We start from the raw sequence: 72089 nt of genomic DNA on the forward strand, positions 1-72089 counted from the left end.
GATGGTCGAATATTTAAAGATTGCATCCGATTGTGGGCACTATTGCCGCTGGGTGGCTGTTGTTTTAAATAGCAGACACCCGGGGCTAATGTATGCGATTGACGATAACATCGATCGCACACATATATCCCCTCAGATGCCAAGATCAAATGTGACCATGGCATCTGTGAGGATTAAAACCAGGAGCCGCACTCTGAGACATGCACCGATTCCCTGTAGAGAGGATTGGGGGAGCCGGATGGTGTGTGCGCAGCCTCGGTCCCCCTGAATAATCCAAAGCTGACGCACATAAGTTGGAGAGTCTGCCTGTTGGAGGGCTGTATAGGAACACAGTGAAATTCTCATAGACTGAGAGAAGCAATAAAAATTGTGTGGGGGGGGGGGGTTTAAAAATATTAACAAAATAAAAAAAAATTACATTTCCTACAAAATACATAGCCCTCACATGGCTATGTGAATGGAAAAATAAAAAAAAGTTATGGCTTTGGCAAGGCTGGGAGTAAAAAATGAAAATGAAAAAAAAAAAAAGGAAAATCGGCTGGTCTCCTATTCTCAAAGTTCTCTATTAATATACTTGTTCACCTTCTTGTTGTCGCTGTATCTCATCTACATGATGAGGATTTCATTTCCCGTTCCCATCCTATTGTAATGAGATAATGTTATTTACCTAATGTTATGGCTGATCGGTGTACATTACGACTTTCAGCAAACCTTTTTCTGTATGGAATTAAAAACAGAATTTTCTATACAAAATCTGTAGAGAGGTTGCCATATACAGTTTAAAGAGGACCTTTCACCGATCCTGACATTGTGAACTAAGTATCATGCCATATACAGCGGCGCCCAGGGATCTCCCTGCACTTACTATTATCCCTGGGCGCCGCTCCGTTCTCCCGTTATGTCCTCTGGTATGTTTGGGGACTTGGTTATAGTAAACGGAGACTTAGGGGATTTGGTTATAGTAGGCGGAGTCTGCCCTTGTTCTGCTGGGCGTCTCCTTCTCCTAGGCTGTAGCGCTGGCCAATCGCAGCGCAGAGCTCACAGCCTGGGAGGTTTTTTTCTCCCAAGCTGTGAGCTCTGCGATGCGATTGGCCAGCGCTACAGCCTAGGAGAAGGAGACGCCCAGCAGAACAAGGGCAGACTGCTCCTACTATAACCAAGTCCCCGAACATACCGGAGGACATAACGGAAGAACGGAGCGGCGCCCAGGGATAATGGTAAGTGCAGTGAGCCGCTGTATATGTCATGATACTTAGTTCACAATGTCAGGATCGGTGAAAGGTCCTCTTTAAGCTTTAAAGCATTGTATTTCCATCTGGACAGTTATAGCATATCCACAGAATACACCTTACATTTCTGATAGGTGTGCTTTGCTATTTCTGTAAGTCCCATAGAAATGAATGGAGAGAGCCATGCAAGCGCAGCCACTACTCCATTTCTACTGGCATGAGACAGGGGGCCATTATCAAGACAGGAACAGTCCCCATAGGTGGGAACCACATCTATTGGTATTCTGCCTGGTTGTGAGTGGTAAACTCTGTACACGCAATGGTAGACATAAACACCTACAACAACCTCATAATCCTCAAACAACACCCATAGATCATAGACCATAGATTGCACCACAAAAACAGATCAATGGGACTAATCATAAAATATATAGAAATCTTTATTATTTATTTATATAATCAAAATTCATAATATTAATCAGACATTGGAAAGAAGGACGACACGACAATTTGATACAGAAAAATACATGGGGCACAGTACCAGACAATGTCCATCAGAATCATTATTGTAACATCAATGTGGCTCTAAGAATACACTGTCCTATGAGGGAATATCTCTCAATAAAAGCCTACTATGATATTAATGGGCAGTGCAACAGACCAACAATTTAAAAGGCTGCCTTGAAAGAGTGAAAATACATGCAATTAAATAAGTAATAGCACCTAGATATACAGTACAGACCAAAAGTTTGGACACACCTTCTCATTCAAAGAGTTTTCTTTATTTTCATGACTATGAAAATTGTAGATTCACACTGAAGGCATCAAAACTATGAATTGACACATGTGGAATTATATACATAACAAACAAGTGTGAAACAACTGAAAATATGTCATATTCTAGGTTCTTCAAAGTAGCCACCTTTTGCTTTCATTACTGCTTTGCACACTCTTGGCATTCTCTTGATGAGCTTCAAGAGGTAGTCCCCTGAAATGGTTTTCACTTCACAGGTGTGCCCTGTCAGGTTTATTAAGTGGGATTTCTTATCTTATAAATGGGGTTGGGACCATCAGTTGCGTTGAGAAGTCAGGTGGATACACAGCTGATAGTCCTACTGAATAGACTGTTAGAATTTGTATTATGGCAAGAAAAAAGCAGCTAAGTAAAGAAAAATGAGTGGCCATCATTACTTTAAGAAATGAAGGTCAGTCAGTCAGCCGAAAAATTGGGAAAAACTTTGAAAGTAAGGGCTATTTGACCATGAAGGAGAGTGATGGGGTGCTGCGCCAGATGACCTGGCCTCCACAGTCACCGGACCTGAACCCAATCGAGATGGTTTGGGGTGAGCTGGACCGCAGAGTGAAGGCAAAAGGGCCAACAAGTGCTAAGCATCTCTGGGAACTCCTTCAAGACTGTTGGAAGACCATTTCAGGTGACTACCTCTTGAAGCTGATCAAGAGAATGCCAAGAGTGTGCAAAGCAGTAATCAAAGCAAAAGGTGGCTACTTTGAAGAACCTAGAATATGACATATTTTTCAGTTGTTTCACACTTGTTTGTTATGTATATAATTCCACATGTGTTAATTCATAGTTTTGATGCCTTCATAGTCATGAAAATAAAGAAAACTCTTTGAATGAGAAGGTGTGTCCAAACTTTTGGTCTGTACTGTATATATCAGGTACAGTCAGGTCCATAAATATTGGTACATCGACACAATTCTAACATTTTTAGCTCTACACACCACCACAATGGATTTGAAATGAAACGAACAAGATGTGCTTTACCTGCAGACTGTCAGCTTTAATTTAAGGGTATTTACATCCAAATCAGGTGAACGGTGTAGGGATTACAACAGTTTGCATATGTGCCTCCCACTTGTTAAGGGGCCAAAAGTATTGGGACAATTGGCTTCTCAGCTGTTCCGTGGCCAGGTGTATGTTATTCCCTCATTATCCCAATTACAATGAGCAGATAAAAGGTCCAGAGTTCATTTCAAGTGTGCTATTTGTATTTGGAATCTGTTGCTGTCAACTCTCAAGATGAGATACAAAGAGCTGTCACTATCAGTGAAGCAAGCCATCATTAGGCTGAAAAAACAAAACAAACCCATCAGACAGATAGCAAAAACATTAGGCGCGGCCAAAACAACTGTTTGGAACATTCTTAAAAAGAAGGAACGCACCGGTGAGCTCAGCAACACCAAAAGACCCGGAAGACCACAGAAAACAATGGGGTGGATGACCGAAGAATTATTTCCCTGGTGAAGAAAACACCCTTCACAACAGTTGGCCAGGTCAAGAACACTCTCCAGGAGGTAGGTGTATGTGTGTCAAAGTCAACAATCAAGAGAAGACTTCACCAGAGTGAATACAGAGGCTTCACCACAAGATGGAAACCATTGGTGAGCCTCAAAAACAGGAAGGCCAGATTACAGTTTGCCAAACGACATCTAAAAAAGCCTTCACAGTTCTGGAACAACATCCTATGGACAGATAAGACCAAGATCAACTTGTACCAGAGTGATGGGAAGAGAAGAGTATGGAGAAGGAAAGGAACTGCTCATGATCCTAAGCATACCACCTCATCAGTGAAGCATGGTGGTGGTAGTGTCATGGCGTGGGCATGTATGGCTGCCAATGGAACTGGTTCTCTTGTATTTAATGATGATGTGACTCCTGAAAAAAGCAGCAGGATAAATTCTGAAGTGTTTCGGGCAATATTATCTGCTCATAATTAGCCAAATGCTTCAGAACTCATTGGACAGTGCTTCACAGTGCAGATGGACAATGACCCAAAGCATACTACAAAAGCAACCAAAGAGTTTTTTAAGGGAAAGAAGTGAAATGTTATGCAATGGCCAAGTCAATCACCTGACCTGAATCCGATTGAGCATGCATTTCACTTGCTGAAGACAAAACTGAAAGGAAAATGCCCCAAGAACAAGCAGGAACTGAAGGCAGTTGCAGTAGAGGCCTGGCAGAGCATCACCAGGGATGAAACCCAGCATCTGGTGATGTCTATGCGTTCCAGACTTCAGGCTGTAATTGACTGCAAAGGATTTGCAACCAAGTATTAAAAAGTGAAAGTTTGATTTATGATTATTATTCTGTCCCACTAGTTTTGGTCCCTTAACAAGTGGGAGGCACATATGCAAACTGTTGTAATTCCTACACAGTTCACCTGATTTGGATGTAAATACCCTCAAATTAAAGCTGACAGTCTGCAGTTAAAGCACGTCTTGTTCGTTTCATTTCAAATCCATTGTGGTGGTGTTTAGAGCCAAAAATGTTAGAATTGTGTCGATGTCCCAATATTTATGGACCTGACTGCATATTGAACTAGATAAACATGTGTGCTATTCAATATTATATCAGTCCTAATCCACAGCCTATATGCACGTCATATCTTTATATATCCATTCCCTAGGTATAGACATGACCACTAAAACATACCCAGAGTCAAAATGCACAGAGACTGGAATATCGTCTCACATACTGACACCTCCACACGTGTTTCGCCTCACCGGGTTTGGTCAGGAGGTGGTTAGGTAAATAAAATGAGGGGTATTTATACAGGAGGGAAAGGCTGGTAACAACTTAATTCCTAGATAGGATCACATGAAGAGTATCAGCGGCGGCGCGACACCATCTTTCAGCGCATCCCCACATCAACATTGTGCATGCGCGGCGCATACAGTGACGTGGAACGGTGCGCATCCAGAGGGAGCCCGACAGCGCATGCACTGAGTCGCGTCTTTGATATAATCATGTGATCGGATATTCAAAGGAGACTCATGTGATATGATCTTACACAGGGGGTAGTATTTGTACGAAAAGATTGTATATGAGCGACATCCCAGTTTCAAAAATACATGACCGTAACCATATACCATATTTTTATGATGGTTTCAATAAAATACACTTACGTGTATTTTATAAATATGACCACATGGTCAAAAAAACAATAGACATGGCTATTACAAATGACAAATAATTAATTAACTCCCATGATCGTGAGACAAATAAATAAAATGCATGATCATGTAATATAAAATCTTATAGCACAAATAATTTGAGATTTTCCTAGCCTGTGACGGAAAATATTGATTATATGAAGACAGGAGGCGAGTATCTTATGCATTAATCCTTCTTTATTAATGCTCACAGCAGAAAAAGTATTGTTCAATTTTAACGTAAATAAACAGAAAAGAAAAGAAAACTGTAGGGACTACACTTCCCAGCAGCCCTTGGTCGTAGCCACTCCCATCCTAGACTCTATAAAAGGACTGCTCTCACTTATCTCTTCCTCTTTCTTCGTGTAAGTCCCAGATATCGAAACCAGGTCTATCTCTGAACTTCGTCGTTATCTGACAAACTCTTCGGCCAGCCGGCCTAACATCTCCGTATCGGAAAATGGTTGTGTCGACAGCAACTGGTCCCAACGGGGACAAACCAACAGAACCAATTCGACCAACTGGTCGTCCGGAAGGTTGAGCATCATTCGATCAACAGGTCGTCTGCATGCCGCTGTCGTGACCTTGTTCAATAACCTGAAATAAAATGTAGAATCGTGAAAAGGGTTGGGTAGGGAGGGAAGATACTCGCCTCCTGTCTTCATATAATCAATATTTTCCGTCACAGGCTAGGAAAATCTCAAATTATATATCAGACAGGAGGCTCATATCTTATGCAAGTTCAAAGCTTAACACATTAGCATCTTAACAAGATTATAATAATAAATAAATGTAATCATCCTAAGACTGACATGGAGACATGATCCTCCGGTCTGAAATAGAAGAGGCGAAAGACTGTCTCGGAAGACCAGTCGGCCGCCATTAAAAGGTCTGTGAGAGAGCCCCCTGTCATGACCACCTTAGTAGCCATGGCACCTCTGGAGGAGTGTGCCCCAAACAGGGTAATGTCTATGCCCGCCATTGCCATGGCCGATCTAACCCACCGCGCCAGAGTGGCGGGGATGACCGGGTGATGTGGTCTTACGTAGGATATCAGAAGTTGAGACAGCCCCTGGGGTCGTAGTTCCGTAGTGCGAGTCTCGTAGGCCTGTAGGCATCTAACCACGCAGAGCCGTGGATGTGCAGGAAAATAGGGATAAAACACCGATTGTAGGCCCGTCTTGGTTCTACGGACCACCGTGAATTTCACGCCCTGCGGTGAGAACTGGCGTCTGGAAATGTCCAATGCCCTAACGTCTGAGACGCGTTTGATGGATATTAGGCATAGGAGGACTGTTAGCTTAAACGACAATAATTTGAGGGGCAAGGTATCATTGTCCTCCCAGCTTGAGAACATATCTAAAACCTTGGAGACATCCCAGGTAGACTGGTACTTAGGGCGAGGGGGTCGTTTGAATCTAATGCCTCGTAAGAGTCTACAAATCAGCGGATGTCTGCCGATTGGGAGAGAATTTACAGGGTAGTGGTAAGCTGATATGGCTGACCTGTAAATATTTAGCGAGCTATATGATTTGCCGGATCCGAAAGAATCCGCCAAGTAGTTCACTATGACCGTCACAGGGGCATGTATGGGATCAACCTGCCGTTGATCACACCAACGTACCCAGAGCCTCCAGGCTGATCGATATGCCGATCGAGTCCCGGGGGCCCAGGCCAGGGCGAGGAGATCTCTAGCCGAGTTTGAAAGGTCATCGTGTGCTCTTGGCACCCCGAAACCAACCACGCCAGGAGAATCAGTGTGCCCTCCTCTACCAGAGGATGTAAGCCTTTGGTCGGGTGGGAGAGAATGTGTGGGAGCGGAGGCAGAAGCCTGGGGTAGTCCAAGGCTAGTTCCAGCAGGAGAGGGAACCATGGTTGCGCTGGCCACCATGGGGTGATCAATACGACCGTCGCCCTCTGGTTCGCAATCTGCAGCAGTACCTTGGGGATCATGGAGAATGGGGGAAACGCGTAATGCGTCTCCCCCGTCCAGGAGTGTCGGAAAGCGTCCACCGCTGCTGACCCTGGGTCCGGCCTCCAACTGAAGAATCGGGGTAGTTGGTGATTGAGGCGAGAAGCGAACAGATCTATGCCCAGGGGACCCCAAAGTAAGTTCAGCCTGACGAAGGTTGGACGGTACAAGCGCCAATCGCTGGAGTCGATGAGGTAGCGGGAATTCCAGTCTGCTACAGAGTTGGAAATGCCCGGAATGTACTCCGCCATGGGGGTGATGTTGCGAGACAGACAGAAGTGCCAAATCTCTGAGGCAATATCTGCTAGAATTTTGGATCTGGTGCCTCCCAAGCGGTTGATGTATTGTACCGCTGCAATATTGTCCATGCGTAGTAAGACGCAACAATTGGATCTTTCCGCCAGAAAGCTCTGTACAGCAAATAAGGCCGCTGAAAGTTCCAGCGCGTTGATGTGTAAGAGGGTTTCGTCCCTGGACCAGGTCCCTCCCGTCGAGGTCTCTCCCAAGCGAGCTCTCCAGCCTCGGCGACTCGCGTCCGACTCTATGATGATGTCCGGGCGGGAGTTGAAAATCGTTTTGCCATTCCACTCGACGGCGTGTCGAAGCCACCATTGCAGTTCGACTTTGGCCTCTGTAGAGAGCAGTATCACGTCCGCGTACCGGAGACCCTGACGCAGATGGAGGATCTTCAGTCTCTGGAGGGCTCTGTAATGGAGAGGGGCCGGAAAGATGGCTTGAATGGAGGCCCCCAGCAGGCCTACCAGACGTGCCAGGATGCGTAACGATAAGTAACCCTTGCGTAGTATCGCTCTGATCTCTTTGCGGATCCGAGCCAACTTTGCGTTGGGCAGGCGGAGAACAGCCTGGTTGGTGTCTACCAGGAAGCCTAGGAATTCCATCTCTTGCGCCGGAATAAGAACCGACTTTTCTTGATTGATCAAGAAGCCTAGACTCTGTAATAGGTTGATCGTCCAATCCATGTGACGATAAGCTAGAGTTTTGGAGCATGCTATGACGAGAATATCGTCTAAGTAAATAATCAGCCGTACGCCCCTGCTCCTCAGTGATGCCACTACTGGTTTCAGGATTTTTGTGAAACACCATGGGGCGGATGAAAGGCCGAACGGCAGGCATGAAAATTGCCAAGTGCGCCCCCACCATCTGAAACGGAATAGGTGTTGGGAGTCCTGATGCATGGGGACGGTGAGATATGCGTCTTTCAGATCCACCTTTACCAGCCAGTCCCCCGGCTGGAGGAGATCTCGGAGGCAATGAATCCCCTCCATCTTGAAATGTCGATAAGCGACATGTTGGTTTAAATCCCGCAGATTTATGACGGGGCGGTAGCCCCCTCCCTTCTTCTTGACTAAGAAGAGATTGCTGATAAAGCCTGGGGAGGAAGGGTCGACTTCGATCACTGCTCGTTTGGATATCAATTCTCGGAGTTCGTTGTCTATCAGAGCAACGTTTTCTTCCGCAAATTGAATCGGGGTTGGTAGGATACCTAGGTTTGGTGGTGACATCAGTTCTATGTGGAACCCTGCAACTGTGTTTAATATCCATGTATCTGCCGTAATCGCAGACCAAGCGTGGATAAAAAACATTAGACGTCCCCCAACAGGTGTGTGAGGTAGTGGAGTGTATGCGGTACTCACCGGAGTATGGGCGGGAGCGAGGGTATCCTCTGTGGGCGCGTCCTCTCCACGGTCTACCACGGGGTGGGAAAAAAGGTGCTGGTTGCGCCGTTGTGGTATATGGAGGGGGAGCCTGAGCATATTGTGGTTGGGCCGGTCTGTGGAACGGTTTGCCGTTGTTATTGCGGCCGGTAGAACGACCCCTACTTCTACCGGCCCGGGGAAAAACTCTAGAATTTCCGGTTCTCTTAAGTGATGTCTGAGCCTTGTCGAGGCTGTTGAAAAGCCCCACAAACTTGTTTATGTCCTTGACTAGGGACTCCCCCAAACAGCATCCCCTCGGCCGCGGGGCCTGGCTCTGTTTCGGCTAAATGTGCTAATTGCGGGTCAAGCCGCATTAGGATGGAACGTCTGCGTTCGATGGAGCAGACGGTGTTGGCGCTGCCCACCAAGCAGATGGCCCTTTGGGCCCACCCACGTAGTTGGGTTAAGTCGACCGTCTGGTCGTTTGTCACAGCTGTTCTGACAAGTTGAGGATCTTAGTTAGTGGTCCAAATAGGTCGAGGATCCGATCCTGTATGGACTTAAACGATCGGTCTATCCCCTTTTTGGGGAATTTTCCCGTCTTCATTAAATATTTGGAAAGAATGGGGTCAATGTCTGGTGTCATGACCACTTTCCTTGGGATATGCGGTCGAGGGCATTCCGCCCGTAATTTGTTACGGTTTGATCGCTCAAGTGACCTACGTGCCCAGAACTCCACGTACTGGGACACGTGGGGGTAACGGGGACCACTCTCCAGAACGGGGGGTGGGAGATGGCATCTGGGTTGAACAAAGGTTCCTCCCAGAGCATCAATAATTTCTTTGCCTGGTTATCAGGGGGTGGCGTCGTGTAGGATCGCCAATGCCCCAGCATCCTCTTCTTCGTCATATTCAGACTCGGAGACTCCGGATCCGTCCGACTCATCGGATGAATCCTCGTCTGACTCTATAACGTAAGAGTCTGGTTTGGGCCCGTTTAGCGGAGCCGTGCCTCTTAGTTGACTCCCTGAGGCCCAGGGGTTGAAAAGAGTCTGCAGGATGCTTGGGGGTGGCAGTCCGTGAGGGGAGCTGCTCTATGCATATTGTTTGCTTCCCCTGCCGGGGAGTCATGTGCCAGCAATGCATGTTTCCTCTTATGCAAGGATTTGCCGCCTTTCATGCGCGGCTCACCGTCTTGTGGCGGCGGTAACGGGGCAGGGATTCTGGCCTGCTGCGTATCGGGTTTTGTGATAGCTGCAGCCAGTGCCGCTTGCACTGATTTATTAATAATGTCCTGCAATTGGACAGGGCTCAGAAGTTGAGCTGAGCCCAGCATCAACTCATCATCATGGGTAGTGATGGGGCCCCCTTCTGCCATAGTGATACAGAGATATTTTAATGTTCTGGCACTGTCAGGTGAGGGAATAGTTTGGTATATATTTTAATTTACCTAAATCAAAAGATAAGCAGCTCACTAGCTATCTAGATCAGGCTCCTACCTCCGACCACTGGCGTTGACTGGCCTGCGGTGGGAGGTGGAGCTAGTGAGATGGATTTCCTATTGGTTGTTGGCTGAGAGGGGGCGGTCCGGAGGTCCGCCCCTCCGTGTCCTGCTTAGCCGCGATTGGGCTGCGTGTCCGTCTGTCTGAGAAAAAGAGCGCGAAGGGAGCGGGAGCGCGCGCGCACGTAGTAGGCGCGGCTCCTGTGAAGAGGAAGCCGCGCCCGATTACAGCAGTCGAATGCCCGAGCGAGATGACGCTTAGCAAGATGGCGTCATCTCGCGAGAATGCGGGCTCCGTGAGGGGATATAGGATCGGAACCCCGGAGGGGAGAATAGCGTCCGCACGGTCCGGGTACCAATCAAAGGTTAGGACAACTGTAAGGGGGGGATATACGGTCGTTGGTGACAGTATCCGCCCTAATTCCGTAAACAGTGTGAGGCAGCTATGAAGTAGCAGCAAACGGGAGAGGGGGAAAACGAAAAAGGGGGGGGGGGGGGGGCCCCGCTTGCGAATCCCGAAATTAGGAATAAATTAAGGATAAAGCATAGCAAGTAGTAGAACGATGTCTACTAGCATACAGTATAAACAATAGTGCTAAAATGAATCGTAGTACTTATCTGTCCTATGCCGTGAGCAGAAAGAAAGAGGAAGAGATAAGTGAGAGCAGTCCTTTTATAGAGTCTAGGATGGGAGTGGCTACGACCAAGGGCTGCTGGGAAGTGTAGTCCCTACAGTTTTCTTTTCTTTTCTGTTTATTTACGTTAAAATTGAACAATACTTTTTCTGCTGTGAGCATTAATAAAGAAGGATTAATGCATAAGATATGAGCCTCCTGTCTGATATATAATCACACATGATTAATTAAATCCCATAATCATGATACTGATAAAAATCAATCCATAATATAAGATCTCATAACGCAAATACACAACCCTGTATAGAAAATTCACTAATAATATAGATAGTTCATTATTTTGATATGAATTACTATTGTTGGGATTATTTAGTGCTACACACGTCATAAGGCCCAAAAATTTTGCAAAAATCATCATGTAAATATCAGAAATGTGTAACAAAGTTGTGGAAAAAACAAAACAAAAAATTCATAAATTAATAATCATGTACCAAAAATTGTGTATTACAAAACAAACCAATTCCTATGTGCAAGTGACACATGAGAGATGGAGTAAGCCCATCGGACATTGCTAAAAGCAAGGACCGATGGGTAAAGTACAACTCCCAAGTGGCACAAATATAGTGTACAAAAAGTGCAAGTGCATAAAATCCCCCTTGTAATAAATACTTCATATAAATATTTGAAGCTGTATACAGCAAACAAGGAAGGGGATGGAGTCAGCCCATCAGAAATCGGGAACTAATGGGTGGAGTACATCACCTAAGTTGATAACCCCTTAAGGCCCGGAGGTTGTTGTTTTTTTTTGGGGGGGGGGGGGTGCGTTTTCGTTTTGCGCTCCCTGCCTTCCCAGAGCCATAACTTTTTTATTTGTCTGTTCACATAGCCATATGAGGGCTTGTATTTTTGCGGGATAAGTTGTACTTTCCAACGCCACCATTTAATATTGCATACCATGTAGTGGTAAGCAGGAAAAAAATTCCAAATGGGGTGAAATTGCGAAAAGAAGCAATTCCACCACAGTTTTGCAGGTTTTTTATTTACGACGTTCGATGTGTGATAAAACTGACCGGTTACTTTTATTCTATAGGTCACTATGAATCCGGCTATACCTTATATGTATAGTTTTTCATGCGTTTTAATAGTGATAAAATAATAAAAATATGGGGGAAAAAAATCTGTTTTATTTTTTCGTCGCCATATTTAGACCCCTATAACTTTTTTGTAATTATGTTTTACGGAGCAGCATGGGGGCTCATTTTTTGTTGGGCAATCTGACCTCTTCATGATACCATTCTGGGGGTGTGTAAGACTTTTTGATCACTTTTTATTTATTTATTTATTTATTTTATTAAATTTGCTGTTTGCCGTATGGGAAATATATTTTTATATTTTTATTTTGGGAAAGTTTTTTTAAATTTATTTATTTAATTTAATTTAATTTTTTTACACTTTTTTATAGTTCCCATAGAGAACTATAACAATCAATCATCTTGCATTGGAAAGTATAATGATTATACTAGTTTCCTGTGAAGCCCTATTACAGGCAAGGGCTCCATAGGAAATACTATGTAGCAGCTGCTTCATACATGCTCCAGCTTCTCCGATCGCCACACGGGGGAGCCGGAGCGCAACCGAGAGTGCGCACTTTCGGTTTCAGCGCGCTCAGATGCTGTGGTCAGGATTGACCACGGCATCTGAGGGGTTAAATGTCCGCGATTGGCATTACTGTTGGTATCGGACATTAGCCGCGGGTGTCTGCTAGAAGAAGCGGGCGGCCACCCGCGGCTATGGCGCCTGCAGCGGGCAGGAGCGGGCGCCATCTTTAAACATCACAAGAACCTATCATAAGGAATATAACTAATCTACTGGTCCCAATATTACAGTCTTCATGATTCTTTCTCTTTCACATTTCCTCTAATGTTCTTTTACTTCTTTGGATCTCATAGTCTTCTTCATACTTTGTACCGTTATAGATCATCCGCCCCATCCAGCTCCAAAAACAAGAAACAACGAAAATGACGAGGGATGGTTCTTGTTATGAGGTTTTTAATCAATTTAGGGGATGTACTCCACCATTAGTTTTCTGTTTCCGATTTCTGATGGGCTGACCTCCACCCCCTTCCTTGTTTGGTGTTTAACAACTTCAAATATTTATATGAAGTATTTATTACAAGGTGATTTTATGCACTTGCACTTTTTGTACATTATATTATTTACTCCATCTCTCATGTGTCACTTAGCACATAGGAATTGGTTTGTTTTGTAATACACAATTTTTGGTACATGATTATTAATTGATTAATTTTTTTGTTTGTTTTTTGCACAATTTTGTTACACATTTCTGATATTTACATGACGATTTTTGCTCAATTTTTGGGCCTTATGACGTGTGTAGCACTAAATAATCCCAACAATAGTAATTCATATCAAAATAATGAACTATCTATGTTACTAGTGAATTTTCTATACAGGATTGTGTATTTGCGTTATGAGATCTTATATTATGGATTGATTTTATCAGTATCATGATTATGGGATTTAATTAATCACATGTGATTATTTGTGCTATAAGATTTTATATTACATGATCATGCATTTTATTTATTATTGGTGTCACGATCATGGGATTTAATTATTTATTTGTGATTTGTATTAGCCATGTCTATTGTTTTTTTGACCATGTGGTCATATTATAAAATAAGTGTATTTTATTGAAACCATCATGAAATATCGATCTTAATCTATAGATATATGGTTACGGTCATGTATTTTTGAAACTGGGATGTCGCTCATATACAATCTTTTCGTACAAATCTACCCCTGTGTAAGATCATATCACATGAGTCTCCTTTGAATATCTGATCACATGATTATATCAAAGACGCGACTCGGCACATGCGCTGTCGGGCTCCCTCTGGATGCGCTCCGTTCCACGTCACTGTATGCGCCGCGAATGCACAATGTTGATGTGGGGATGCGCTGAAAGATTGTGTCCGCCATCATCGCGGAGTCGCGCCGCCGCTGATACTCTTCATGTGATCCTATCTAGGAATTTAGTTGTTACCCGCCTTTCCCTCCTGTATATATACCCCTCATTTTATTTACCTAATCACCTCCTGAACAAGCCCGGTGGGGCGAAACACGTGTCGAGGTGTCAGTAAGTGGGGCGACATTCCAGTCTCTGTGCATTATGACTCTGGGTATGTTTTAGACTTATTATGGTCATGTCTATACCTAGGGATGGATATATAAAGATATGACGTGCATATAGGCTGTGGATTATGACTGATGAAGATATGTGCCATTCAAATTATATCTAGTTTAATACACCTGATATATATATCTAGGGTGCTATTACTTATTTAATTGCGCTTATTTTCGCTCTTTCAAGGCACACCTGCTTTTATCTATGTATAATCTTGGCAGTCTTTTAAACTTGTTGGTCTGTTGCACTGCCCATTAGTATCATAGTAGGCCTTTTATTGAGAGATATTTCCTCATAGGACAGTGTAATTCTTAGAGCCACATTGATGTTACAATAATGATTCTGATGGACATTGTCTGGTATTGTGTCCATGTATTTTTCTGTATCAAATTGTTCATTGTGTCACCCTTCTAAGCAATGGTAGACAGCTGAACTCACTAATATCCCTTAGGTCGTGGTACCAGTTGTATGTGAAGATTCAGTGAGGAGGATACAATGGATATGCTTTGGTAATTTATTCAGTTTACCTTGAGCAAAGACATATAGAGGACATTAGAGGTCAAAACGAAATCCTCTCACCAGCTCTGAGTCTGCTGCAGAAGAAAAACACATCAAGACCAGGCAAACAGAAAATGATGTCACCGGAAGGGAGGAGTAGACAGAGAGCAAATTTAAATGGGAGTTACATAATACATTCAGGAAACCTATAACAAGAATGACCACAGGGTGGCAGCATTACACAGTATGGTAATAATATAATAACACGAATACAGCAATTAATCTTAAATGGAAGAAATAAATGCTGAAACAGCACAATTGGATATTTATGGCCTGTTCTGTGGATGGGCTATAAATGTCCCCTTTAAGACCTTACAGATCCAGTCACATACGTCTTATGGCCTGGCCCTGTAGTAGTGCTAGACAGTAACTGAGTTTTCTGTATATTCTGTATGAATATTCTGAAGAAACACAGGTGCCTTTGACACGGTTATCTATAGGTTAACAGATGTGTCCTACAAATAGCTCCGTACACTGTGATACATATAGACACATTCACAAGTACATGGAAGTTCAAATAACAACATGTTTTACTACATGTACTATAAATATATAGTATATCATCAGATTCATCACATCTGATCTAATTAAATTTGTGATAAACGTTCTACCATTGCGTACTTCCATACACGTGAATGTCAGCTAAACTCAACGATTTTGGCAAGACCGGCCTACCACCCGACCTGTATGGGGGTGTCCCAACTCTCTACAGATGTAGCAGGAAAGAAGTATCAGGCATGGATTTCAGTGTGCCTGATCCTTTGTTTTCATGGCAGATTGGCACATTCCCATCTTTCTTGAGGTCTGTAAGATCGCTTACTGTAGTGAGGGTTTTTCTGTCTTTGTTACTCCAAAGTAACTCTTTGCTACTCCAGTCTTTACTCTTATTACTTGTATTATACCTCTCTCTGTTTACTGTGATCATCATGTGACATCTTTTCTGTGGATGTATGTTTCTTTCCATTATTTGTGTTTTTTATCAATTATGTATTTACAATAAAAATGGTAATTCTTATTACTGTTTGTGGCAGTGTGAATTGTTTTTGAATATAAGCGATTGAACTCAAAGGAAAACTGTAGAATCTGTATGGGACTGTGCTCCCTCTAGTGGTGGCTGCAGGAAAATGCGAAGAATCTATGTTGGGAACAGGAGAAGTCATTCAGCTCTGCAGGGCTGGGACGATGGGCAGGTGAGGGTAGGCGCCTGCCTGGGGCACAACCTCACTACGATAAGTGTTAGCGAGTGTAGGAAGGCGCAAGGGTCCGTCAATGACGGAAGGTACGTGTCACCGAGGTTCCTGGCCTCGGTGAGATAAGAACCAGTAATTTTGTGTGTCAGCGTCAGCTAGTGCTCGCTGACACTGTTTTACTTAGTGTGGCTGTAAAGCCAATCCAGGCCGGTTCTTATTGAGAGCAGCCAAAGAGCAGGGTGGGTGGCTGTTCCCCACGTCCAGACCAAGTTTTGGGATGGGGTTTAAAAACCCAGCCAGCAGCTCAGCTGGGCGTGGAATGAACCTCCAGGTGATAGTGGATCTCTGTGTTTTGGGAGCTGAGGAGTTCTGCCATACTGCAAGGCTGAGAGCTGCCAGCTGGAAGCCAGGCGCCCTATAGCCTGCTGTGGACTGCCCGGTGACGTGTTTTTGAGTTCTGTGGACTTTTGCTGTGTGAATTAGGCCTCACGCACACGACCGTTGTGTGCATCCGTGTCCGTTGTTCCGTTTTCCGGAAAATGCACCGTTGTTCATCCGCGTCAGTGATCCATGTTTCCTGTCCATCAAAAAATATGACCTGTCCTATTTTTTAGATGGACAACGGTTCACGGACCCATTCAAGTCAATGGGTCCGTGAAAAAACACGGATGCATACAAGATTGACATCCGTGTCCGTGATTCGTGGCCGTAGGCTACTTTCACAGAGACGGATCCGCAGATTTGTCTGCATAAAAGCTTTTTCAGAGCTGAGTTTTCACTTCGTGAAAACTCAGATCCGACAGTATATTCTAACACAGAGGCATTCCCATAGTGATGGGGACGCTTCAAGTTAGAATATACTACGAACTGTGTACATGACTGCCCCCTGCTGCCTGGCAGCACCCGATCTCTTACAGGGGGCTGTGATCCGCACAATTAACCCCTCAGGTGCCGCACCTGAGGGGTTAATTGTGCGTATCATAGCCCCCTGTAAGAGATCAGGTGCTGCCAGGCAGGAGGGGGCAGACCCCCCTCCCTCCCTCCCCTGTATTAAATTCATTGGTGGCCAGTGCGGCCTCCCCTCTCCCCCCCCTAATTAAAATCACCCCCCCATCATTGGTGCCTAGTGCGGCCTCCCCTCTGCCCCCCCCCTAATTAAAATCACCTTCCCCCATCATTGGTGGCAGCGGAGAGTTCCGATCGGAGTCCCAGTTTAATCGCTGGGGCTCCGATCGGTTACCATGGCAGCCAAGACGCTACTGCAGTCCTGGCTGCCATGGTTACTTAGCAATAGAAGCATTATACTTACCTGTGATGTCTGTGACCGGCCGGGCGCTCCTCCTACTGGTAAGTGACAGGTCTGTGCTATAAGCAAAGCGCCGCACAGACCTGTCACTTACCAGTAGGAGGAGCACCCGGCCGGTCACAGACATTGCAGGTAAGTATAATGCTTCTATTGCTAAGTAACCATGGCAGCCAGGACTGCAGTAGCGTCTTGCATGCCATAGTAACCGATCGTAGCCCCAGCGATTAAACTGGGACTCCGATCGGAACTCTCTGCTGCCACCAATGATGGGGGGGGGGTGATTTTAATTAGGGGGGGAGAGGGGAGGCCGCACTGGCCACCAATGATGGGGGGGGATTTTAATTATGGGGGGGGGGGGATGGGAGGCCGCACTGGCCACCAATGATGGGGGGGGGTGATTTTAATTAGGGAGGGGGGGAGAGGGGAGGCCGCACTGGCCACCAATGAATATAATACTGGGGAGGGAGGGGTTAATTGTGCGGATCACAGCCCCCTGTAAGAGATTGGGTGCTGCCAGGCAGCAGGGGGCAGTTATTACACAGTTCTCAGTATCTTCTAACTTGAAGCGTCCCCATCACTATGGGAACGCCTCTGTGTTAGAATATATACTGTCGGATCTGGGTTTCACGATCTAACTCAAATCCGATGGTATATTCTAACATAGAGGCGTTCCCATGGTGATGGGGACGCTTCAAGTTAAAATATACCATCGGATTGGAGAAAACTCTGATACGATGGTATAATAGGGACTCCTGACTTTACATTGAAAGTCAATGGGGGACGGATCCGTTTGCAATTGCACCATATTGTGTCAACGTCAAACGGATCCGTCCCCATTGACTTGCATTGTAAGTCAGGACGGATCCATTTGGATTCGCACGGCCAGGCGGACACCAAAACGACTTTTTCCTTCATGTCCGTGGATCCTCCAAAAATCAAGGAAGAAAAAACGGACACGGATCACGGAACTACGAAACCCATTTTTGCGGAACACAAAAAAAAACGGTCGTGTGCATGAGGCCTTAACACGAGGATTCCTGCGGTGTGAATTACCACCAGGGCCCTGCCAAGTATTGTGTTTTTTTTCTGCCTTTTTGTGTGAATAAACACCGACTTTTGCTTTTCAACCGTGGTTTTGCCTCTGTATTACGTCCGCTTACCCTGCCTACCAGAGTAAATCCCTACACGAGGTACCCATCTAGGCCTGAATCGCTAGGCTTGAAACCTGTGAGGCAGTGGAGTGCCGCAAGTGGTCACTGTGACCTGTGATGGTCTTATGTGATCACGTCATCGCGTGAGACCCAGCGCAGGAGTAGTGATGTCATGAGGACCGCCTGTGCCAGGACAGGGGAACACAGGACACAGATCGGAAGAGGTCTGTGGCCTGCAACGCAGATGGCAGTGAGGTAACGGGAGTGAGGTGTTTGTGTTTAGTTTAGTTTTTTAACACTAAGCAGTGGCACTACTAATTAATACTGGGGGAATCAAGGAAGGGGGTAGGGAGCAGTATATACAGTCAGGTCCATAAATATTGGGACATCGACACACTTATAATATTTTTGGCTCTAGACACCACCACAATGGATTTGAAATGAAACAAACAAGATGTGCTTTAACTGCAGACTGTCAGCTTTAATTTGAGGGTATTTACATCTAAATCAGGTGAACAGTGTAGGAATTACAACAGTTTGCATATGTGCCTCCCACTTGTTAAGGTACCAAAAGTAATAGGACAATTGGCTTCTCAGCTGTCCATGGCCAGGTGTGTGTTATTCCCTCATTATCCCAATTACAATGAGCAGATAAAAGGTCCAGAGTTCATTTCCAGTCTGCTATTAGCATTTGGAATCTGTTGCTGTCAACTCTCAAGATGAGATCCAAAGAGCTGTCACTATCAGTGAAGCAAGCCATCATTAGGCTGAAAAAACAAAACAAACCCATCAGAGAGATAGCAAAAACATTAGGTGCGGCCCAAAACAACCTGTTTGGAACATTCTTAAAAAGAAGGAACGCACCGGTGAGCTCAGCAACACCAAAAGACCCGGAAGACCACGGAAAACAACTGTGGTGGATGACCAAAGAATTCTTTCCCTGGTGAAGAAAACACCCTACACAACAGTTGGCCAGATCAAGAACACTCTCCAGGAGGTAGGTGTATGTGTGTCAAAGTCAATAATCAAGAGAAGACTTCACCAGAGTGAATACAGAGGGTTCACCACAAGATGTAAACCATTGGTGAGCCTCAAAAACAGAAAGGCCAGATTAGAGTTTGCCAAACAACATCTAAAAAAGCCTCCACAGTTCTGGAACAACATCCTATGGACAGATGAGACCAAGATCAACTTGTACCAGAGTGATGGGAAGAGAAGAGTATGGAGAAGGAAAGGAACTGCTCATGATCCTAAGCATACCACCTCATCGGTGAAGCATGGTGGTGGTAGTGTCATGGCGTGGGCATGTATGGCTGCCAATGGAACTGCTCCTCTTGTATTTATTGATGATGTGACTGCTGACAAAAGCAGCAGGATGAATTCTGACGTATTTCGGGCAATATTATCTGCTCATATTCAGCCAAATGCTTCAGAACTCATTGGACGGCGCTTCACAGTGCAGAATGACAATGACCCAAAGCATACCGCAAAAGCAACCAAAAAGTTTTTTAAGGGAAAGAAGTGGAATGTTCTGCAATGGCCAAGTCAATCACCGGACCTGAATCCGATTGAGCATGCATTTCACTTGCTGAAGACAAAACTGAAGGGAAAATGCCCCAAGAACAAGCAGGAACTGAAGACAGTTGCAGTAGAGGCCTGGCAGAGCATCACCAGGGATGAAACCCAGCATCTGGTGATGTCTATGCGTTCCAGACTTCAGGCTGTAATTGACTGCAAAGGATTTGCAACCAAGTATTAAAAAGTGAAAGTTTGATTTATGATTATTATTATGTCCCATTACTTTTGGTTCCTTAACAAGTGGGAGGCACATATGCAAACTGTTGTAATTCCTGCACCGTTCACCTGATTTGGATGTAAATACCCTCAAATTAAAGCTGATGGTCTACAGTTAAAGCACATCTTGTTGGTATTAGGGGTGACTCTATGGGGGAGCATTATATTCTGGCATTGGGGGAGCATTATATACTGGCCTTGCAGAGGGGAGCATTATTTACTGGCTGTACGGGGGCACAACATTATATGCTGGCTGTTTGTCGGGGGTACATTACAGTGTATCTACTCGCTGTACAGGGGAGGAAGCATTATATACTAGCTGTACAAGGGGGGGGGATTATATTCCGGCGGTACAGGGAGGGGGGAGCATTATATACTGCTAATAAAAGGGGATGGAGGAGCATTATATACTGGTACCACGAACATTATATAATGAAACTATCTGGCAGAGCAATATATATACACTACTCACAAAAAGTTAGTGATATTTGCGGGACATAGAATTTTTTAAGTGTATAATACATATTTGGATTGTGGGTGAAATTTCAGGATGAATCTAAAATGCACTCTAACCAGTGGCGGATTAACACAGGGGCGTTTGGGTCGGCAGCCCCGGGTCAGGATGGGTATCCAACACCGACCTGAACGCCCACACCCTGCCCTGCCGCCGATCACCACCATAGGCTGGACCATGTGATGAGCGCAGTGACGTCACCAAAGATCCTTTTCTCCTAGGTCCTCAAAGAAGAAGAAAAAAGACAAGCCGGGCTGCACGAACAAGTGGATGAGGTGAGTTAAATTTTATTTATTTATTTTTTTAACCACTCCATCCCTAATTTACTTATCATTCTGTATTAAGAATGCTATTATTTTCCATTATAACCATGTTATAAGGGAAAATAATAAAATCTACAGAATACCTAACCCAAACCCGAACTTCAGTCCGGGTTTGGGTCTGGGTACCAAATGCATTTTTTTCTCACGCGCGTGCAAAATGCATTGCACTCGCGCAGAAAAACGGAATAAATGCAACACAATCGCATACAAAACTCACCCCACTCGCAGGCAAAATCGGACGATTTTCCCGTGACGCACCCACATCCTATCCGGTCCTCACACGCAACGCCCGTGTCAAAGAGGCCTTACTATGGAGGGATCTGTATGGCTTTATTATTACTGTATAGTGTTTGTAGGAGCACAGCGGGCACAGTATTGGGAGTAGCAGCAGGATGACAGGAGTCTGTATGAATTTGGTGTCTGATTTGTAAAATCTGTAATAGTCCCCCATGTGCCATATAGTAATACTGGTGTCTTCTTATGCGGCAGAGGGGGTTGTAAGTCACTGGATCTGCCCTTCACTGCTTCTTTTCAATGTGTTTTAATATATTTATTAGGAAGTAATGTCATTTTTAATTGATCTCGTCCTGGCTCTGACTGAACCTATTAAAAAAGTTTTTACCTCATATTTACATTTAAATTAATAATTTAAAAAAATTGTTCCGAAGAGGTCCATAGTGATTAAATAATAAAAGCCTGGTTTTCTGCAGTCACCAATGTTTTTATAATAAATCAGTTTGAATGTAAGCCTCTTGTAGTTAGGCTTAAGCGAATCGAGCTTTGGATCGTAGATCAAACACTTTGCATTCATGATGTCTCCGCACAGCATTAAAATGCATTGCCTCGGTGTAGGAAAAATTATTTTCACCCAACATCACGTGAGATTTCGGTGAATATATTCGGTATTCATTTCTACATTTTTAAAAACGTTTAAAATTCGGAATCCGAAGTCTGGTTTGGTACCAGCTGTTACCTCGGTACCAAACCCGACTTCTGATTGCTTTTTTAAAATGTTTTTGAAGATGCAGAAGTGATTACCAAATTAATTCACCGGAAAGATTTTTGCCTCCACGGAGGCTATACATTTTAATGCTGTTCGGAGACAGGTCTCTATACAGCATTAAAACAAAGTGTTAGAACGAATCGACGTCACATCTATGATCCGAAACTCTATTCGCTCAACACTACTTGTAGTGGCTACAGGCAACCAGAATTTCATTTTATTTTATTTTTTATTCTGTGCAGGGCATTTGGATCTCTCAGGGCTTTCACAAATAGAAAAATATATTAGGAAGCATAGATAAATGTATAGCCTAAAGGATTAATAAAGCTCCGTGCCTGCATTTAACATCCAGCAGTGTATTCATGTATAACCTCTATGGCTGTATACATGTCATAGTTATATACTGTTTGTAGTATCTCTTGTGTATGCAGACGTGTGATTGCATATTTAGAAGTTCACCCAGTTCCTTGAACTTACACAATTCCTAAAGAGTCTATAAGACTCTGCGTATAGGCCGGCCCTGGGAGGTCACTGATAGTACATGCCTATAAAAACGCTTGTAGCTGCAGTCAAGATTACAGGATCCAGACTGGGAATAGTGTACTGCACCATGAAGCACACAATCGTCCTGCTACTGCTCCTTCCATGTGTGATCTATGTATCTAGCCTGCCAGAACCAAGTAAGAATCTATGTCTATTTAACAAGAATATTGCAGTAGCCTAATTGATTTTATTTCCAGTAATGAAGAACTGTAACGCAGGGCTGGGACAAGGTCCACCACCAACAGAGGCTGAGCTGCCCAATTCCCCCCCCTCCCCCCCCGGGGCATTCCTTGTAATTTTACCCCATCCAGAACCCCCTCAGACCTCAGATCAGACGGAAAAGAATATTATCTTTATTTAAGAACCATCTTACTTTACTTCAGGGCAGACTCTCACGCTCTATCCCTGCTGGGGCCTGGGCTGGGTCGTGACACAGTGCTGTGCTGCTGCCTGCTGCTGCCCGCGCTGCTCCTGGTCTCCAGAGGGCGCACATGTGACCTGACTGCGTACAGCGCGTCAGGTCAAAGTGCGCGCTGTACGCAGCCAGTCAGGCAAGCGACTGAGCAGAGACCAGAGCAGCGGAGCGGCCGAGCCAGCAGGCGGAGCGGGGAGGGAGCACCTAAGTCAGTGCCAAGTGCTCACTACTCCCTCCGTCCTCCAGCGCGGCCGGCAGCCCGGAATGCACGGCAGCAGCAGCAACGTAGTCAGTGGCCTGCCTGCCCTGAGGCTGGAGCCTCCCCAGACTCTGTGTCGGCCCGGCCCTGCTGTAACGCTATGCCATACCTATTACTATTACATAGTATTCCAGTATATGTACTTATCAGTAAATATAGCTTAATAATAGTATCTCTGCCTCCTGTCAGTAAATGGAAACACCTTTAACTATATTTAGAGGATGAAGAACAGATCTAGTGCTGCATACAGTTCTGTGACCTACAGACTGATACACTTTATCTGCATTAAAGGGCTTGTCTCATCTGAGACAGTGGTGGCATATCCCTAGGATATCTCACCAATGTCAAATAGGTGCGTCTCCCAGACCTATCTCTAGAAAAGGGACCCTAAAGTTAAAGAGAGTGAACCGTGTAAGTGGGGGCCCCCTCCATTCACTTCAGTGGGAGTTCCGAAAATAGCCGAGTGCTCGCTTGACTATTTCCAGCAGTACCATAAAAGTGGAGAGGAAATGTGAAGGAACATACCGGTAATATAAACATTTCGGTAGAATGCATGACCCATGAGATCTCACATAATCTCAATGAGGCCTCGTTGGCGTGAATCAGGTGAGACATGGGTTGGTGTGAAATATGGTTACCGTGAATTACCAGCTTCTGAAGGAAGGAGAAGGAATGATGTGTGTAAAGTCAGATTATAAGGATGGGGTAGATGGGAAAGAGGATTACAGCAAATGATTAAAATAGAAAGAGCAATAGAGACCTTAAAATCAGAAAAGTCTTTCATTATTTAATAAGCATAAGTTAAATCATCTGAGCAAATGCACAAACAGCAATATGTTCTACCTGATGCAGGAATGCATACAGCTAGGATCAGATATACCTAAAGGCACAGTAAAGCTGACCACACATATACTTTTGTCGGTCAAACCCACTAAGAATGGCAGGTTCGCCCGACACAGTAATGTGTATGGGGAGCTCCCGACTCTCCCCCGACAGATGATGTAGGAGGAGACAAGGATGAAAAATGAATATTTTTGTCCAATCCTTTTTTTTCCTCCTGGGAGATAAGCCACCGACAGAACTGTCTGGCAGTGGCTTTCTCCGCTCTGTCCATAACATATGCAGACATGTTTAACCGAGCAGAAAGTGTCTGTGTATGGGGAAGCTGAGAGGGAGTCGGGAGACATAGCTGTCAGCCGAACGATCATTCAGCGGCTGATCTCCTATGGCATCAAAGGATCAAACATGTTAAAATCCAACATAACCGATCCTGCGTGGGAGAGTCCAATGGTTCCCATACAGATTTATTGTCAGTTGATCCAAGATCAGTGGGTGTAGTTGAGTTCTGTCTAATGTGTATGGGCGCCTTTAGTATCTTGTGCTAAGGCAACAGTTTTTAGAAGGATTGTCTCCATTTGTCCAGTGATGGCACCTACTGTACATGTGAGATACTGTCCATAATGCACATGAGAGAGCATTAGACACAGCAGCACCATATCAGGCTCAATTGTCCCATGGTCTGCAACCATCTTCCCATATGCTCAATTGACCACTTTAAATAACATCTCCAGACAGACAAGTTTATCGGTCACAGGGCCACCTAAATTACCTCTACACTGTGAGGATCCTCTAGAACAGGGGTAGAGAACCTTTGTGCTGCCGAGGGCCATACAAAATTCTCAACTTAAAAATGTGACTGCTATATTTGGTCAAACATATAAGTCACTTAGGGGTAAGTTACAGAAATTGTGCTTCAATTAAAAAAAATCTAGAGCGCTGTATTCTTGCAGCACAAAATGGCACCTGCACTATATATTACAAATGGTACAGGCGCCATTTTGACCACATATAGCAGTCTAATTTTTAAGTTGCGAATGGTATATATTTAGTTTTTTATTTGGCATTAATGGCAGCCAAGCTAAACCCAGAGGGGTCCAGAGAGGAGTTCACCCAGCTTTCACTCTCCCTGCCACTGTCCCTGCCTCTTTCTTCGCAACTGTCCTTGCCTTTGTCCCTTTCTTAGCCTCAGATCTGCCCCCCACCTCCATCAGCCTCAAATCAGCTCAAATCAGCTCAAATCAGCCTCAAATCAGCCTCCTGTCAGACCCCCCAGACTACATTAGCCGTAGATCAGACCCTCATAAGACCTTCCCCAGCCTTAGATCAAACCCCCAGCCTCAGACCAGACACTCATCAGACCCTCCCCAGCCTTAGATCAGACCCCCAGCCTCAGATCACACTACCATCAGACCTCCCAACCTCAGATCAAACCTTCCCTAGCCTCAGATCAGCCTCAGATCAGACCCCCCAACCTCAGATCAGACCCCGCCAGCCTCAGATCATACCCCCAATAGGCCCCCCAGCCTCAGATCAGACCCCTATCAGACCCCCAGCCTCAGATCAGACCCCCCAGCCTCAGATCATCCCCATCAGACCCCCAGCCTCAGATCAGGCCCATAAAACCCCCCAGCCTCAGATCACCCCCATCAGACCTCAGATCAGACATTTAAAATAAATAAATAAAAACTTACCTCTCCAGCTCTGGATAGCGATGCCACTTGGCAGATTCACTTACCCTCCCCGGCCTCGCTGTTTTGTGAATTGACAGCACACAGCGTCAGGTCATAGTGCGCATCTACCTGAACTATGTCTTGACACTGTACGTGTTAGGATACAGATCGGGGCCGGAAGAAGAGCAGGGAAGGTGAGGAAAGCCAGTGCCCTCTACACTTCCTACTCTTCTGTACAAAACCACTCCTTATTCTATGAATTAAAATGACAAAAAATCCTGAATATTACAGAAAAAGATGGATTAATTCAAAACCTTGGTGAGCAATCGGTTATATATGTGTTGGATGTCTAGCTGCCTAGAGAGACTCAAATGCTGAGCTGAAATTCTTTTGTATTTTGTTCAGGCCCTGCCTACTGGCCCTGCCTACTGGTGTTATCCCTGTCTACTGGTGTTGTACAACATGGGGCCACTTTTAGTTTGTTTTTTCCAGGACCATTTTAAGTCAAAACTAGACTATCAAACAATAATATAGAATAAATTAACCATGGCTGATGCTTGACCAGGATGGTGCCCACTCCTAGATGAAAGTAGGCCGAAACGCACTTGGATCTACTTTTTGTAGGTCTGTGTATCTTTTGGACAATATTAGAGATAATTCGTAGCACTCAGTAGAAACTTACAATTAAAGTGTCAATTTTATTGTGGATAAACAACATCTAGAATTCTGATCCAGACTAACATGTGAAAGTTTTTTAGGACTCAAAGAGTCTGATATACACCGGATGTTTCGGTCCACATAGGACCTTCCTCAGTGGTAATAAATCTGTGAATAGATGTTAATGGCAGCTGGATCATATGATTATATGTGTATCCTTTGGAGCTTACTGACTGGTTATTTTTGGTTTATTGGGTACTTTTGAATAAGTATTATTAATGTAGAGATTGATTTACATTTGTTGTACCAATTATTGTATGTTTTCTTTAATTTTTGGCCCTATTTTAGAGAAATATGTACTATAATCAATGCAAATATGCGCTAGTAAATGTTGTAAAAGTGTGAAATATGGGTTTATGAATAACTAGTATAGTTATCAAGACATAGGCAGAGATCATCTGCCAGTAAGATGGCCAACACGCATATAACCGATTGCTAACTGGGGTTTCTAAATTAGTCTGTCCTTTTTGTGTAGTATTGAGCGTTTTTCCTCATTTTAATTGCTATAATAAAGAGGGATTTTTTTTCCCATAGAATTGTAAACAGTGGGATGCGGGGTGGGTATTATTTGGCCGTTGGGCCTATGTGTACTACTGTATGTTACCCTGCACCTACTGGGAGGTATACTATAGCATACTGTGACTTGGTTGATGGCTTCTGGGGTAGAAGTTTAACTGTAACAGGTTTAGGTAAAATTGTTCTTTAAACACTTAAAAGGGTTTTCTGAGATTTTAATACTGATGACCTATTCTCTGGACAGGTCATCAGTATCTGATTGTGAGAGTCCATCACCCGGGACCCCATCGATCCACTGTTTGAGAAGGAAGAGCACTGTGGCCTTCTCATGTGAGCGCCGTGGCCTTCTCCATGCTTACCAAGCACGGCGTTGTACATAGTATAGCATCTGTGCTTGGTATCACAGCTCAGCCCCATTTGCTAATATGATGAACGTGTCGTCACTTGCCTAGGAATGGCTTAGAGAAGGCCATGGTTCTCACAGGAGCGCTGGTGCCACTCAAACAACTGATCGTGGGGGTCCCAGGTGTCAGGGGTAGGATAGGTCATCAGTATTAAAATCTAGGAAAACCCCTTTAACGTGCACCTGTATTTTGAAAAAACCTTTGATATGTAATAGGGACATATCAAAGGCTTATATCAGTGGTGTTCTGAGTGCTGAGACCCCCGACAATCGCTAGACTAGTGAGACAGAATTGAGACGGGCTCATAGACTTTATATTGAGTTCCAGCTCTCTATGTGACTGCTTCTATCTCCTCATAGTAAAATCCTAGAATGCTCCTTTAAGGAAGAAAATGAACACTTTCTTCACCAAAGTACATCCTGATGATCACAAACTTCAATAAAACAATGTGGCCAACATGCAACATTTTATAGAGTTCTCATACGTTAAAGCACCACCAAACACACCTACGAATTCTTTCAAGGTATCCAACACTACAAATAAAGTAAACTGTATCAATGTCCACTTTGCCGTCATCTTGCTGTTGTACTTACTGTACTATTTCTGTAGTCATGGTTAATGTTCGTTACGAGGTAGAATCATTGATTTCCTATGTCAACTTTTTTTTTTTCCCCATTTTTTCCCCAAAACAGGGCAACAGGTATTTTCTGCCACTAATGCTGAGATTGAAAGTCTGGCCGAACAGTTATATTCCTCAGATGCAAACAAAGCTGTAAGTGGTGACATAACTCTGAACCTGCAGTATAAGGCAGCCAGCACCCAGACCAGCTCCGGAACCGACTTTAGCAGCCAAAAGTAAGCCGATGGACGATGGTGGTGTCTTTTTTTAAATTTTTTTATTAATTGTTCAGTCAATGTTTAGTCATTCATCATATCTCTCAATCTACAAGGATTGGAATGGTAAAACACTTTTAACCCCTTAGTGACCAGCCTGTGTTAGGCTTTACTGACCAAGCGATTAAAAAAAAAAAAAAATGTCATCATTGCCTTCCAAGAGCTATAACTTCTATGTAGCCATATGGGAGCTTTTTTTTTTGTTCAGGATAAGTTGTAGTTTGTAATGGCACCATTTTGGGGTACAGAACTTACTGATTTATTTTTATTAACTCTTTCTGAGAGGAGGATGGAAAAAAACAGCAATACTACCACTGAGTTTTTACGTTATAAATTTTGCTGCATTCATTTTTGGGCAAAAATAACATGATAACTTTATTATATGGGTCAGATACCAAATACATGTAGGGGGGTCATTTATTTCATGTGCGCCGCTATCTGCGACTTCTCCCTACTCACACCAGGTCTAAAATTGTGGGCGTGGTGTGAGCGGGGAAGAGGACTAATTGTAAGATAGCTAGGAAGCTGTCTTACATTTAGAATTGGCGCTGGATGCGCTGAATTTCTGGAAAGGCCGGCACCTCTTCATGACTTCGGCGGACCCTCCACCAGCTATAGAGCTTTATTAAGACTGGCATCTAAAATGCTGATCTTAATAAATGTGCCCCATAATTTTTTTTTTTTACGTTTTACTACTGTTGAAAACCCTTTTTTTTTAAAAGAAAATGTTTTTGCATCGCTGCATTCTAAGAACCATAACTTTTTTTATTTTCCTTTCTATTCCCCCTAAATTTTAAGAAGCGAACTCTGTCAGTCAAAGCAAAAACACTGAATTTAAAAAAAAGATAATTTTCCTGGGTTAAGGGCAGCATTTCAGGGCATAGACTGGGAACAGCTACTGTCACATAATAAGGGCTCATTCACACGGCCGTAGGTGGGCTGTTCCGTGCATTGGGGACCGAGATTTGCGATCCCCAATGCACGGGCAACCTCTGTACGGCTGCCGGGATGAATCCATACCCATTCAACTTGAATGGGTCTGCATTTGTCAGTTCCACAAAAAGATAGAGCAAGTTCTATCTTTTTGCGGAACGGAAGTGCGGAACAGAACCCCACGGAAGCACTCCGTAGTGCTTCCGTAGTGTTCCGTTTCGTGATTCCGTTCCACACCGTTCCGCATCTCCGGATTTGTGGACCCATTGAAGTGAATGGGTTTGGATCCGTGATGAGGAATGCACACAGAACGCTGCCCGTGTATTGTGGATCCGCAAATGCGGCTCGCAATACGGCAATGGAGGGGCAACGGTCGTGTGAACGAGCCCTAAGGGACTATATACAGGAGTATGTGACTGTAAATAATATTATAAGAGATAACCAGCATGGGTTTACCAAGGACAGAAGTTGTCAGACTAACCTGATTTGTTTTTATGAGGAGGTGAGTAGTAGCCTGGACAGAGGGGCGGCTGTGGATGTAGTGTTTCTGGATTTTTCAAAGGCTTTTGATACTGTCCCTTATAGACGCTTAATAGGTAAAGTAAGGTCTATAGGCTTGGAAAGTATAATTTGTAATTGGATTGAAAACTGGCTGAAGAACCGTGTCCAGAGAGTTGTGCTCAATGATTCCTATTCAGAATGGTCCCGGGTTATAAGTGGTGTACCCCAAGGTTCAGTGCTGGGTCCTCTATTATTTAATTTATTTATTAATGATATCGCGAGGACAGGATTAATAGCACCATTTCTATTTTTGAAGATGACACTAAGCTATGTAGAACTGTATGGTCTATAGAAGATGTCCATAAACTACAAGCTGACTTGAACACTCTGAGTTATTGGGCATCTACTTGTCAAATGAGGTTCAATGTGGATAAATGTAAAGTTATGCATCTTGTAATAATCTCTGTGCTTCATATGTCCTAGGGGATGTAACACTGTGAGAGTCACTTACAGAGAAAGATTTGGGTGTCCTTGTAGATGGTAGATTAAATTACAGCATACAATGTCAATCAGCTGCTTCTAAGGCTACCAGGATATTGTCATGCTTTAAACGAGGCATGGACTCGCGGGGCAGGGATGTAATATTACCACTGTACAAAGCGTTAGTGCAGCCTCATCTGGAATATGCAGTTCATTTCTGGGCACCAGTCCATAGAAAGGATGCCCTGGAGCCAGAAAAAGTACAAAGGAGAGCAACTAAACTGATAAGGGGCATGGAGAGTCTTAGTTATGAATAAAGATTAAAATATTTGAATTTATTTAGTCTTGAGAAGAGACGTCTAAGGGGGGACATGATTAACCTATACAAATATATACCTGGGCCATACAAAAAATACGGTGAAAAACTGTTCCATGTTAAATGTCCTCAAAAGACAAAGGGGCACTGCCTCCGACTGGAGAGGAAAAAGTTCAGTCACCAGAATCGTCAAAGCTTCTTTACTGTAAGAACTGTGGAATAGACTACCTCAGGATGTGGTCACAGCAGGAACAGTGGACAGTTTTAAAAAGGGTTTAGATGAATTGTTAAAAGTAAATGACATTAATGCTTATGAAAATGTGTAGAAATCTGAGTCTCACTTCCTTCTGGGATTTACGTCCCCACCCATCCCTTGGTTGAACTTGATGGACTTTTTTCAACCGTATTAACTATGAGGGCTCGATTTTCACAGGACAACTTGTAGATTTCATTGGTATCATTTTGGGGTACATAACACTTTTTGATAACTTTTTATTCAATTTTTTGGTAGCGACAATCAAAGAGCAGGAATTCTGGAATTACATTTATTTTTTTTTACAGTGTTCACCGTACGGGATAATTGGCATGATATTTACGTAGTGTGGGTCATTACAGATTCATCAATACCAAACGGGGGGAGAGAAAAGTTTTTTAAATGGAAAAAAGCATATTTTTTATTACAATTTTTTTATTTAATACATTTTTCTACTTTTTTAACCATTTAATAGTCCCACAAGGGGGCTATAATAGGTGATCTTTTGATTGTTTCTAAAATACTTTGCACTATTCCTATAGTGAAATCCATTTTAATGTCAGTCCTATATTGACATTGACCAGCAGGCTGTGCCAGAGAGATGCAGCCTGCTGGGAAATGCTGGAAATAGGCTTGGGACCTACACTAGGCCCCGACCTGCCTTCACTTGCATCGGCACCTCATAATCTCATTTGCGGGGTCCCGATAGGACACAGAGGGAGTCCACTCCCTCTGTAACCGCTTTCATGCAGTGGGCCAATGGCATGTAAGGGGTTAAACAGCTTGGATCAGCACTCTTGCTGGTCCGGGTTGTTAGAGCAGAAATGCGGCTCTTATGTGTGGGCCGAGCGGGGGCTGCACGAGAGACTGTAAAGCCAGAGGAAGGAAATCTGTCTTGAAGAACTCATTCCATTCAGACCATCCCTGTAAGCATGCCCTATGGGGGTGTATGGACAATTTAGTGGGTAGTCCATAAGGACATATGAACATTATAGAGGGGAGTCCATTGCTAGGGATCCTCCTGTAATAGCTAGAACTGAGGACCAGTAATGTAGTGCCCTGGTTTCTAATTATGTATGTATAAAATAATTCCACTTTGGATCTGATGTACATCTCTTTATCTACTTACTAAGTTATATTGAGGAATTGCTCTGCTGCTATGTTTAATGACAGAGGTATTCACGGCTAGTGTCCTTGTGGTGGAGACGTGCACAGGCTTAAACTTCAAGTGAAGAAAGTGATTGGGGTTAGATATGAGCTGGAGTATTCCAGTAATATGGACTGTAGTTGAAACTGTGGCTAGAAAAATACTTAAAGGGCATCTGACAGCAGATTTGTACCTATGACACTGGCCGACCTGTTACATGTGCGCTTGGCAGCTAAAGACATCTGTGTTGGGCCCATGTTCATATGTGCCCGCATTTCTGAGAAAAATAATGTTTTAATATATGCAAATGAGCCTCTAGGAGCAATGGTGGTGTTACCATTACACCTAGAGGCTCTGCTTTTTCTGCAACTGCTGCACCCTCTGCATTTTGACTGACAGGGCCAGTGAAAACGTCATCATGGCTGGTCCTGTCTATCAAAGTCCAGAGGGCGTGGCAGTTGCAGAGAGAGCAGAGCCTGTAGAAGTGAGGTAAACGCCCCCTGTTGCTCATTTGCATATATTAAAACTTCATTTTTCTCAGCAATGCGGGCACATATGAACATGGGACCAACACAGATACCTTCAGCTGCCAAGCGCACATGTAACAGGTCAGCCAGTTTCATAGGTACAAATCTAGTGATAGATGCCCTTGAAGGTTATTATGCACGGGCTGACTTTGTACTGACTATTACTATGTTTATTTTTTCTTATTAGGCTTTTCGGCTATGTGAATGAGGCAAAACTGTTTGCCCGTCCAACCTTTTCTCGTTTCATTTCTCTGCTTGATAATTATGTGAAAACCACAGGGACAGCAGAGACAGTGACCAGCGGTGAGACCTCAGAACAGACTGCCTTTGTAGATGAGCTCTTCAGGACCACAATCTTCAGTAGACTGTCCACCTTCTTAATTTCCAAAGGTAAGTTTAGAAGTAACTTGAACACCCAATATAAAAAGCATGGATATTACAAAATATTAAAAAGTAGGTCTTTCTATCAGTAGGTACAAGCTGTTCTATAGTCTAGTCTTAAAGGGTGCCGATCCAAGAGGTGGGATTCACACCTATCTCAAAAATAGTAGTCTCCTGATCCCATCTCCTTCACTGCTGCAAATGGAGAGGTGGCCATGCATGTGCAGCCCTCTCCATCCACTTCTATGGCGTTCTAAAAGTAGCCGAGTATGAGTGAGCATTTTCAGAACACCTATAGAAGTGGATGGAGAATGCTCATGTGTCTCCACCTCTCCATTTACAGCATCTGTGAAAGGGTAGTTAGGGGAGATACAGATCTTGTAAATGGAGAGGTGGAGAAACATGAGCATTCTCCATCCACTTCTTGAGATACAGTAGATGCAAGTCCCCAAGGTGGGATACGCACCTACTGGACATTTATGGCATATAGTGTACATCCGCCATAAATTGCAGAGAATAACCCTTTCATGGCCAATAAATTACTGCAGATCATGCAAGGTTTTCTGCTGATCTGTTTGGTAGAAGTACTGCAGGGAGCCCGGTTGTTGCATTTGTAGTATAGACAATATAATTTAGCCATATAACATCATGTAAAACTGTTCTAGGAAGGAAAAAAATACTTGAGAGAGCCCTATGAGGGCAGAATAACAACAGTGTTGTAGATGGAAGTATTTGTGATATGAATATGATTGACTGCTAGTAACGTTACCCTTGAAATAGAACTTTTTGGAATTGTAGATAGGATGATTTGGAAAGAGTCGTCCATTTGAGCATTGACAGGCTTGTTTTATATACAGGGTATTACACTTCTACTGACAGCTTTAAGGCTGACTTCAAGGAGATGTGGTTTGGACTATACACTCGCACCAAAGGACCTCTGGATTCATCAGGCTTTGAACATTATCTTGGTAAGAAAACGCATATAATGATATCTTTGCGAAATCAGTATGAATTCCCATACGATAAACACATGATCAGTACTCCTGAACCGATGATTGGTGGTGGTGCAGGGTGTCGGACTCTCCCTGAAATGACAGTGATTACCTAACCTAGGGATAGGTTATTAATTGTTAAATCCTTGAGAACCCCTTTAACTTTAATATAGATAGGGACATGAAAAACAGTCCTCCCACTCCAATCATAGAACACAGCTGTTCTGTAACACAGTGTTCACATGAGGCGGCGCATCAAGGTCACATTGTTTAGTCATGTTATCATGTATTTGTAAAAGGTGATATGAATGGCCCTGAGAAAGTTGTGTGGGACCTGGACATTGTAAGAGTGGAAAAATAAATGTGGTTTATTTATTACTGTCTTGCCATTGCTGAATATGAGACAATGATCTCCCGGTGGAAGTGAATTTATAATTTATGTGTAGCCTGGTTGTCAAAATGGGTTGCATTCCCTAATATATCACAGAATGCAAAACTTCTGAATTCCTTTACCTGGGGTGTTGCATTGAAAATATGTTTCCTTACTAGTAAGCCTAGTGACTATCTATACGGTGTTTCCCAACCAGTGGTTCGGGAATCGCCAACTAGCCACAACTGTAAATAGTACTGTGCCCTGTTGGCACCAGTGATGCCATGGCATTACTAAAACTTGGCACTCGGGAGAAAACCATATCTCTGCCAAGGAAGACTTGTGTAAGCATCAGATGACTCAATATCGTCCCTTATGATACCTCATGTGTCTCACTTACTTATCATATTGGAAATTGAGGAATTCTAATGTACAGTACGGTGCAAATGTTTTAGGCAAGTGTGGAAAAATGCTGCAGCGTAAAAATGCTTTTGAAAATAGAAGTGTTAATAGTTGATTTTTATCAATTCACAAAATGCAAAGTGAATGAAGACGAAAAATGTAAATCCAATCAATATTTCAAAACAGTATGAATTATTTTAAGGGCTCATGCACACGACCTTATGTATTTTGCGGTCCTCAAAAAACGGATCCGTGTGCATTCCGTATTTTATGGAAATGAACAGCTGGCCCTTCATAGAACAGTACTATCCTTGTCCGTAATGCGGACAATAATAGGACATGTTCTATTTTTTTGCGGAACAGAAATACCGACATACGGAAACGGAATGCACACGGAGTAACTTGCTTTTTTTGCGGACCCATTGAAGTGAATGGTTCCGCATATGGTCAGCGAAAGAAAAATGGAACAGACACAGAAAGAAAATACGTTCGTGTGCATGAGCCCTAAGGCTACCTTCACATCACTGCTGTGAATTCCGGCAGGCTCCTGGAGTTCACCAGATCCGGCACTGCCGGATGCAGACGGAATGTCCATCAGCCCTTTAAGTATAATGGGGTCCGGTGGAGAAACATACGCTGTTCCAGCAGACAAGCGGAGAGTCGCATACTGCGGTTTGTGTCCATACTATTCTCTGTTTGTCTGCCGGAACAGCGTGCCGGAGTTTCACACCGGATCTGTGACACTAGCCTAAGTACAATGGCACACAGTTTTCGAAGGAACTTTGCAGGGAGAAGGGGTGTGGCTAGAATTTACTGGGCCCCACAGAATTTTTTTGTATGCCCCCCCCATGATCATCCTGGCATCGCTTGTGTGCATATGTAATAGTGGGTTCACATCAGGTATTTGCCACCCATTTGACGTATACCTTGGGGAAAGAAAAGGATACAAAAGTGTGGTGTGCTGTGCTTTTGTATCCCTTTTTTTTTTGCAGAATCCGGTAAAAAAAATGTATATGTTAACATATACTTTATTTTTATTTTTTTACAATGGAACTGTATAGTAAACAGATGTATGGTCTGAAGCATCCATTAATGTACACTTTTTTGTATACGTTAAACTGATGGCAAAAACATGATGTGCCATCTGCCTTATGTGTCAGAATAAGCACTAGTACACAGTACTACCTGGTCCTGGTGGTCAGTGGTGAGGACTGCGTTCCCCAAGGCTCATTTACTCTATGGGGAAATATGGGACACACTACAGTATAATATATATTAGGCCTACCCCCAGATAATAATACATTAAGTGACTATATATTACCAACATACAGATACTAAATAACAAACGCTGTTACATTGTAGCCCCATACCATGACTGGATAACGCTGCCATACAGTGACTGAATAACTGCCATATAGTGATTGGATAACACCTCCATACAGTGACTGGATAACACCACCATACAATGACTTTATAACACCGCGATAAAAGGACTAGATAACGCCACCATACAGTGACTGGATAACAGGGTATAAGGGGGAACACTATAGAGTATGAGAGGGCACAGTACAGGGTATGGTAAGAGGGCACAATGCCGGGTATAAGAGGGCATAGTACCCATATACTCCTGTACTGTGCCTCCTACAGTGTATTATAAAGGGGCACAGTACAGGGTAATGGGCACAGTACAGGTGGGTGGGCACAGTACAGGGGGGGGTGCACAGTACAGGGTGGTGGGCACAATACAGGGTGGTGGGCACAGTACAGGGTAGGGGGCACAGTACAGGGTAAAAACTGACTCACCAATTTGGGAGTCTGAAGAAGTAGGTTGTTATTGGCTGGCTGGCAGACAGGCAGCAGCAGTGCTCAGAGGCTGGCTGAGATACAGCGCTGCTTATTCTTGTCTGTCTTTCACAACTAGAGCAGGAGCGAGGCAGAGATACATGCAAGGTGGGCGAGCGGCCAAGCACCGGAGGCGGGCAGTAGTGCTGACTGGCGAGCGGCCAAGCACCGGAGGCGGGATGGCAGGCAGTCGTGCTGGTGGGCGGGCAGTTGTACTGGCTGGCACATCCAGGGTCCACATCAACAATTGGTAGAGTAGCAGCTTCCGCCCACTGCTGCTCCACAAATCAGATAACAGTAGCAGTGCAGAGAAGAGGTAGGAGAATCTTTCTCTCCCCTTTCCTTGTTTCTGTACAAGCCACAGCGTTGCACCCTCCTCCCCCCTCCTCCAATTGTAAGATAAAATAAATAAAAAATTAAATTATTAGAAATATGGTCCTGCTAGCCACACCCCTACTACTGCTCCCGGGCCCCTTCTGAGCTCAGGCCCCGAAGCAGTGGCTTCCCCTGCTACCCCGATAGCTATGCCACTGGCAGGGAGGTTGTTCCAAACATCATGGAGAACTAACTGCAGATCTATGGATGTAGGCTTGCTGAAATTCTTCTGCCTCTTCATGTAATCCCAGACAGACTTGATAAAGTTGATCAGGGCTCTATGGGGGCCAAATCATCACTTCCATTTTCTTCTTTAGGCCTCATGCACACGACCGTGCCGTTTTTTGCGGTCCGCAAAAAACGGAAGCCGTCCGTGTGCCTTCCGCCATTTGCGGAACGGAACGGCCCATTGTAGAAATGCCTATTCTTGTCCGCAAAACGGACAAGAATAGGACATGTTCTATTTTTTTTGCAGGGCCACGGAACGGAGCAACGGATGCGGACAGCACACGAAGTGAATGGGTCCGCACCCGAGCCGCAAAAACTGTGGCTCGGATGCGGACCCGAACAATGGTCGTGTGCATGAGGCCTTACTCTGAAGAGAGCTCTTAATGAGATCGGCTGTATGTTTGGGGTCATTGTCTTGCTGAGGAATAAATATAAATTTCACAGATTCACAGTTCTATTTTTAAAAGCATACTTTGTAGAAGTTATTCCATACCTGCCTGAAACTTTTGCACTGTACTGTACAGAGTATTGAGTTTATGGTTGCTCATTGCTCTATATTATAATGTAACTCACTTTATTCTAGTGCTATCCCATGTTTCTCATGCCAGTCTTGTGTAATGCTGTCCCATCACCTTATTTGAAACATATTGGTGACTGGTGCTTTCTGTACACAGGTGAAATCCACGGTGGAAAGATATCTGGATTCCATAGCTGGGTCCAGTTCTACCTGCTAGAAAAAACTGGAGAGCTCAATTATCTGAGTTACAGTGCAGATGGTCCAGTAAGTACTTGATGTCTGTGCATGTAAGATAATCATAATCCACTGTATTACATGTTTTCCATCTATTAAATGTCCCTTAAAAGGAATGTGTCATATAAAACGATCTATTTAAATCAAGGGGCACATTTATTAAGACGCCGGTCTTAATAAAGCCCTAAGTTGGCGGAGGATCCACTGAAGTTATGAAAAGGCGCAGGCCCCTCCATAACTTCGGCACATCCAGCTCCAGTTCTAAATGTAAGAAAGCTTCCGAGCTGTCTTACATTTAGACCACTTCCTACACCTGAAACAGGCATAGAAAATGGTAAATGAGACAGGCCTGTCAGCCGATCCCCTACCCCACCCGTGCCATGCCCACACTTTTAGACCTGCCGTGAGTAGGGAGAAGTAGAAGATAGCGGCGCAACTAACCGTTGCACTGCCATCTGCGACAAAAATATGCCTAATTTAGGCGTATTTCAGTTTAGCAAATGACCCCCCCCCCCCAAGTTTTTTTTTTATAGGAAACTGATTTTTTGTAATGATGATGATTTTTTCATAACACATTTTAAAAAAAAATAAAATCCTCCAGTTTTCACTCTGGCCAATATGCCTTATGCTAGACTGAAACTTCCTGTTCTGTAGAGAGTACCTTTTCAGGATTACAATGGCAGATAACACCTTTAGTGCTAGCTGCATCCTACAGCATCGCCACCCTTCACAGCGCAGAACAAAACTTGGGAAAAAAGAACACAAAGGCATTTGCCGATCTCTCCAAGGAACGCGCTAACCCGAGGATTTACATTGCGACCCACTCTTTTTTCAAACCCCAAGCCGCTGCTCCCGCCCACGTGGGACTCCACGTCACGGGCAGGTAGAGCAGGGCCGGCGAGCATCATTTCATCAAAATGGGTAACGTAACAGCAACAGGTCGCATCTGCAAAAAGCACCTGTCTCTGCTTTTTTCTATACAAGCTGTTTAGCGATATAATGCTTGCAATATACACTTTTATTCCCCATTTCTGAGCGGCATAGCAGTGCACAGGATAAAGCATCTAATCTGCATTGCCACAAAGCTGTACAGAGTTAGGCCTCATGCACACGGCCGTTGTTTGGGTCCGCATCCGAGCCGCCATTTTGGCTGCTCAGATGCGGACCCATTCACTTTAATGGGGCTGAAAAAGATGCGGACAGCACTCCGTGTGCTGTCCGCATCCGTTGCTCCGCTCCGCGGCCCCGCTAAAAAAATATAACATGTCCTATTCTTGTCCGCGCTTTGCGGACAAGAATAGGCATTTATATTGCCGGCCGCCCCCGTTCCGTTCCGCATTTCTATGGGGGTGTGCACACGAGCGGTGAGTTTCACGCATCACTTGTGCGTTGCGTGAAAATCGCAGCATGCTCCTCTTTGTGCGTTTTTCACGTAACGCAGGCCCCATAGAAATGAATGGGGTTGCGTGAAAATCGCAAGCATCCGCAAGCAAGTGCGGATGCGGTGCGATTTTCACGCACGGTTGCTAGGTGACGATCGGGATGGGGACCCGATCATTATTATTTTCCCTTATAACATGGTTATAAGGGAAAATAATAGCATTCTGAATACAGAATGCATAGTAAAATAGGGCTGGAGGGGTTAAAAAAAATAGAAAAATAATTAAACTCACCTTAATCCACTTGCTCGCGCAGCCCGGCTTCTCTTCTATCTTCTTTTTTGCTGTGTGCAGGAAAAGGACTCCAGTCATCACATGGTCCATCACATGATCTTTTACCATGGTGATGAATCATGTGATGGACCATGTGATGACTTGAGTGACGTCACCACAGGTCCTTTTCCTGCACACAGCAAAAAAGAAGACAGAAGAGATGCCGGGCTGTGCGATCAAGTGGATTAAGGTGAGTTAAATTATTGTTATTTTTTTTTAACCCCTCCAGCGCTATTGTACTATGCATTCTGTATTAAGAATGCTATTATTTTCCCTTATAACCATGTTATAAGGGAAAATAATACAATCTACAGAACACCGATCCCAAGCCTGAACTTCTGTGAAGAAGTTCGGGTTTGGGTACCAAACATGCACGATTTTTCTCACGCGAGTGCAAAACGCATTACAATGTTTTGCACTCGCGCTGAAAAATCTTGCATGTTCCGGCAACGCACCTGCACCTTTTGCCGCAACGCCCGTGTGAAAGAGGCCTAAGACTGTAGCAGCATTTACTATGTAAATTTTTACTTTGCCATATACCAATTTATTATCTTTTATTTTGCTTTATATCAAGTGGATCCACCATACCCTTGCTCTTCTTCCCATTTTTATATTTTCTTTTCTCATTTTCTAAAACTGACTTTACTAATAACAACGTTTTTATATTCATAATATTAATAAAATAATTTTTAACAGCAACATTTAGATTGTGATCATTATATGCTACCCCAGATATTTTTTGTGCCACCCACACTGATAGTATAATTATATTGCAGATAACAACATTGTATTACAATGTGGTATTTGGTTCTGATGGAGTGGTATTTTGTTGTGCGCTACCGTATTACTGGACCCAAATACTTCTGTTATCCCTGCTTACATGTGTTGACCCTGCCTATGTGTGCTGCCCTGCCTTCTGTCAGTTTGGGCCTACCTACAACATGGGTCCACTTTTAGGATTTTTTCCAGGGCCACTTAAAATTCCCAGTCCACCCCTGTGTCTCATGTACCAGACAATGAGATGAACCTTATCACACTGATTATTTTGATGTTTTTTTAATTTTCAGTGGACAAGTTTTCCTGATGTATATGGATTCCAGTACAAGTTGTCCACCTACCTGAAAACTTTGGGATCAATGTTTATTGGATCTAGCCCTGAGTTTGAATTTGCAGCGTTCACTTTATGTTATATTACACGCCCCGATAGTCTGTGAGTACATCCTCTGATTCCTCTCTCTATCATATTTATATGAATATGTTAAAAATTGTTTGCATTGCTACATTTACTATCTTGCTCAATTTTTTTTAGGTGCTCCCTCCGTGCTGGTGGAAATACCCTCAAAATACAAACATACACATGGGCCAACTCATCATATGGAAATGGCAAGAGATATGTAGCATCTTCTTACCCAGTCGTTTAGAGACAAAGCTTTTTTTTCTTTTGGTGATGTGCCAATAAAGTCTTCCCACAGCAAATATTCTGCCTGCTGTTTTCATACAATGCTACACTTAGTTGCTCCAACAATTTTCAGTGATTTAAACACGATCGTTTCTAGGAAATTTTGCTAATAAGGTACACATTAGCATTTTATTTAAAGGGTTATTCCTATCTCATAGGATATGCCATCATTTTGTCTTCGGTCAAGGTCTTACTCATAGGTCGCAAGCGGTAGACAGGGGTGGATTGGCCATAGACCCTACAGGGAAATTTCCCGGTTGGCCGATGCCTTGGGGTACCACTCAAGCCCTCCTTACTGCCACCAGCTGGGTACAAAACGATCTGACTCTTTCCTAAGGACCTGGCCAGTGGCCGCAGGTTCCCTCATGAATTCAACTGTATCGCCATTCTCAGTTACATACTGTGGCACAGGTGGCAGTATTATGTGTTGCACTGTGGTATTTGGTTTGGCAAGCGCCCGACTGTATAGGGCGGGTGCTCAGGGACTGATGGTCCTCCCCTCCCCCCTTTTCCCCTTAGGGGAGTTTAGGGAGTCTGGCCCCGTCACAGTAATGGTTAAATAGGTTGTAGATTAGGGCCATTAAGGGTTAATTCACTGGGGATCCTCCTTAGACAGGATGGGGCGGTGCAGGAAATCCTGAAGGTCACATATACCTCCTCTCTGTTCTGGTCACTTCCTCTTGCAAGTGGAAGCAGATTGGTGTGGTATGTACCCCTTTGCTCTGTCCACACCAAGATGCCGTGGGAGGTGCTGCCCTTAAGGAAGCCTCCTGGCGAGTTTCATGAGGAGGGTGAGGGTTAGCTGCGCTCAGTTTTGAGCAGCCTCGGCTCTCCCCTGACATCCTCTTCCCCTGTGCCTACCTTTTGTGCCGAGTGTGGAGCTTCTGCGGCATGCGTGCAGCTCCAGCGCTTCAGCAGGGGGGCGGCTGTCTGCTCGGCGTGTCTAGAGCGGTGTGCGCGCCATTTTTCCGGCCCAGCCTAGGGAAGTTTTGCCGCGCTGTGCCATGGCTCCGCCCCACCCCTGCAGCACTTCTGGTACGTGGGTGTTGGGCAGTGCATGCCAGGCAGAATTGTTAGATATGAGGGGGGGGGGGGCACGAGACAGCTCATCACTCCCTGAAGAAATCCACCCCCGCCCCCCCACACCCCCTCCATTGTATCCTATTGTGCCCCCCCCCCTTGTTAAAGTAGGGCAGCATGAAGGGGTCACCGCAGCCCCCACTACTTCAGGCAGGGCCCCTTCAGCACCCATGGTGCAAGCTGGAGCGCTGCGCCTGGCCCTGCCCCCTTCCCCTGCAGCGCTTACAGGGCGCTTGTAACGGGTGCCGCTTGGCAAGCGAGTTCGTTTGTTACTCTGAGGCCCCGGGAATGCTTTTCGCCCGGCCCTGCCACCAGTGCCACTCATATATGGTGTCACAGTAGATTACATTTAAAAAAAAAAAAAAACACTTTTTTGACTGTAATATAATTGCAGTTAGTTGCCTGCAAGCGTGTGTGTCAGGACTGTGCCAACTACTGCCAGTGCACAGTGCCACCAGTGCCACTCATATCTGGTGTCACAGTAGATTACATTTAAAAAACAAAAAAAACTTTTTGGACTGTAATATAATTGCAGTTAGTTGCCTGCAAGCGTGTGTGTTAGGCCTACAGTGTGTACTGTGCCAACTACTGCCAGTGCACAATGCCACCAGTGCCACTCATATCTGGTGTCACAGTAGATTACATTTAAAAAACAAGACTTTTTTGACTGTAATATAATTGCAGTTAGTTGCCTGCAAGCGTGTGTGTTAGGCCTACAGTGTGTACTGTGCCAACTACTGCCAGTGCACAGTGCCACTCATATCTGGTGTCACAGTAGATTACATTTAAAAAACAACAAGACTTTTTTGACTGTAATATAACTGCAGTTAGTTGCCTGCAAGCGTGTGTGTCAGGACTGTGCCAACTACTGCCAGTCACCAGTGCCACTCATATCTGCCACTCATATCTGGTGTCACAGTAGATTACATTTAAAAAACAACAAGACAAGACTTTTTTGACTGTAATATAATTGCAGTTAGTTGCCTGCAAGCGTGTGTGTTAGGCCTACAGTGTGTACTGTGCCAACTACTGCCAGTGCACAGTGCCACCAGTGCCACTCATATCTGGTGTCACAGTAGATTACATTTAAAAAACAACAAGACTTTTTTGACTGTAATATAATTGCAGTTAGTTGCCTGCAAGCGTGTGTGTTAGGCCTACAGTGTGTACTGTGCCAACTTGTAATGACCGGCGTCACGCACAGGGAGGGAAAAGGGAAAGCCCTGCCCAAGGGAGAGGGAAAGGTGGTGACCCCTGACTCACCTTGCGGCTGGCACCTGACTGCCCTGGCGTCCCTAGACGGGTTCCTCACCCGTGCGGCGATCACGTGCCTAAACCCTGGCTTTCCCTAGAATGAGCCCTAGATAGTGAACGGGCCGGTGGGATCGCTAGTCCGCACCACTGACACTAAGAGGGAAACATCAGGGAGAGGACAGACAATACAGACAAACACATACACCCAGGTGGGTGACCACAGCAGACCACCAAGGTCCAACAGGGATCCGGAGGGTAATGATCTGGATTAACTACCAGAGAACGCAGCAACACAGCTCCAGAGGGTCAGTATAGAAGTCCAGGCAGGAAGCTCTATATCTGGCAACCAGAGAAGTGTGAGAGGGGAATATAAGGAGGTTGGGAGTGCTGGACAAGGAACAGCTGAGGAGAAGGAGCTACGGATCCCTGAGTGAGCCAAAAAGGGTTGCAAAGCAAACCCAGAAAGCTACCATAAGGAAACAGCCCTATCTTACATAGAGCGTGCAGCCAACCGCTGCGACTTCCTGACCCCGGGTATAACGGAGTCAGGCGTGGGTCTTGACACCCTCGTGACAGTACCCCCCTCTCTACGAGGGGCCTCCGGACACTCAGGACTAGGTCTCTCAGGATGAGAGGCATGAAAAGCCAGAACTAGCCTGTCGGCGTTTACCTCAGATGCAGGAACCCACATTCTTTCCTCGGGACCGTAACCTCTCCAATGCACCAGATATTGAAGAGAGCGGCGGACCCGACGAGAATTAACAATTTTGGATATCTGAAATTCTAGATTACCATCCACAACAACAGGAGGGGGTGGCAGCGGTGACTGTTCTAGAGGTGGAACATATTTTTTGAGTAACGATTTATGAAAGACGTTATGGATTTTAAAAGTCTGAGTTAGCTCCAGGCGAAAAGCCACGGGGTTGATGATGGCTACAATTTTGTAAGGGCCAATGAACCTAGGACCCAGTTTCCAAGAGGGAACCTTTAATTTAATATTCCTAGTAGACAACCACACATAGTCATTCACTCCTAGGTCCGGACCTGGCGACCGTCTCTTATCAGCCATGCATTTGTATTTACCTCCCATATTTTTCAAGTTAGCTTGCACCTTCTGCCATACTGATGAAAGAGATGACGAAAACCGTTCCTCTTCGGGAACCCCAGAAGACTCCCCCTCTTTGAAAGTACAGAATTGGGGATGAAAACCATATGCACCAAGAAATGGTGACTTGCCAGTGGATTCCTGACGACGATTATTTATGGCAAACTCAGCTAACGGTAAATATGATGACCACAACTCTTGGTTTTCAGACACAAAACATCTCAGATATGTCTCCAGGTTTTGGTTGGTACGCTCAGTCTGTCCATTCGACTGAGGATGGAAAGCTGAGGAAAAGGACAAGTGTACCCCCAAACGGGAACAAAAAGCTTTCCAAAATTTAGAAATAAACTGGGTACCCCGATCCGAAACAACATCGGAAGGGACCCCGTGAAGCTTCACGATTTCACTGACGAATACCGGAGCAAGAGTCTTAGCATTAGGTAGTGCGGGTAACGCAATGAAGTGTACCATTTTGCTAAACCTGTCCACTACTACCAAAATAACTGTTTTACCCGCAGACAAAAGGTAAGTCAGTGATAAAATCCATTGACAGATGTGTCCATGGTCTATTGGGAATGACGAGTGGTAATAGAGACTCTGCAGGACGTGTATGTGAAACTTTTGCGCGAACACAGGTAGAACAAGAAGACACAAAATCCAATACATCCTGACGCAACCTTGGCCACCAAAAACGACGAGACAATAGCTCCAAGGTTGCTTTACTACCCGGGTGCCCAGCAAGTGCCGAATTATGATGTTCCTTTAATAGTTCGAAACGCAGGTTCAATGGTACAAACAATTTCTCTGAGGGGCAAGAGACCGGGGCGTCCCCCTGGAGCAGAGTGTACCGCAGAAACAACCACTCCTCTTTGAAGAATGGGTACCGGATCACTCACATTACCCCCTCCAGGGAAACAACGAGATAGTGCATCAGCCTTGGTATTCTTTGCCCCAGGACGATAGGTAATAACAAAGTTAAACCTGATAAAAAATAGCGACCACCTAGCCTGTCTAGGGGTGAGACGCTTAGCTGATTCGAGGTACAGAAGATTTTTGTGGTCCGTAATCACAGTGACGGGGTGGACTGCCCCCTCTAAAAAGTGACGCCATTCTTCAAACGCTAGTTTAATAGCTAATAGTTCCCTATTGCCAATATAGTAGTTCTTTTCTGCTGTAGATAGTTTTTTAGAAAAGAAAGCACAAGGACGCCATTTGCCAGGAGACGGACCCTGAGACAGCACCGCCCCCACTCCCACCTCTGACGCATCGACTTCAACAATAAAAGGCTGAGAGACATCAGGTTGGACTAGTACAGGTGCCGAGGTAAACCTCTCTTTTAGAGAGGAAAAAGCAACTTTAGCGGCGTCAGACCATTTAGAAAAATCAGTCCCCTTCCTAGTCATGTCAGTAAGGGGTTTTACAATAACTGAATAATTTTTAATGAATTTCCTATAGAAATTCGCGAAGCCCAAGAACCGTTGCAGAGCTTTGAGGTTCTCAGGAAGATCCCAATCTAAAATTGCCTGGACCTTCCTAGGATCCATACGGAAACCTGACGCAGATAAATAATAACCTAGGAATTGTATCTCCTGAACGGCGAAGACACATTTTTCAATTTTAGCATATAATTCATTCGTCCGTAGGACCTGCAGTACTTGTCTGACCTGCACCTCATGTGTTCTCAGATCAGACGAATAAATTAAAATATCATCTAGGTATATTACCACAAACCTGCCGATTAGATGACTAAAAATGTCATTAACGAAATGTTGAAAGACGGCAGGAGCATTGGTCAGACCGAAAGGCATAACTAGATTTTCATAATGCCCCTCAGGGGTGTTAAAAGCTGTCTTCCACTCATCCCCCTCCTTGATACGAATCAGATTGTAGGCCCCCCTAAGATCGAGTTTGGAGAACCACCTAGCACCCGCAATCTGGTTAAACAGGTCAGGAATGAGAGGAAGAGGGTATGGGTCTCGGATGGTCCAATTTAATTCGCGAAAATCTATTGTTTATCCTAGCTATGAGACAGATAATTCCCCGTCAATGGAGGTCTACAGAGAGTCTTTTGAGAGTGACCTGGTCTAACGCCCTGGATTCACTAGTTCATATGGAAGAATTAGGCGCTAGGGATTCAGGATCTGCTACAGCCTTTTGGGGGACTTGGGACCCATGGAATCAATTTCGTACCTCCACATCTTTCCATGATTGGTTGACAACAGGTATTGTCCCGGGTAATAGCTCCTAAATACTACACTAAGCAGAATCTTCTATCCTATACACCTCCCCCCCCCCCTTTCCTTCTGTGTATGTCTTGTTTGGGTCTGTCATGTCTTGTGATGTCTGCCTTGTCTTATGTGGTTACTAGTCTGGAAGTTTGAGAATAAATGCCGTGTATGCTCTTAGATTCATTTCTGGAAGCCCCAACGGTACTAATGCTTGAAATTTTGTTCCGTAAGACTAATTATTGAATGTAATACTACCTCAGACTTATTGGTATGTCCAGTTCTCGACCTTGTACTTTTACTGTTTTGTATACTTATTTGATATATTTATACATTATTCAATTATACGATTTAATAAAATAATGATTGAACCGTAATTCTAGGCAAGGACGCAGGCCCCCATCTTTCTTTTTAACGAAGAAAAACCCTGCAGCCACGGGTGAAAAAGAGGGTCTGATGTGTCCTTTAGCCAAGCTCTCAGAGATATAATCCTTCACGGCTTGTCTCTCTGGACCCGAAAGATTATATAACCTGGTCTTGGGTAATTTTGCGCCGGGAATAAGGTTAACCGGGCAATCATAAGGACGGTGAGGTGGTTACTTCTGACAACCCTTTTCAGAAAAAGCGTCCTCAAAGTCCGAAATAAATGTAGGTAGGGTAGTTATGGAGGCGACTAATCAATTGCTATTTAAGCAATTTTCTCTGCACTGCTCACTCCACTCCAATATCTCCCTGGCCTGCCAATCCACTACTGGATTGTGCGCTACCAACCAGGGAAGACCCAGCACTACCAGAGTGGGAAGCCCCTCCAGAACATAACATGAAAGCATCTCGTTATGGTGGTCCCCTACCCGAAGGTGTAAATTATGAACAATGTGGGTGAGGTTTCTCTGAGACAGAGGAGCAGAATCAATAGCGAATATGGGAATAGGTCTCTGTAGCGTACAGAGAGACAAACCCATAGTGCGGGCAAAATGGGCATCTATCAAATTTACCCCTGCTCCACTGTCTAGAAAGAAAGAAATAGTCTCCGTCTTAACACCAAAAACAATAACCGCTGGCAACACAAATTGCGATGTACGTATGGAGGAAACATATACCCCCCGGCTGACATCCTCCACACAGCCTGGGGTTAGTAGTTTTCCGACGGTCTTTTGTTTCTGAGGAAGGAAGGACAGACATTAATGAAATGACCCCTCTCCCCACAAAAAAAACAAACCCCACGCCTACGGCGAACCTCAGGAGGACGGACCTGACGAGTAGTTCCTCCTAGCTGCATAGGCTCGTCTAAGTCTGTACAGACTAACTGCTGCTTGGGAGGGGTTACCAATTGCTCCGGTTTTTTCAACCTGTCCCTAAGGCGTCTATCTATTCGGATAGAAAGGGACATAACCGCATCAAGGGAAAAGGGGGTCTCATATAATGCAAGCGCATCCTTAACCCTTTCGGATAACCCAGAGCAGAACTGACTCCTGAGAGCCGGGTCTTTCCATTGGGTATCCGTAGCCCACCTACGGAAGTCAGAGCAATACTCCTCTACCGGCCGCTCTCCTTGTAGGAGTCTCCGTAAACTTGATTCAGCCAGTGCGACTCGGTCAGGGTCGTCATATATGAGACCCAAGGCCCCGAAAAACTCATCCACTGACCGAAGAGCCTGGGAATCAGAGGGTAAAGAGAATGCCCAGGATTGCGGGTCCCCCTGCAGCAGGGAAATAACAACCTCCACCCGCTGTTCTTCATTACCATAAGGAGTAAGGGCGCAGTTTAAAATATAATTTACAGGCCTCACGGAATGTCAAAAACTTGTCCCTTCCCCCAGAAAATCTGTCTGGGAGAGGGACCTTGGGTTCCGGAACAACCTGGTTACCAGTAGCAACCGCTTGGCTTGCAGTCAGTTGCAATCGCTGCTGTTGCTGGAGGACCGAAGCCTTCAATCCTGCCACCTCCAAAGACAGGCCATGAAAGTGTTTGGACAGAGCAGCAATTGGATCCATACTGGATTCTAAGTAGGTAAAAAATATATATATTATTTTTTTTACCTACACAAAATAAGGGCCAGATATAATGTAATGACCGGCGTCACGCACAGGGAGGGAAAAGGGAAAGCCCTGCCCAAGGGAGAGGGAAAGGTAGTGACCCCTGACTCACCTTGCGGCTGGCACCTGACTGCCCTGGCGTCCCTAGACGGGTTCCTCACCCGTGCAGCGATCACGTGCCTAAACCCTGGCTTTCCCTAGAATGAGCCCTAGATAGTAAACGGGCCGGTGGGATCGCTAGTCCACACCACTGACACTAAGAGGGAAACATCAGGGAGAGGACAGACAAACACATACACCCAGGTGGGTGACCACAGCAGACCACCAAGGTCCAACAGGGATCCGGAGGGTAACGTTCTGGACCAACTACCAGAGAACGCAGCAACACAGCTCCAGAGGGTCAGTATAGAAGTCCAGGCAGGAAGCTCTATATCTGGCAACCAGAGAAGTGTGAGAGGGGAATATAAGGAGGTTGGGAGTGCTGGACAGGGAACAGTTGAGGAGAAGGAGCTACAGATCCCTGAGTGAGCCAAAAAGGGTTGCAAAGCAAACCCAGAAAGCTACCATAAGGAAACAGCCCTATCTTACATAGAGCGCGCAGCCAACCGCTGCGACTTCCTGACCCCGGGTATAACGGAGTCAGGCGTGGGTCTTGACACCCTCGTGACACAACTACTGCCAGTGCACAGTGCCACCACTCATATCTGGTGTCACAGTAGCTTGCACGCATAGTACAACTAATCTAAAAAAAATGACAGGCAGAGGCAGGCCACCCCGCAGGGGCCGTCGTGGTCGTGGTGCTGTGATTCTCTTTGGCCCTAGAATAATGCCCAGTGTTCAGAGGCCACGTACCCTGAACTCGAAAAGTTCTGAGGACATAGTTGACTGGCTAACACAGGACATTCAATCTTCTACAGCTTCCGCTCGGAACCTTGACGCACCATCCTCCTCCAGCTCAGCTTCGGGCACCTCTCAAGTTACCGCTCGCCCGCCTGCCGCCACCACCAACACTAGCACCACAGCTGCTTCACTTGATCTGTCAGAGGAGTTATTTACACATCAGTTGGAAGAAATGAGTGATGCGCAACCATTATTGCCAGAGGATGTAGATAACAGGGATATGTCTCAGTCAGGCAGCATTACACACATGGACGTACGGTGTGATGATGATGATGTTGTACCCGCTGCTGCTTCCTTTGCTGAGTTGTCAGATACAAGTGAAGCAGTTGATGATAACGATGTGTCTCTGGATGTCACGTGGGTGCCCGCTCGAAGCGAAGAAGAACAGGGGGAAAGTTCAGATGGGGAGACAGAGGAGGAGGAGACGAGTTGGAAGCAGGGGGAGGTCGTCGCAAGGAGATAGTGGCACAGTCAGACAGCATGTATCGGCACCCGGGGTCAGCCAGACAGCACGCCAATCAACGCATGCTGTTGCCACCACCAGAATGCCGTCATTTCAAAGCTCAGCAGTGTGGCATTTTTTTGTGTGTCTGCCTCTGATAACAGCGATGCCATTGGCAACCTGTGCCAAAAGAAACTGAGTCGTGGGAAGTCCAACACCCACCTAGGTACAACTGCTTTGTGAAGGCACATGATCTCAAATCACAAACGCCTATGGGATCAACACATGAGTACAAGCAGCACACAAACTCAAAGCCGCCATCCTCCTCCTGGTCCAGCATCTTCAGCCACGTCAACCACTGCTCTCCTCCTTGCCCCCTCTCAACCATCCGCCACTCCGCCTCTCGCCTTCAGCAGTTCCTGCTCAACTGCCCACAGTCAGGTGTCGTCAAGGAAATGTTTGAGCGTAAGAAGCCAATGTCACAGAGTCACCCCCTTGCCCGGCGTCTGACAGCTGGCTTGTCGGAACTCTTAGCCCGCCAGCTTTTACCATACAAGCTGGTGGAGTCTGAGGCCTTCAAAAAATTTGTAGCTATTGGTACACCGCAGTGGAAGGTACCCGGCCGAAATTTCTTTTCACAAAAGGCAATCCCCAACCTGTACTCTATTGTGGAAAAGGAAGTCATGGCATGTCTGGCACACAGTGTTGGGGCAAGGGTCCATCTGACCACTGATGCCTGGTCTGCAAAGCACGGTCAGGGCAGTTATATCACCTACACTGCGCATTGGGTAAACCTGCTGACGGCTGCCAAGCATGGAATGCGTGGCTCTGCAGAGGAGTTGGTGACACCGCCATGACTTGCAGGCAGGCCTGCTGCCACCTCCTCTACTCCTCCTACTCCATTCTCTTCGCTAACCTCCTCGGCGGAGTCCTCTTCTGCTGCTGCATCTTGCTCCACATCAACTGCACCCCCCCAGCTCCCCAGGGGCTATTCCACATCCCGGATATGACAGTGTCACGCCGTCTTGGGGTTGACTTGCCTGAAAGCAGAGAGTCACACCGGACCATAGAAACATAGAATGTGTCGGCAGATAAGAACCATTTGGCCCATCTAGTCTGCCCAATATACTGAGTACTATGGATAGCCCCTGGCCCTATCTTATATGAAGGATGGCCTTATGCCTATCCCATGCATGCTTAAACTCCTTCACTGTATTTGCAGCTACCACTTCTGCAGGAAGGCTATTCCATGCATCCACTACTCTTTCAGTAAAGTAATACTTCCTGATATTACTTTTAAACTTTTGCCCCTCTAATTTAAAACTATGTCCGCTTGTAGCAGTTTTTCTTCTTTAAAATATTCTCTCCTCTTTTACCTTGTTGATTCCCTTTATGTATTTAAAAGTTTCTATCATATCCCCTCTGTCTCGTCTTTCTTCCAAGCTATACATGTTAAGGTCCTTTAATCTTTCCTGGTAAGTTTTATCCTGCAATCCATGTACCAGTTTAGTAGCTCTTCCCTGAACTCTCTCCAAAGTATCAATATCCTTCTGGAGATATGGTCTCCAGTACTGCGCACAATACTCCAAATGAGGTCTCACAAGTGCTCTGTAGATTGGCATGAGCACCTCCCTCTTTCTACTGGTGATGCCTCTCCCTATACACCCAAGCATTCTGCTAGCATTTACTGCTGCTCTATGACATTGTCTGCCTACCTTTAAGTCTTCTGAAATAATGACCCCTAAATCCCTTTCCTCAGATACTGAGGTTAGGACTGTATCACTGATTTTATATTCTGCTCTTGGGTTTTTACGCCCCAGGTGCATTATCTTGCCCTGAACGCAGAGGTGGATCAGTGGCTGACTCCGCACAAACTGGATATCGGCAAAGTGGTGTGTGACAACGGAAGCAATTTGTTGGCGGCATTGAAGTTGACACATGTGCCGTGCATGGCACATGTGTTGAATCTGATCGTGCAACGCTTTGTGCATAAGTACCCAGGCTTACAGGACGTCCTCAAGCAGGCCAGGAAGGTGTGTGGCAATTTCAGGCGTTCCTACACGGCCATGGCGCACTTTTCAGATAATCAGCGGTGAAACAACATGCCAGTGAGGCGCTTGATTTGCGACAGCCCGACACGTTGGAATTCAACACTCCTAATGTTCGGCCGCCTGCTCCAACAAGAAAAAGCCGTCAACGAGTATTTGTATGACCGGGGTGCTAGGACAGCCTCTGCGGAGCTGGGTATTTTTTTGCCACGTTACTGGAAGCTCATGCGCAATGCCTGTAGGTTCATGCGTCCTTTTGAGGAGGTGACAAACCTAGTCAGTCGCACCGAAGGCACCATCAGCGACATCATTCCATTTGTTTTCTTCCTGGAGCGTGCCCTGTGAAGAGTGCTGGATTAGGCCGTAGATGAGCGTGAAGAGGAAGAGTTGTGGTCACCATCACCACCAGAAACAGCCTTATCAGCATCGCTTGCTGGACCTGCGGCAACGCTGGAAGAGGAGTCTGAGGAAGAGGAGTCAGAGGAGGAATGTGGCTTTGAGGAGGAGGAAAACCAACCACAGCAGGCATCCCAGGGTGCTCGTTGTCACCTATCTGGTACCCGTGGTGTTGTACGTGGCTGGGGGGGAAGAACAGACCTTCAATGACATCAGTGAGGACGAGGAACGGGACATGAGTAGCTCGGCATCAAACCTTGTGCAAATGGGGTCTTTCATGCTGTCGGGCCTGTTGAGGGGCCCTCGTATAAAAAGGCTGAAGGAGAACGACCTTTACTTGGTGGCCACGCTACTAGACCCCCGGTATAAGCAGAAAGTGCCTGAAATGTTACCGAATTACCGGAAGTCGGAAAGGATGCAGCAGTTCCAAAACAAGTTAAAAAGTATGCTTTACACAGCGTATAAGGGTGATGTCACAGCACAACGGGAATCTAACAGGGGAAGAGGTGAAAGTAATCCTCCTCCTACCACGACCACGCCGGCAAGGACAGAACGCTTTACAGACGTGTGGTTGTTGATGGAGGACATGCAGAGCTTTTTAAGTCCTATGCATCGCCACAGCCCTTAGGGGTCCACCCTCAGAGAACGACTCGACCGACAGCAGACTACCTCGCCTTAACTGCAGATATCGACACTCTGAGGAGCGATGAACCCCTTGACTACTGGGTGTGCAGGCTTGACCTGTGGCCTGAGCTATCCCAATTTGCGATAGAACTTCTGGCCTGCCCCGCTTCAAGTGTCCTGTTAGAAAGGACCTTCAGTGCAGCAGGAGGTATTGTCACTGAGAAGAGAAGTCGCCTAGGTCAAAAAAGTCTAGATTACCTAACCTTTATTAAGATGAATGAGGCATGGATCCCGAAGGGACTGACAGTGGGCGATACATTTGACTAATAAAGGCCTGGTGATGAGATGAGCTGCCTTGGGCTAAAAATGGTCCACACGCTGCTGTATTTTATCTCTGCATGCCGGATGACTTGCGTGACTTCTCCGCCACCAACTAGGGTTCAAGCCAAAATGTTTTAGTGCACATTCTGCCTGGAAAACATCGGCTGCAACAATACCTAATTTTTCAGGAATGTGTACATGCCTAATTTTTCTGGCCTCTGGTGCTGCACTGTAGCTGCAAAAACAAAACAAAAAAAAAGGCACATACATGTGTCAATTCCCCTTCGTGATCGTTACCTTGTTGTGGTGAAGGGGCTTGCGTATCACAATGAAGCGATCACCTCTATGAGTGTGTTGGCAATGGCAATGTTGGCACACCCCAGATGAGATAAGGTCGTTGCTTCATTGTGAACAGACCAAAAGCGATCATCTAAGGTGATCATTAAAGCCTACTAGGCCAACAATGGGCCCACACTGCAGAATCATTGTTTTCTGGGTCACTTAACTGTCACTGAACTACCTCAGCACGACCATAGGCTTTGAAAAACCGTCATCGCCTGCAATCTGCCAAACGTGCGCACGAGCACAGTCATCACTACACCAAGATTGACGCATAGAGGAATAAAATTTATGTCATGAGTGTGTCAACTATTGACAACTCTTTGCGGTTGTCTAAACTATATTCCATACACGTCCCCTGATAGGGGACGTAACAGGGATTAAACTGATAGGAATAGTACTACTTAACATACCACTCATATTAGGATTGCATAGTACATTGCACGGCGCACGCGCAGTGCCCCAAATTGGAAGTAAGAGGACCAACCAAGCATCTTTTTCCATCTCTCGGTTCCTAAAATCTATTCCATACACCGGCCCCTGATAGGGGACGTAACAGGGATTAAACTGATAGGAATAGTACTACTTAACATACCACTCATATCTGGTAGCACAGTAAATTGCACGGCGCACGCGCAGTGCCCCAGATTGGAAGTAAGAGGACCGACCGAGCATCTTTTTCCATCTCCCGGTTCCTAAAATCTATTCCATACACCGGCCCCTGATAGGGGACGTAACAGGGATTAAACTGATAGGAATAGTACAACTTAACATACCACTCATATCTGGTAGCACAGTAAATTGCACGGCGCACGCGCAGTGCCTCAAGTTGGAAGTAAGAGGACCAACCAAGCATCTTTTTCCATCTCCCGGTTCCTAAAATCTATTCCATACACGTCCCCTGATAGGGGACGTAACAAGGATTAAACTGATATGAGTGGTATGTTAAGTAGTACTATTCCTATCAGTTTAATCCCTGTTACGTCCCCTATCAGGGGCCGGTGTATGGAATAGATTTTAGGAACCAGGAGATGGAAAAAGATGCTTGGTCTGTCCTCTTACTTCCAATTTGGGGCACTGCGCCGTGCAATGTACAGTCGTGGGCAAAAGTTTTGAGAATTATATAAATATTGGAAATTGGAAAAGTTGCTGCTTACGTTTTTATAATAGCAATTTTCATATACTCCAGAATGTTATGAAGAGTGATCAGATGAATTGCATAGTCCTTCTTTGCCATGCAAATTAACTTAATCCCAGAAAAAACATTCCACTGCATTTCATTGCTGTCATTAAAGGACCTGCTGAGATCATTTCAGTAATCGTCTTGTTAACTCAGGTGAGAATGTTGACGAGCACAAGGCTGGAGATCATTATGTCAGGCTGATTGGGTTAAAATGGCAGACTTGACATGTTAAAAGGAGGGTGATGCTTGAAATCATTGTTCTTCCATTGTTAACCATGGTGACCTGCAAAGAAACGCATGCAGCCATCATTGCGTTGCATAAAAATGGCTTCACAGGCAAGGATATTGTGGCGACTAAGATTGCACCTCAATCAACAATTTATAGGATCATCAAGAACTTCAAGGAAAGAGGTTCAATTCTTGTTAAGAAGGCTTCAGGGCGTCCAAGAAAGTCCAGCAAGCGCCAGGATCGTCTCCTAAAGAGGATTCAGCTGCGGGATCGGAGTGCCACCGGTGCAGAGCTTGCTCAGGAATGGCAGCAGGCAAGTGTGAGCGCATCTGCACGCACAGTGAGGCGAAGACTTTTGGAAGATGGCCTGGTGTCAAGAAGGGCAGCAAAGAAGCCACTTCTCTCCAAAAAAACCCCATCAGGGACAGATTGATCTTCTGCAGAAAGTATGGTGAATGGACTGCTGAGGACTGGGGCAAAGTCATATTCTCCGATGAAGCCTCTTTCCGATTGTTTGGGGCATCTGGAAAAAGGCTTGCCTGGAGAAGAAAAGGTGAGCGCTACCATCAGTCCTGTGTCATGCCAACAGTAAAGCATCCTGAGACCATTCATGTGTGGGGTTGCTTCTTATCCAAGGGATTGGGCTCACTCTCAATTTTGCCCAAAAACACAGCCATGAATAAAGAATGGTACCAAAACACCCTCCAACAGCAACTTCTTCCAACAATCCAACAACAGTTTGGTGAAGAACAATGCATTTTCCAGCACGATGGAGCACCGTGCCATAAGGCAAAAGTGATAACTAAGTGGCTCGGGGACCAAAACGTTGACATTTTGGGTCCATGGCCTGGAAACTCCCCAGATCTTAATCCCATTGAGAACTTGTGGTCAATCCTCAAGAGGCGGGTGGACAAACAAAAACCCACTAATTCTGACAAACTCCAAGAAGTGATTATGAAAGAATGGGTTGCTATCAGTCAGGAATTGGCCCAGAAGTTGATTGAGAGCATGCCCAGTCGAATTGCAGAGGTCCTGATAAAGAAGGGCCAACACTGCAAATACTGACTCTTTGCATAAATGTCATATAATTGTCGATAAAAGCCTTTGAAACGTATGAAGTGCGTGTAATTATATTTCACTACATCACAGAAACAACTGAAACAAAGATCTAAAAGCAGTTTAGCAGCAAACTTTGTGAAAACTAATATTTGTGTCATTCTCAAAACTTTTGGCCACGACTGTACTATGCAATCCCAATATGAGTGGTATGTTAAGTAGTACTATTCCTATTGGGATTGCATAGTACATTGCACGGCGCACGCGCCGTGCCCCAAATTGGAAGTAAGAGGACCGACCAAGCATCTTTTTCCATCTCCCGGTTCCTAAAATCTATTCCATACACCACACCGGCCCCTTATAGGGGACGAAACAGAGATTAAACTGTTAAGAACAGATTTTTTTAATAAAAATAAATAAATCAGCCTCTGCGGAGCTGGGTATTTTTTGGCCGCGTTACTGAACGCTCATGCACAATGGCTGTAGGCTCATGCGTCCTTTTGCGGAGGTGACAAACCTGATCAGTCAAACCCAAGGCAACATCATCGACCTCATCCCATATGCGTTTTTTTCTGGAGCGTGCCCTGCGAAGAGTGCTGGATCAGGCCGTAAATGAGCATGAAGAGGAAGAGTTGTGGTCACCATCACCACCAGAAGCAGCCTTGTCGTCGTCGATTGCTGGACCTGCGGCAACGCAGAGAGAGGAGTCTGAAGAAGAGGAGTCAGAAGGTGGCTTTTAGGAGGTGGAAGACCAACCACAGCAGGTGTCCCAGGGGGCTTGTTGTCACCTTTCGGGGACCCTTGGTGTTGTACGTGGCTGGGTGGAGGAAGAGACCTTCAATGACGTCAGTGAGGACAAGGAACAGGACATGGCTAGCTTGGTATCCAACCTTATGCAAATGGGGAGTTTGCGGTTGTGCAAATGGACTGTTTGCGGTTGTTTGCGGTGTGTTAACCGGGGAGTTTGGTCTGTCACTGTGAAGCGGGCGTAACCCTTACACTACCTGATCGATACAACATCATACCTGATGTTTTAAAGCACGTTATTCCAAACTATTTAGGAATGTTAGGTGATTTATGCCCTTTATGGATTAAAACCCGACTCTGCGTCAACTACGTAATTTTCCATGGGAGCTTTGCCATGGATCCCCCTCCGGCATGCCACAGTCCAGGTGTTAGTCCCCTTGAAACCACTTTTCCATCACTATTGTGGCCAGAAAGAGTCCCTGTGGGTTTTAAAATTCGCCTGCCTATTGAAGTCTATGGCGGTTCGCCCGTTCGTGAACATTTGCGGAAATTCGTGTTCGCCGTCTGCGAACGGAAAATTTTATGTTCGCGACATCTCTATATCCTGTACCCGTTCCTTCCTACAACTGGTGAGTACTAATGATCTGGGGCATGGGGGGTGGGAGGTCTTGTGCAGATTTAGAATCATTACTATGGGCACTTTTAGATACGGGTCCCCCGCCCCTCCAGTCAAGCTGGTAGCTCCGTGGTACTGCAATAGCTTCATGGGTAGCATTCCTGGTTTTAAAACTCCTTTGGTTTAGGTTAGTTGTGTACAGGTTTGGAGCTGGGAGGTTCCCCAACCATAGTTTACCTGAGCTTGTGCAACTGCCGGTTTAGCACTTGGGGTATTCATATTCTATCGAAGAGCTTTTCCCAGACTATACGTCCACAAAAAAAAAAGAAAATTAATTAATTAATAAAAAAAAGAATTAAAGAGAAAAATAAATAAATAAATAAACAAACACAGAAAGCGACAAAGCCCCTCTGTCAGTGTCGGCTTCGTGATATCTGTTGCCCCCCGGCACGGAAGCTTTCTTTATTTTGTCTATACGATACCCCACACGATCCATGTAATGGTTCTTGGTCCCACCGGTCTTTTGGCAGGTCTTCTTGCAGCTGGTTTTAGGTAAAGCTCAGTCCTTCTGGGTGTCCTCTTGTTTTTCTCTTGCAGCTTGGAGTGTAGGAGCTTATTTCTCCTAAGGCCTCATGCACACGACCATTGTTGTGTTCCGTTCCGCAAAATGGGGTTCCGTTGTTCCGTGATCCGTTTCCGTTTTTGTTTCCGTGTGTCTTCCTTGATTTTTGGAGGACCACCAGACATAAAGGAAAGTAAAAAAAAGTCTAAGTCAAGTTTGCCATGCAAATGATAGGAAAAAAATGGACGCGGATGACAATCTTGTGTGCCTCCGCGTTTTTTCACGGTCCCATTGACTTGAATGGGACAGGTTATATTTTTTTGACGGACTGGAACCACGGATCACGGAAGCGGATGACAAACTGTGCATTAGCCGAGTTTTCAACGGACCCATTGAAAGTCAATGGGTCCGCAGAAAATCACGAGAAACGGAACAACGGACACAGAATAAAACAACGGTCGTGTGCATGAGGCCTAACTGCTACTTCTCCTACTTCTCTATTTCCTTTTAGGCAGCAGTTCTAAAGTATAACATTTTTTTAAAATTAATGAACATAGGAGAGCATAAGGGAGCGGTATATTCGGGTGCTTTCCTGTGTAAAGTAGTACTGCCTGTTAAGCTCCGTGTGTATGATAAAAAAAAAAAATTGTTCTATTTGGGCTTTCAACAATGACATATGTAGTGTCCTACTACGTAAGTGTGGGCACTACTAAGGGTCATGTTGCCCCACCTCCTGTGGGAAATTGCTATTGTATTTTATATTGCATTGTAATGTATAATTTCATGATAATCTCCTGTACCAGGCCTGCTAGGGGTGTAGTTTCTTCTCCTAAGCTGTAGAGGGAGTTAGGGAACCCCCTAATATATATAGTTAGGCCCAGACAAGAAAAAGTAGTACAGTCCAGTCCAGGAGGCTAAGTAGCTCAGTCTAGCCTGCCTGAGCAAAGCTCAGAAGTTAACCCAGGAGAAGAAGTTGCCTCCTGAAGATATCTAGCACCTTGAAAAGTACAGTGCAGAGCCACTTTTATCCAGCTAAGTAGAAAGCTGAAGGGCAGAAGGATATTTACAGCAAGAAGATTTACACCAGAGGAAGTTTTCCCTACCCAAGGATAAAGCCAGCTATAGGGCCTTGGAGAAAGCCAGACAGGATCTGAGGAAAATACAGCCTGATCTGTAAGTGTTATTCCCTCTGAGTATCTTGCAAAGACTTTGCCTGCCACTTATGTGAAGCCTGCCTGTGACCAACATTGTACATGTGGAACTAACTGAAACCTGTAAATAGTTGAACTGTTCAGTAAAAAGACGTTCTGGTTCACTGCAACTTTGTGTACCTCAATTATTCCTACAACAAATCGGTGTGCCACCGTTACCGGCACTGGCGTCACGAACTATAAGGGATCTTGCCACCGGCACATTAAACTTCCAACACCCAGGGCACCTCACCTATCACCTAGCCTGGTCCCTATACACAGAGAGTGCCCCAGAGGATTCATGTGCCAGCCTCTGCATCACTGCTGTACGCCTGCCCAGGGTAAATAAAAACTGTGAGTACCAAGAGCAACCTCGGTTTGTTAACTACCCCTGTGACCTCACCCTGCAGGACTGGCGCACTGCATATTTTGGCGTCACGAACAGGATACAAAATATTCCTACGCCATAGTGGAATCTGAACTGTGTGCCATAATTGCCTATTAAGTGATAAATGCCCTATCCGTTTATTTGAAAAAGTTGGGCCAAAGAACTGTGGACAATCGCGGTGTGAAAAACTGTATATTGTGGACTGTTTGCTGCTTCTCGAGTCACCGCTTGCTGTCAGTGAATTGACAGCCTTATGCTTAAAGATGGCCGCCTAAGCTGACTTGATTATCGCTGCGCCATCGTTGTGTCCGTCTGGCGCGACAAAAAAGAGGAGGTACCGCCCTGCCTGCAAAGAAGATACCGCCTACCTCGAATTTGGAAGCTCCGAGAGGCCGCGCCTATCTCCTGACGCTGCGCGTGGGACCTCCGCACGACGTGATCACGTACCTCACGAGACTTGGACTGCGCATCACCGGAGTAAGTAAAACTTCGGTATTAACTGGCCCCTATTCAAGTACCGGGAAGATTCCAATCCTTGCTGGGAGACTGGGGGGAGGTCCCTCGTTAGCAGTAAAGGACTTGATCCGGGGAAGCACATCCAATTTGTATTTCGGCCTGCTCCGCCGCTCCTTAAAGGGCCATACCCTCTCCGTGGTCACCCTTAGCAATGGCCTGAGAAAGCGAAGTCCAGCGTGAGTCTGCCTACAGAACTTGCCTCCATAGACCACACCATGTCTGCATTTGAGGAAACGGGGCAGGTGCCCCCCAACGAGCCTTCTGTAATTCACGCAGATGAGAACAGGGCGCCTGCCGCTGCAGCAGCATCCAGTCTAATGCCACTGACCATGCCATATTACTTTGGGGCCCCCTGGTTTCCGCGATACTCCGGGGAAGCCCACAAATTGAAAGACTTTAAAGACCAGATCATGGCCTTATTCCGGCTCTATCCTATCTCTGCGGAGCAACAGATGGAGATCCTCTTAGCGCAGTTAGAAGGGGCTTCCCGCAGGGAGGTCATGTCATGGCCCAGCTCTGAAAAAAAAAATATGGGACAGATCTTTAATCGCCTCGGCACCACGTTTGAAGCCAGGACGGTGTCGGAAGTTAAGATGCGATTTTTCAGCAGAAAGCAACAGCCCGGTGAGTCACTCCGTGATTTTGCTTTGTCCCTGCAAGAGACCTTGAGTGCCATGGTCCAGGTGGACCCCCGGGAGGCTGAGGACCAGGACCTGACTCAGAGAGCAGTTCATTGCGGGTGTAAACGCTGAACACTTAAAGGGCCAGCTGAGGATGCTGTCGGCCCAACACCCCAATTGTGCGTTTTTGGACTTTAAAGAGCTGGCCATCAGTATCCTGGGTCAAAACCCGCCCACAGGGCCGGCGGCCTCCCTTGAACCTCAGGCCTGCCAGCCAAAAATTATTGATGTGAAACCACCCGGAGCCAGCCAAGCTACCCAGGCTCCAGTAACAGATGTGGTGGCAGCATTAATGGAGCAAGTTAACCATCTCACTAAGAGCCTGGAAAAGGTGTGCAGGAAAATAGAGGAATGGGAAAGACCATTGTTATTGGAAGATGAAAGCCCCCTACCTCAAAGGCTCCTCCCGCCTGCATATAAAGAGGTCTACCCCAAAGAACCAGATGGACAACCGAGTTACCGGTCTAAGAATCGCAAACAGCCTGTCTGCACCTATTGTAAAAAATATGGCCATACTGAGACAACGTGTTGGCAGTTAAACGGGCCACCCCGAGGCCGAGGACCACCCCTCGGGAGGTAGAACAGTAGGTCTAAAGGATCCAAGTTGGATGCCCAGATACGTGGAATCTCGTCCAAAAATTAACATATGCATTAACGGGATACCCTTTGAAGCCCTGATGGATACTGGGTCTCAGGTCACCACCATCCAACGACCCACCTTTGACAAATTCTGGGATTCAAGTCTCCTCACCCAGCCACCGGAATCCTGGCTGGATATCCTTGCTAGCAACGGCAAGCCGGTGAAAGTCCATGGGTACTGGGAACCTACCCTCCAGGTGGGAGAAGCCACCTTACCACAGCAAGGTGTGATTGTGGTGCAAGCCGGAGATAAAGGGGGACACCCCGTGATCTTAGGGACTAATTTCTTTAAAAATTGTTACTCTGGAGGTACTTGAGGCCCTGAACCAATCCATACCCTCAGCTTCACCTGCTTCTAAAAGAGTCATTCAAAAGACTATCAGTGTGCTGTGTGCTCAGCAAAAATTTGCAAATGGGAAAGGAGAAATCTGCACTGCCCGGATCCGGGATAACCGGCCGGTAATCCTGCAACCAAATTCCCAGATCATTTTGTGGTGCCGTGCTGTACTAGGGATTCAGGGCCAAGACTATCAAGGCCTGGTGGAGCCTATCCAAATTGAAAATCATCCCTTCGTGCCATCCGCCAAGAGCCTGGTGACCGTATCTCAAGGTAAAGTGCCTGTCCGTTTTATTAATTTCATTGATCACCCTGTTGCTCTCTCTAAGCACTGCCCTGTTGCTCAGCTTTTCCAGGTATCCTTCCAGCATGTTATCCGTCTGCCTGCCACGGAGACGTCTCAAACCGCACAGAGCAGCAGCGTCTCTGCCAGCGCCTCTTCAGTATCCTGGTTTGAGGAACTTCATGTGGGGAACGAATCCACCCGAAGGCTCAAATAGAGGGAGTCCTGAATCTGGTGAAGGAGCACCACCAGGCCTTTAGCAAGCACTCCACGGACTATGGAGAGGTCAGTGTAATCAAACACACCATACCTACTTGCTCTCATCCTCCTATCAAGGAGAGATATAGACCCATACCGCCTACTACCTACCAGTCCGTAAAAGAGATGATACAGGAAATGAAGGACTCTAACATAATCCGGGACAGTCACAGTCCCTGGGCTGCACCCCTAGTTCTTGTTCATAAAAAAGATGGCAGCATTAGGTTCTGTGTGGACTATAGAAAAATCAATCAAATTACCCACAAGGAAGCTTATCCGTTACCACGCATTGAAGAATCTTTGACTGCCCTGGGGTCATCAGCCTGCTTCTCAACTCTTGACTTAACCAGTGGATACTGGCAGGTGCCTATGGACCCGGAAGAGTGGGAAAAGACCGCTTTCACCACGCCCATGGGCCTGTTCGAATTTAACTACATGCCTTTCGGAATGTGTAATGCTCCAGGGACGTTCCAGCGGTTGATGGAGCGTTGTTTAGGCCATAAGAACTTTGAAACTGTATTGCTATACTTGGATGACGTCATTATCTACTCCAAGACATATGAGGATCATTTAAAGCATCTGGCCGAAGTGTTTCAAGTCCTCGCTAAATATGGCTTTAAAATCAAGCCGTCCAAGTGCCATCTGCTGAAACCAGCTGTGAAGTACGTGGGCCATGTTGTTAGTGCAGAAGGAGTCCAGCCTGATCCTGATAAACTTGCTGCTGTCCGCAATTTGCCTACTCCCACCACCGTGAAAGAGGTGAGAAGTTTCCTCAGTTTCGCAGGGTATTAGACGCTTCATCCCGCATTTTGCACAGATTGCTGAACCGATCCAGGAACTCCTGAGAGGGCATCCCAAAAAGAGTCCAAAGACTCCTATCCCTGTTGAATGGAGTGAGGAACGGGAGATTGCCTTTCAGCTCCTGAAGAAGAAGCTGACCGAACCCCCTGTCCTAGGTTACCCGGATTATCAGAAGTCATTGCACCTCAATACGGATGCCAGTAAAAGAGGCCTGGGAGCCGTGTTGGCTCAGGTGCAAGACAACAAAGAGAGGGTGATTGCCTACGCCAGTAGATCCCTGAGGGGAGCTGAGAAAAACAATCAGAATTATAGTTCCTTCAAGCTGGAGTTCCTTGCTTTAGTGTGGGCTGTGACTGAAAAATTCAAGGACTACCTTGCTGCTACTCCGTTTGTCGCCTTCACTGACAACAATCCCCTGGCGCAGATGAATACAGCCAGGTTAGGGGCTCTGGAGCAAAGATGGGCCTCCCGCCTTGCCAACTATGACTTCACTGTGAAATACCGGGCAGGTTGCTCAAATGATAATGCTGATGCCCTGTCTCGGCTTCCCACTACAGAAGCACCTGATGAACCAAAAGATGCCTGGGAAGAAGTGGAGATGCCGGCGTTTTACAACAAATTTGCTCAGCAAGATAATGTTCACACTGAAAATCACTCAGCTGCTGACCCCTCTCCACCGACTAATCCTGAGTCCAGGGGCGAACAAGAAAGGTGGATTAAGCTCCAGTCAGAAAGTAGAGTCCTCGGTGAACTGCTCGACTTCCTTACTAGTGGAAGAACTCCTGAGAGAGTCCGCAGGAAGAGTGCAGACCCAGAACTATTGAAATTGTGGAGACATCGCCACCAACTCTTCCTTCAAAAAGGCCTGTTGCTAAGAAGGAGCCTGGATCCAGTGTCCTGCGATAGGGTGTACCAGATCCTCATACCACGTCGAGACGCTAGTCTTGTGTTAGAGATGTATCATAACCGGTCCGGACACTTAGGCGTGCAGAAAACTGAGGCCACCATTCGCAGAAGGTTCTATTGGATTGGGATGAGAGAAGACATTGAAAAGTGGTGCCGGGAGTGTACTGCCTGTGCTGTCGGGAGAAGTGAGCGCCATGACCAGAGAGCGCCTCTCCACCCTATCGTGAGTAAAACTCCCCTGGATCTTGTTGCTATTGATCATGTGAAGTTGGAGCCAAGTCGCTCAGGTTATACTTATGCTATGACTATTATTGATCACTTCACTAAGTTTGTTGTAGCAGTGCCTGTGAAAGACCTGACAGCCAAGACAGCGGCGGAAGCATTCTGGAAGCATTTCCTCCTGCCCTACGGCTGCCCAGAGAGAATCCTCACCGACCAGGGGTCTGCGTTTGAATCACAGTTGTTCCAGGAGTTGTGCCTGCTACATAATTGCCAGAAGGTCCGGACCGCCGCCTATCATCCGCAAGGTAACGGACTCTGTGAAAAAATGAATCAAACTCTCATCGAAATGTTGAGAGTAGTGCCCCCTGAGACAAGGGGTAATTGGCCTACTCTGCTGCCACAACTTATGTACACGTATAACAATACAATTCACTGCTCCACCGGGTACACGCCTTTCTATTTGATGTTTGGCCGTAAAGGGAGGCTGCCTGCTTTGCATTTTTGTCTTTCAGGTCACAGTTTACAGCTAGGCGGGCCCCCTGTGTTGTGCCGAGGACGGGCAACCTCAAAGTAGCGGGGTATGTAGTGTCCCACTACGTAAGGGTGGGCACTACTAAGGGTCATGTTGCTCCACCTCCTGTGGGAAATTGCTATTGTATTTTATATTGCATTGTAATGTATAATTTCATGATTATCTCCTGTACCAGGCCTGCTAGGGGTGTAGTTTCTCCTCCTAAGCTGTAGAGGGAGCTAGGGAACCCCCTAATATATATAGTTAGGCCCAGACAGGAAAAAGTAGTTCAGTCCAGTCCAGGAGGCTAAGTAGCTCAGTCTAGCCTGCCTGAGGTTCCTGAGTAAGCAAAGCTCAGAAGTTAACCCAGGAGAAGAAGTTGCCTCCTGAAGATATCTAGCACCTTGAAAGGTACAGTGCAGAGCCACTTTTATCCAGCTAAGTAGAAAGCTGAAGGGCAGAAGGATATTTACAGCAAGAAGATTTACACCAGAGGAAGTTTACCCTACCCAAGGATAAAGCCAGCTATAGGGCATACGGGCCTTGGAGAAAGCCAGACAGGATCTGAGGAAAATACAGCCTGATCTGTAAGTGTTATTCCCTCTGAGTATCTTGCAAAGACTTTGCCTGCCACTTATGTGAAGCCTGCCTGTGACCAACATTGTACATGTGGAACTAACTGAAACCTGTAAATAGTTGAACTGTTCAGTAAAAAGAAGTTCTGGTTCACTGCAACTTTGTGTACCTCAATTATTCCTACAACAAATCGGTGTGCCACCGTTACCGGCACTGGCGTCACAAACTATAAGGGATCTTGCCACCGGCACATTAAACTTCCAACACCCAGGGCACCTCACCTATCACCTGGCCTGGTCCCTATACACAGAGAGTACCCCAGAGGATTCACGTGCCAGCCTCTCCATCACTGCTGTACGCCTACCCAGGGTAAATAAAAACTGTGAGTACCAAGAGCAACCTCGGTTTGTTAACTACCCCTATGACCTCATATTCGCTCACCCTGCAGGACTGGCGCACTGCACATATATGACATGGTTAGTTCATATGTACGGAGGCAAGGCGCAGTAGTAGTAATCCCTCTTGCATTCAGCTCTATAGCCCGTGGTTATGGACCTTCCTTTATTGTAGGGTTGTGAGTTTATATAATCACAGCCGCATTTACGTTTTTTTCTCCTGCTGAAGTCTACGGTACTGGTCCGCGGGACCCAGGTTCCGTTGGTATGGTTGATAACTGGGTACTTCTGCTGAGCTTCTAATATGTCTATGCAGGCTGGCAGCTTGGTGGTAATGCTATTGCCTCATGTCCAGTGTTATAGGAGTTACAGTGCGGTGGGATCCAGTAGGGCCGCATCCAAGGGAGATGTACACGATGTAAGCAGTACAAGTGACTTTATTCTAGTCCAGCTGGGTTGGTTGCCATGAGGGCGGTATTGGTATACTGCTGCCGCATGGTTTGTACAAAGCAGGGCTGCCCCTAGTTGAGTGGATATGGCGAAATCAGTAGTCGCAGGTATAATCAGATGGTAAGCCAGAAGCGGATAACCAGGTCCGTTCGTAGACATAGCTCAGGGTAGAACCTTGATACAAACACAATTTATGGAGTTACACTGTAAAACTGCAGCCTTTCATTCCCCGTTCAGATCTAGGTTTTGATTCGGGTCAGACACACTGACTGGTCCTCTAGATAGGACTTCACAGGTCGACATGGTGACCCTCCAAGCATCATTTTGCATGTATCGTTCCATTGTACGGTAGGCGTTACGGGTATAGTTAGGGAGTATTTAGTCTGGATAGCCATGTCCCGTCTCCTTCAGCCTTCTGTTCTGGCTGATTGATATTTTCTCCAGAGTGTTTGTCTCTTCATTCGAGGCCGCACTGTGTGGGGGGTTGTTATTCCAGAATTTTTGTATGGGGTAATATTACTTGGGATTGGGGTCCGTCTATACATGATGATCCAGTTAATATATGGGGGTGTGTACCTCCCCTCCGCCCGGTTTTGGTCCAGTGTGGTCGGTTTGTTTGGTATCTGAGGTTTTACAATTTACCTTGGTCTCTTAAAAAAAAAATTTGGGGGATGAAATATAACTATTTTGTGGCTAGTTATACGATCCTCTTTTGTGTGTTGAGGCTCAGGCTAATTGTTTTTTCATTCAGGTTCGTGGCGTTCAGTGGTTTGATGGTTGGCATTTCGTATATCTTCTGTGCGGTGCGGAGAGAGGAACACAGGCCCGATGGGCGCTCCTTGATTTTTCGAGAGGTAGAAGTCTTTTGGAAAGCGATCTGGGAATTCAGGTGGTTATAACTTCTTCCGGAGGTGGTTGGTATAGAGTTGCGCCAGAGGTGCGGTGATGCTGGTGACTGTATGTGGGTAAGTAACTGGCTGAGTGATAGAAAACAGAGGGTGGTTATTAACGGTACACATTCAGATTGGGTCACTGTCACTAGTGGGGTACCTCAGGGGTCAGTATTGGGCCCTATTCTCTTCAATATATTTAATAATGATCTTGTAGAAGGCTTGCATAGTAAAGTATCAATTTTCGCAGATGACACTAAACTGTGTAAAGTAATTTACACTGAAGAGGACAGTATACTACTACAGAGGGATCTGGATAGATTGGAGGCTTGGGCAGATAAGTGGCAGATGAGGTTTAACACTGATAAATGTAAGGTTATGCACATGGGAAGGAAAAATGCAAGTCACCCGTACATACTAAATGGTAAAACACTCGGTAACACTGACATGGAAAAGGATCTAGGAATTTTAATAAACAGCAAACTAAACAGCAAAAACCAGTGTCAGGCAGCTGCTGCCAAGGCCAACAAGATAATGGGTTGCATCAAAAGGGGCATAGATTCCCGTGATATGAACATAGTCCTACCACTTTACAAATCGCTTGTCAGACCACACATGGAGTACTGTGTACAGTTCTGGGCTCCTGTAAACAAGGCAGACATAGCAGAGCTAGAGAGGGTTCAGAGGAGGGCAACTAAAGTAATAACTGGAATGGGGCAACTACAGTACCCTGAAAGATTATCAAAATTAGGGTTATTCACTTTAGAAAAAAGACGACTGAGGGGAGATCTAATTAATATGTATAAATATATCAGGGGTCAGTACAGAGATCTATCCCATCAGCTATTTATCCCCAGGACTGTGACTGTGACGAGGGGACATCCTCTGCGTCTGGAGGAAAGAAGGTTTGTACACAAACATAGAAGAGGATTCTTTACGGTAAGAGCAGTGAGACTATGGAACTCTCTGCCTGAGGAGGTGGTGATGGTGAGTACAATAAAGGAATTCAAGAGGGGCCTGGATGTGTTTCTAGAGCGTAATAATATTACAGGCTATAGCTACTAGAGAGGGGTCGTTGATCCAGGGAGTTATTCTGATTGGAGTCGGGAAGAAATTTTTTATTCCCCTAAAGTGGAGAAAATTGGCTTCTACCTCACAGGGTTTTTTGCCTTCCTCTGGATCAACTTGCAGGATAACAGGCCGAACTGGATGGACAAATGTCTTTTTTCGGCCTTATGTACTATGTTACTATGTTACTATGTTACTATGTTACCCGCGCTGTCGTAAAGCCCCTTGTCTATTCCGGAGCTCCGGACCTCATGTGTCCTGACATACTGTATGATGATCCCTGTCTTTTTAAGGAAGTTGGTAGTAGGGTAGTCGGTGGTTATCTCCCGGGTGGGTTGTTCTGGGCCATATATGGGAAGGCGTTATGAATGCAATACAATGGTATAGATCAAGGGGCGGTAGTTCATCACCGTTATCGGGAAGATGCAGCTATATAGTGTAGTGGTTACAGTCATCTGGATCAACGACCCCTCTCTAGTAACTATAGCTTGTATTATTATTACACTCCAGAAATACATCCAGGCCCCTCTTGAACTTTTGGTGAACTCACCGCCACCACCTCCTTAGGCAGAGAGTTCCATAGTCTCACTGCTCTTACCGTAAAGAATCATCTTCTATGTTGTGTGCAAACCTTCTTACCTCCAGACGCAGAGGATGTCCCCTCGTCACAGTCCTGGGGATAAATGGATGATGGGAGAGATCTCCGTACTGACCCCTGTTATATTTATACATAGTCACTAGATCTCCCCTCAGTCGTCTTTTTCTAAAGTGAATAACCCTAATTTTGATAATCTTTCTGGGTACTGTAGTCCATCCTTTCGAGTCATTACTTTAGTTGCCCTCCTCTGAACCCTCTCCAGCTCTGCTATGTCTGCCTTGTTCACAGGAGACCAGAACTGTACACAGTACTACATGTGTGGTCTGACTAGTATTTTAAAAAGTGGTTGGTCTATGTTCTCATCACGGGCAGCTATGCCCCTTTTGATGCAACCCATTATCTTATTGGCCTTGGTTTTTAATGGGACCTGATGGCGTCTTCCTCTTGGGTGTTAGTTGGGACAATTTATTTTCTGCACTGTAGGAAGGGTTAAAACAGACTCTGTTCTGCTGGGTGGTGGTCGGAGCCCCGTTGGGAGAACGGGTCTCCTCCGTGGGCGGCATTTGAATACAGCGGAGATATGGTGGTAGCAGATGGTGTACCTGCCCGCTGGGAGTCCAGCGGTTGGCAGACCGCTCTGATGATTACGGTTTAACTTGCCCGCTGGGAGTACAGCGTTTAGCATACCGCTCCGATATTATGGTTTATTAAGGTTTGCTGCTTTAATAAAGAAGCTGTGGCCGATCACCACCCAGCAATAAAGTGACACAGTTGTCGGTGTCTTCTGTTATGGGTCAAGGTTGGGTAAAGGGGCAAAGGGCGAGTTAAAGGTGGTTTCCACTCCCCTGTTTCCCTGGATACCAGCAGTCTGGCAAGCGCCCGACTGTATAGGGAGGGTGCTCAGGGACTGATGGTCCTCCCCCTCCCCCCTTTTCCCCTTAGGGGCGTTTAGGGAGTCTGGCCCCGTCACGGTAATGGTTAAGTAGGTTGCAGATTAGGGCCATTAAGGGTTAATTCACTGGGGATCCTTCTTAGACAGGATGGGGGCGGTGCAGGAAATCCTGAAGGTCACATATATCTCCTCTCTGTTCTGGTCACTTCCTCTTGCAAGTGGAAGCAGATTGGCCTTCCCTCCCGTTGCGGTCATTCTTGGGAGGCGGGTCGAAGTGCACGGTTATGATCAGTTATGGATACTTGGTTATTCTGTTTTGTTTTTCTATTCTTCAGAGCCCCCGCTGGGAGTCAAGCTGTTTGGATATCGCTCTGATGATTACGGCTTTTGAGAACTGCGAGTTCTGGTCGAGTTTATGAAGTCACAACTGGCGGTATTTGAGTACAGCGGAGATATGGTGGTAGCAAATGGCGTACCTACCCACTGGGAGTCCAGCGGTGGGCATACCACTCTGATGATTGCGGTTTAACTTGCCCGCTGGGAGTCCAGCGTTTGGCATACCGCTCCGATATTATGGTTTATTAAGGTTTGCCGCTTTAATAAAGAAGCTGTGGTCGATCACCACCCAGCAATAAAGTGACACAGTTGTCGGTGTCTTTTGTTATGGGTCAAGGTTGGGTAAAGGGGCCAAGGGTGAGTTAAAGGTGGTACCCCCTCCCCTGTTTCCCTGGATACCAGCAATCCTGCTGGGGTGGTATATTGTATTGCACTATGGTATTGCTGGCTCTTCCTACTTCTGTTGTCCCTGCCTACATATGCTGGCCCTGCCTACTTGTGTTGCCTCGTCTTCTGTCAATTTGGACCCACCTACAACATGGGGCCACTTTTAGTTTTTTTCCAGGGCCTGTATGTGCAGTGTCGTCATAGTGTTCCTTCCCTGTGCTGGCATCACCCTCAGGGAACGAACTGCTCATGCGCTAGCTCGCTCATTGCGAGATTACGGCGCTCTAGCTTTCTGACGTCGGGAAGCAAGGAGGAGATTCTGAGGATGCGGGCCGGTGCTGGGCTCCTTCACGCTGGACTTATTAAGGGACAGGATTCATCTCAGGTTAATTTGCATATGTATCAAATCGTTTTTTTTACACAATAAAAGCACACAGAGCTATGGGGACTGGATATTGCGTATGGGCTAGCAGCCATCTAGCAACCCATGTCCTCAGCTCTATACACAAAATCCCGGTGACAGGTTCCCTTTAAGCAATAGTGGTAGCACTACGCAGAACCAAGTGTACTGGTAGACTAGAGGCAAAACCCAGAGGGCAGAGAGCTAGTGAGCCCCGTTCTTCACAAAGTCCCTGGTGGTGGGGATGAACTGGGCAGAGGGCTCACTGGTTGCACCTCCAGGATGATCCTGGTACACTTGGCTGCTACCTGCGGAGAACCACAGACAACAGGACTGGAACCCAAACATATACAGGACATAGATCAGACAACAAGACGAACGGGAACCAGCACAGAAGCAGATGCCTGGACCCCAAGCAGAATGGAAGCATGGCGGTCTCAGGCAGAGCTGCACACAGGCTAGAGATCCTCCCTCTGGAGAACCCAGGAGACCTCTCACGAAGGCAGGACAAACACAGGAACTGAAGCAGTAAGGCACTGCAGGTAAGACATTGGAACAGACTAGATCAGAAGCAATCCAAAGCAGTTTAGCACTGCTAGGCTATACATGGACCAGAGTGGATCCAGACAGAGAACAGGCAAGGACAAGGATAACAACATCAACATCATCATCACAGAACAGGTACAGAAGAACAGACAAAGCAACAACAACATCAACACTAATGCTTTACCAAGCGACACCACACGAAAGGGCAGATAGCAAAACCCCCTGGGCAGGGGCGTAACTAGAACTGACTGGGCCCCACAGCAAATTTTTTACAGGGCCCCCCTCCCTTAGGGTCCATTCAGATGTCCGCAAGTGTTTTGCGGTCCACAAAATGTCCGCAAAACATGGATACCAGCTGCGTGCGTTTCGCATTTTGATAGTTCCCTATGATAGAAATGCCTATTCTTGTCCACAATTGCAGACAAGAATAGGCCATGTTCCATCTTATTTTGCGGGGGCCGCGGAATGGAACTACGGATGCTGACAGCACACGGTGTGCTGTCCGCATCTTTTGCGGCCCTATTGAAATGAATGGGTTTGCACCTGTTCCGCAAAATTGTGGGACGGATGCGGACCCAGAACAACAGACGTGTGAATGGACCCTTACTTAAAATAAAACCTTTCAAAAAACCTCTCTTTCTCTTTGTATCACTTTTTTGACAGCTAAAACTTTTTTTTAGATTTCTGCCTAAAGAGCTGAAGCTTTTCTTCAGGTGGATGAATTGTAGTTTTTAT

At 45.7% G+C, this 72089-nt stretch overlaps 1 protein-coding gene across 1 annotated transcript; it reads left to right on the forward strand.

Annotated features, from left to right (window-relative positions):
- Positions 1-8816: 8816 nt before the first annotated feature.
- On the forward strand, positions 8817-40884 carry LOC120993954 (poly(U)-specific endoribonuclease-D-like). Its single transcript, XM_040422416.1, has 7 exons — positions 8817-8832; positions 28052-28214; positions 32598-32800; positions 33649-33759; positions 37675-37781; positions 40531-40673; positions 40773-40884. The coding sequence occupies exons 1-7, from the start codon at positions 8817-8819 to the stop codon at positions 40882-40884; spliced, it is 855 nt and encodes a 284-aa protein (XP_040278350.1).
- Positions 40885-72089: the final 31205 nt, after the last annotated feature.

The sequence above is a fragment of the Bufo bufo genome, chromosome 3, assembly GCF_905171765.1.
Source record: "Bufo bufo chromosome 3, aBufBuf1.1, whole genome shotgun sequence".
Taxonomy (NCBI): domain Eukaryota; kingdom Metazoa; phylum Chordata; class Amphibia; order Anura; family Bufonidae; genus Bufo; species Bufo bufo.

Coding starts and splice junctions, on each gene's coding strand:
- LOC120993954 (XM_040422416.1), top strand. Junction 32,801..33,648: donor CACCTTCTTAATTTCCAAAG/GTAAGTTTAGAA, acceptor TTTTATATACAG/GGTATTACACTTCTACTGAC. Junction 37,782..40,530: donor GTTACAGTGCAGATGGTCCA/GTAAGTACTTGA, acceptor TTTAATTTTCAG/TGGACAAGTTTTCCTGATGT.